The following is a 72,089-nucleotide window of genomic DNA, read 5'->3' on the forward strand; positions in this document are numbered from 1 at the left end:
TCAAAGTCGCTCTGGTCTTGCGTCGAGCCTCGTCGTCCTAGAGGCCGAGATGCACAGCACCCCTTGACAAGCACCAGTGTCCCATCACCAGCTATTCACCAGCCAAGGCGATATGACATACGAAGGATTCCGCTCCGCTCCAATCTTTTTCTTTTCATTGTTACGCCCATATGCATTTGATTATGTATGATCAGACTTAGGATTCAGCACGGGTGATGATGCTCGTTTCAATAGCTCCACCCTTACTATGATTTGTATCAGGTTTTCTTCCAGTGTCATAGACCCATCGATCTTCCGAAGACTCTAATAAAGTTTCTTTCTTTCTTTCTGGAGTGGAAGTCGCTCTGAGCGGATGAAGAACTTGAATTAGCGACTCTTGATGAGAATAAGACCACGAGAAAATCATATCCTCTCAGTCCCATATGCACTGATGCCAACTCGACACAACGCTGGGCCTAGCACTTATCTTTCCGAAGATGCTCAAGTTCTAGCATGAGCATGAAATGGTCCCACGTCATAACATCTTCCTTTGTCTTCTTTACTTGCTCACACTCCATCTACTCGCATTGGATCTACATGCATTAGATCTGCTCGCGAAAGTAGCGATCAAAACAAAGCTGCTAGGCTAGATGGGTTCTATATTGAGTGATAGCTAGATCCATTGATTGCGAGAAAAATGTATCTTCTTAGTTGCTCTCATGAATGAATGTGGATGAAGATGGGAGCTGATGGGAGGGAGTAAGAGGCTAGATGCAGTAGTCTGTGGTCATCTCTCTCTTCTTAACCGCTTCATGGACATGGCTCGCCCTATGTTGAAGACCAGCTACAAATCGTTTGCCTATAATTGGTTGCTTTCGGCCCTTCCCTTGGGCCCTTTCGGGCTTGTCTTTAGACTATATTATGTGACCTCTTGATGCTCCATCTGGCAAATGACATCTTCTATATCTATCTCGCACAACTTTGTTTTTAACTTCCTCTCGAGCTCGCAGCCCATGATAAAGGACTAAACTAGCCAGTGTCAATGTTTTCAAAGGGGGTTGACTTACAGTTATATGCTTACAGTGACTCAAATTGGGCTAAGGATTTTCATAGTGTAGTCAACCCGTGGGAATTGTTTCCTTTTGGGGTATTCATGCATTTCATAGCTAAGTAAGAAACAGTCGCGATAGTTGTTACCTTGTCATGAAGCTGACTACAAGACAGTTTTTACAATGACAATGCTACGTGCTTGGTAGTGCAGATTGCTTGCATCATTGAAGATACTCCAATTCTCATTGATCGTCAAAATGATATATATTGCTATAGTACGGAATCCCATGTCTCATGCCTACACAAAATTCATTAACATTATGTCATGCCTGCAAGGAACACATTGAAATGCATGCCTACACAAAACACATTGAAATACATTAACATTATGCTAGAGCGGTGACATGTAGGAGAGATCAAGCTCATCAACTTTATCTATTATCCAACACATCAAAATTTTGTGGATCTATTCACTAAGACGCTAACTCAAAAGAAGTTCAAATGAAGCTTTACACAACGCTTTGGTCTTAATTCTATTTATTGATTGAGATCATTCCTTGTACACGAGGACATTGTCATTACAAGGGGGTATTGGAAATATTCAAACACCTAAGGTAGTGGCCAATGTATTAGTTAGTAATAAGCGTTGGCAGACACTTTTTTCCTGGTCTCTAAGATGTTTTTCCCTAACCACAATTAGTGCTTGAGTTTGTAAGTGTGTGTGGGCTTTAAGCCTAGTTAAATGTAACCCTAGGGCTTTATCACATTGACAACCTTGTACTCTCTTATTCCTCACTCTTGCTCCCTCCATCTCCATCTCCCGTCGCGTCCTTGATCCTAATTTTCTCAGAGTAGGAGGATTAATTCAAGGATGGGGTTCCCATCTTCTCGCAAAGATTGAAGTGTAACAATTTCAAGGATTGGAAGCTTTCGTAATTGCTGGCTCTAGAAAGGCCTGACGATGTGCTTGCCTTACATGCAAGCCTCACATACAAGAGCTTCTATAGATAGATCAAGCAAACCCTCAACAAACCATGTCTCATGAATGTGAGAGAGTAAAAAGGCTCAAGTGAGCATACCTCTCATGCCAAACACAGTTATTTGCATCTTTGCATGATCTACCATAGATGTGACCCCCTACACATCCCATTGTCAAGCACACCTCTGCAGCCATGTCTTTGCTTTGCTTGTCTCGAATCAACATAGTGTTTTCATCAAACTTTTTTCTTTGTAATCGTACTGATTGATAACATGATCTATCAAGGACATATAGCTTTCATCTAATAAATATGATAAGCGAAAGACTAAAAGTGTTAGTTTATCCTCTTGAGAAAATTAAAAAGTATTTCCATGGAATTTACCGTGGGATTACTACACACCTAGAGGGGTCATGCTTCCATCTAAGTTGTGGTAGATAGTTTGACTAAGATGGCACGGTTCTTATCTACCAAGACAACCATGAAGACTATTGAGTTGGGTCACCAGTTAGTTGAGCAGTTATTCAGCTATATGGATTGCAATTTGACATAGTTTGAGATAAAGATCTAAAATTCTCCCGACAGTTCTAGTAGGAAGCGTTTGCAAAGTTAGGACCTACATTGAGTATGAGTTCCTCTGATCATCCTCATTTAGACTTGCAGACCAAGAGATTTATGCTTTGAGCATAAATCTCTAAGAGGGCATTTGATTTAATATCTTTTATCTCCCTACTAATGACCTTGGTTTTTCCTCTAGGGGTGCTTCTCATTTGGAATAGTCCAAAGCATTGAACCAATGAACTTTTAGCCACTAGAGATTACGAATGAAGATTGCAATGCTTAGATAGAGTCTTGTGTTTAGGAACATTTCATCAAGGTCTTTGAAAAATACAATATTAAGGTTTTGTTCAAGCTTTTATACACTCTAGAAAATCTCTCTTTTCAAGGTCTTGAAATCAGTTATATCCATCACATTCATTGGAAGCTCTTGTTGCAAAATAGTATAAAAGTAAATACTAAAAGCAACCCTCCCGTTTTAAGAAAAGAGCTTTCAATCACTATCTTTGCATTCCCTAACCTTCGTAAAGACCAGTTTGAGCTCTATGTTGATATTGTCAAAAGTCATGAATTCACTTTCAAATAGTTGTTAGAAGGACTTGGAAACATCATATAGTTGCGTAGAAAAATGTGAAGACTTTAGGCCAAAAGGCTTTCAATTAATCTGACACTGGTAGAAACCTGAGTTTTAAATTTTAATGCTCTATATCTATCTTTCTCAAATTTATAGCTAAAAATTGATGAGATGGGGGTTAAAGCTCATTATGCCTTTACGAAGGAACCTTTGGAAAGTCACTTCGGTTTTGCGAAGTGATTTTGAGAGTCTGTTAAGTGTTTTTCAAAGAAAAAGTCGTTTTTAAAGCCTTTCCCTATTACATTCAACAATAGAGACTCCGTATTGACTTGTAGAGGCAACTATTTCTTACTTTTGGTGTCCACTTCACTTCAGAAGCTTAGAAACTCCTTCATTCTTGAATCTGGGATCATTTCATTGGATTTCTGACTCACTGTGTCAGTTCCTACGTTTTTCTGCCCGAGTGTTGGAACTCAAGTTTGAAGCAACCATTTGCAGATCTGTCAGTTCCGGTGGACTCAGGAGGTCCTAAAACTTGTATATTGCTCATCATTCGCACTCCGGTGGAGTTTACAAACAGTTTCGTTTTCAAAAACGTTTTTCAGTCCGTGTGTTGGACCCAGTGATTGAGACCACAGTTTTCAAAACCATCTGTCCCATTGCATTCCGGACGCCCAAAAATCCCTACCTGTCAGTTCTTGCGTGATTAGGTGGAGTATTTTCAGAGTTATAGATCTCTGTGTATTGGATTTCGTCTCTTTGTTATGCATTTTTCATTCTAAGGTTTTGAAACCTTAGATTTATGCCACATGGTAGTGGATAAGTATTGACTCCCATTTCTCACTCATCGATTGGGATTTTGGAGTTCCGACAGAAAAGAGATATTTGTAAATTTTCTTGTTGAGTCCGATTATGCAATGGCGTCCATATTTTTAGGCATCTCAGGCTCTATTTTCAATAGCGGTCATTGCCGTGGGACCATGATTTCTTGAGCATACCTTATGCAAATCACTTTGGTTGCAGTTTGAGCCGTGTGCACTCATTCGTGGTATGCAATGGGTTGCAGTGGATGATTTATAGGCCATTTAGATGCATTGCGATCGTTATTGGATGCGCTGATAGGCCTGGCCAGATTGCCTTGTGGGATGCTATTTTTATGGACGCTTTGCACATGAATGCTATTTTATGTTGAGGGACAGCTTTGACACATTGCAGATGATACGCTGATAGTGTTATGCTCTCTTGGATAAGATGTTGGTAATACATATGCCCATGGACGGTGTTTATGCTTGAGCCATTTAACACTTATTGGCATTTTGGATTGCCACCGTAGTTGGCATTTTCTTTTGGGCCAAATTTGCTCATATGAATGCACAGTATATGCACATGAGTCAGATGTATCTTTTGATGCTTTGAGCTTTGAGTTTTGGTGATATTTCACTCTATTGTGGCATACACATTGGGGTACACCTAATATTTGGTGTGATTCTCTCTTGCAAGCACTAGCATTTGGGATTTTGCTATATTTGCATCATGGCATCCTCTTCCATGTCTGAAAAGGAGTTTTTTAACATTAAAAAGTTTGATGGGACAAACTTTTCTTTGTGAAAAGAACAGATAAGGAATGTGCTTATTCAAAAGAAGCAAATTAAACCCTTGACAAGGATTGAAGCTAAGCCTGCAAATATGTCTGAGGATGATTGGAATGAGTTGGATGCATAAGCAAAGTCTACTATCAGACTTCATCTTACAAAGTCAGTTTATTTCACAATAGTAAATGAGCAAGCTATGGAAGATTTGTGGAATAAACTGTGTGTTACTTATGAGAAGGAAACTGCCTCTAATAAAGTTTACCTCATGAAGAGGTGGTTTGAGCTGCAGATGAAGGAAGGAATCTCCATTGCTTCTCACTTGAATGAATTCAATATTATTTTCAGCCACCTTTAGGCTTTAGGCTCAAAAGATGAATTTTAATGCATAGAATAAGGCAATATTTCTTTTATGTTCATTGCCATCCTCATGGGATACCCTCCGTACAGCTGTCAGTAATTCTACACCTGGTGGAGTGAAATTTGATGATAGCTTGTTGACCAAGGAGATTCGACGAAAGTCTATGGACGGCAATAAGTAGGATGCAGCCTTAAATGTGCAAAGAGACAGATCACAATTCAAGGGAAAGTCCCAAGAAAGAGGAAAGTCTCGTAGCAAATCCAAGGCACGGAACATTGAGTGTTATCACTGTGGCAAGAAGGGCCACATAAAAAGAATTGCTACAAGCTAAAAAGAGAGCAAAAAGATAAGAAAAAGAATGCAAATTGAGGTGCAAATCGGAAGGAAGAGAGTCCAAGGGAGGACAAAGGAAAAGTGAAGATCGAGGAGATCAATGCAGTCACACATGATAGTGACAATGACATTCTCTTCATGTCTAGTTTATCTGCATAGTTGCTTACCACTTCACATGATGCATATTTACACGATTGGATTTTGGATTCTAGACTCTAGTGCTTCATTTCACGTTACTCCCCATAGGGAATAGTTCTCCACTTATGACAGTGGAAAGACAGGTTGTATGCATCTTGAAAATGACTATGCATGTAACATAGTGGGAGCAGGTGACAAAGTTTTCTTTTGCAAATGGGTCTGCATTTGTTTTGAAACATGTGAGACATGTGCCTAAGTTGACCAAGAGTCTTATTTCAGTGGGTCAGCTAGATGATGCTGGTTTTCACACCACTTTGGACTTTCAGAGTTGAAAATTTCAGAAGGGCTCTATGCTTTTGACCAGGGGTGCCAAGTGTGGAACTTTGTATCCCTTACATGTATCAAGAGTATTTGATCATGTTATTGCAATAACCAAGTAGCCAAGCACTTCTTTGTAGCATTGTAGGTTAGGGCACATGAGCCAGAATGGAATGAAACTCTTATGCCGTTTGGGTTATGCACCGCATTTCAGTTTCTCTGATTTTGAATTTTGTGAGCACTGTCTCTATGGGAAGTAGACTAAATCAACCCATAAAAGAAAGGAAAAGAAAGAGCTTGAAAAGCTTGATTTGGTGCATTCAAACGTATGTGGTCCCATGCCTACACGGTCATTAGGCGAGGCTGAATACTATGTGACATTTATTGATGATGCAACTAGGAAAGTGTGGGCATATGCTATAGCTCAAAAGAGTGATGTGTTCCAGGTATTTCAGAAATGGCTGGCCTTGGTTGAGAATCAGTCAAGTAGAACGCTTAAATGCTTACGGACTGACAATGGTGGAGAGTATCTCTCTCATGACTTTCAACATTTCTGCGATACACATGGGATTAAGAGGGAGCTCACATCCCCTCGTACTCGAGTAAAATCCGGTTGCAGAAAAGATGAATCATACCATTCAAGAAAGGTTGCAATGCATGCTTTCCAATGCAAGTCTTTCTAGTAGTTTTTAGGCTGAGGCAATAAAGACTGCAGTGCATGTGATCAATAGATCAACTAGTAAGAGTTTGGATGGTGATATTCATGAAGAGGCATGGAGTAACAAGAAGCCCTCTTACTCTCATTTGCGTATATTTGGATGTAAGGCATATGCACATGTGCTAAAGAGCTTCGAAAGAAGCTAGATCCTAAGTCTAGGAAATGCATCTTTTTGGGTTATGGTGAAAGTGGAGGGATGGACTATTGTCTCTGGGATCCAGAAGCAAAGAAGATCATACGCAGCCATGATGTAATAAGGCACCCATGAGGGATGTTGAAATGAGGAGAATCACTTTCCAGGATGTGAATCCACCTGCATATGTTGATAGATAGCAAGCTGTCCATGCACCAAATGTGCAAGAAATGGTACCACCAAATACTCCCACAGGTATACAATTAAGAGTAAATGATGGATCATCTATTGGTGAAAATGATGAGCCAAATGTGACTGAAATGCAAGTAGGACAGCAAGCTGAAATGCCCTTGAGAAGATCATCTAGAGTGTCTAGACCGCCTGATAGGTTTGTTCCAGGGATAGAATAAGTGATGCTTACTGATTGCGGGGAGCCTTCTTGCTACAGAGAGGCTATAATGCGCGAGGATCAACGCAAGTGAAAGTATGCTATGCAATCAGAGATGTTCACTTATGAAGAATAAGACTTGGGACTTGGTTTCTTTGCCACATGGAAAGAAAGCATTGCCATGTAAATGGATCTACAAAATGAAGGTCACAGGTGATGATGTGCCTAGGTACAAGGCTCATTTGGTCGCTAAAGGGTTCGAGCAAGAGAAGGGTGTGGACTTTGATGAGATATTCTCTCCAGTTGTGAAGATGACCACACTTGAATGCATGCTTAGACTAGTGGCAGCACAGGATATGGAGCTTATGCAAATGCATGTCAAGACAACTTTCTTGCATGGGGATCTGTATGAGGAAATTTACATGGTGCAACCGGAAGGCTTTGAAGAAAAGAGCAAAGACCATTTAGTTTGCAAGCTGAAGAAGAGTCTCGATGGTCTTAAGCAAGCGCCTAGAGAAGGTATCAGAAGTTTGATGCTTTCACTCGGTCCCAGTTTAGAAGGAGTGAAATTGATCACTGCCTCTACACTAAAAGGGCTAAGGATAATAGCCTAATAATCCTGGTACTCTATGGATGATATGCTATTGGCTAGTAAGAATACTTATGAGCTAGATGCATTAAAGGCCAAGCTGCATGAGGTCTTTGATATGAAGGATTTGAGACTTGCAAGTCATATTCTTGGTATGTGCATCACGCGTGATCGGAGTAAGAAACTCCTTTGGCTTTCACAGAAGGAGTATGTTACAAAAGTATTGCAGCGTTTCAATATGGAGGGAGGGAAGACAGTGAGTACTCCATTGCCTCCATATGTGAAACTGAGTCATACAGATAGCCCCAAATCAGATGAGGAGAGGACCATGATGGCCAAGGTTCCTTATGCATCAACGGTTGGGAGTCTTATGTATACTATGATAGCTACTAGACCAGACATTGCATTTGCAATGGGAGTTGTTAGTCGATATATGGCTAATCCAAGAAAGAGGCATTGGGAGGCAATTAAGTCCATTATGAGATACATAAAGGGTACCAAGGAGATGTGCATCTGCTTTGGTAGAGAAGACATGCGTGTACTTGGATACACAAATTCAGACTATGCAGGGCATGTGGATAGTAGGAGATCCACTTCTGGTTATGCGTTCACCTTTGCAGGTGATGCAGTGTCGTAGATGTCTCGCGTACAGAAGTGCGTTGCTTTGTCTACCACAGAGGCTGAGTATGTTGCAGCCACAGAGGGTTACAAGGAGGCTATATGGCTTAATCGACTAGTGAGAGATTTGGGGATTCATACAGGTGTACCGACATTGCATAGTGATTCCATGAGTGCTATTCAGCTAGCACGAAATCCGATCTTTCATGCAAAGACCAAACACATTGAGGTCAGGTACCATTTCATCAGAAAGGTACTTGAGGACAAGCGCATAGAGCTTGTCAAGGTTCATACAGATGATAACCCTGCAGATATACTAACGAAGAGTCTACCTAGTCAACGGTTTGAGTATTGTCGTGTATTGATGGGCATAGGATAGTATGCTCACTGGTTGTTCTCCTTTAAAGGCACATTGTCATTTAAGTGGGAGGTTGTGGGGGTTAAAGGTCATTGTGCCTTCACCCCAGTTATGTACAATACTCAAACACATATATAAATGAATGAAAAAAAAGATTAGGGTATTCTGCATCCACCAAAACTTGTGTGGCTCTCTGTTTCTCTCTCTCCCTCTTCCATTCTTGCTTCCATTGAGAGCACTCTCACTTTTATCTACTTATGAATTCAACTTCATACAACATTTAATATAGAACACTTATCCTATAATTTCATTTAAACTTAGTAAAACCATGTGTTTTATAGATGATTTATTTACCAAAGATCTTCCACATTCCTAAGACTTTATGCATATAACTTTTGGTGGGGATTTATCCTCGTCTTGCTAGCTTAATTGCAAGGGATCTTAAAATTTCTCAAATTTCCTCAAGCCTAAAAGTGTGTGTGTGTGTGTGTGTGTGTGTGTGTGTGTATATATATATATATATGATAAAAGACTATTACCTAAATATGCTTGTTTAAATATAATAAGATTGCCTCACATTACATCAAATATTTCTAATATGCCTAAATATGAAGTGATTATATATTAGTTTTATAGATTCTCTCAATTATGCACAAGAGTGCTTTCGCTTCTCGATTCAGTAATTTGATTATTTTGCTTCTACGTAAATCTCAAAAAAGAGTTTGAACAGTTTTGAATTCTTCTACAGAATATCATATTTTGGTATGTTTAGGATTGTTAATTGTAAGATTCAAAATCAAAGCAGGATGCTTCAAAGCCTAATTTCTTCTAAGTTTTATTTCCTGGTTTTAAAATGCACACATGCATAGACACATATACAGATCAACATACATGATGTTTTCAAAAAATCAAATTAAAAAAAATTTTATAGACTTTCTATATCGATGTTTTTGTTTTCTTTAGTATTTGATTTATTTAGTTAAAATTACTCGTTTCGCTTGTTTCTCTCCAATTTCCTTTTCTTTTCTTCTCCTCTTTTCTAAAATTTAAAAATATTCTTCAACTTTTAGTAAGCACTAGAGTTGTCCAAGCGAGACTGGACTCATTCGAAACCCAAAAAGTAGCATCTTATGCTTTGGACACTAATTAGGTCATAAGTATTGCTATGCTTACAAATCTTCTTTATTTCTTGATTTTTTTGTGCACTTTTGTCTAATAAGATTGTAATAATAAACTATATGTTATATACATTTTTATTTTATGTTATCTACATATACTTTTCTTTATGCTACTTGGTGTTAATTTACTTTTTAGTATCTTTAAAAAGCACTCAATTTGTAAGATTAGATTTGTTCTAGTCTTATCAAGGTATATATTGTTTCATCCAATGAGCTTGTACAAGTTGAGGATATGACCTATATTCCACACGAACCTAGAAAGGTTTTGATTCAAGGGAGAGGCCACTTAGAACAAGTTGATTCTTGAGCTTAAAATTAAGTGGAAGGATAGGGTTGAAAAGGCCTTAACTTGGGAGTCGGTTCCTAGTTTGCAAGTTAAAGAGTAAACCTTTGAAGAGCAAAGGAATGTTATGTATCTAAATTCTAATCCTCGTATTACTAGTCTTGATCCTTCATTTAATATGGTTCTTTGGAATTTAATGAGTTTAAAATTTCCATAAATACACTTTTGCTACGATAAATATTATAGAATGATGTGCACAAAAAATTTTACGTGGAATAAATTAATGGATTCATGACTTCATTTTTTGTTGTAGGTTTCATATCCACTTCTAGGTTCTTCTTAGGAATTTTTATTACAACTTGATGGATTAAACAAAAAATAGAATACCAAGTGTACTTTCAAAGTGTCATGGAACTACATCCTTGCATCAACCATGTAAGTGAGTCATAGTACCTATACCTGTGATTGTTTTGTTGTCTAACTTTGCTTCCAATGTTTTAACTAGTGAGCTTTTCTATAATTCCCTTGTGACCATGAAGGTCTGTTGGGGTAAAGGCACATTGCCACCCCTTTATTAAAGATATGACACCTATGACTGTCTTAAGACAGTCATAGGGGGAAAAACCTAATCCTAATAAAACCTATGAGTTTGTGGTGTGGCTCATCACTTCACACCCGCATCTTTAGTGTCACTCCTCTCTCTCACTCTCTCTCCCTGTTGTTCTTCTCCCTCGTCCCTTGACCCTTCAACTGGTATCAGAGCAGTAGCTAGCTACTGCTAGCTGCTACAGCCTCCGGGCTTTGTACAGGGCGACGCGCAAGCGCGCGCGTGTACGGCCGTACGGCCGTACGTACCGCCGTACGGACTTCGTACAGGTGTCCGTACTATACGGACGCCACCGTACGTACAGGGGGCAGCGTCAGGAACTTCGACAGGGAGCTGCATCAGGGAAGAGCATTTAGGAAATTTTTTTTTCTCTCTGCTCTCGGATTTCGTACCCTGCACAAGTACACAGGTACAACAGGTACAGTGCTGCCAGTACACAGGTACAACAAGTACAGCATTTTTCTTTGGGGAAAGAAGGCAAAGAGAGAGCATTCCCGACTGTTCAGTCCTTCAAATTGTGTTTTTTTTTTCGGTACAGCAAGTACACTCTTGTCCCTCGTGCTTGAGGTGACTAGTACCATAGTGTGTGGTGGTTGCACAGTTATCTTGTTTCGGGAAGGTAATGCCTTGATTTTGCAGAGGATTTTTATGCTTTTGCTGAGTGCAAATCCCAGCTTTTGGGTGACTTTTTCAAAGGGCTTTTGCTTGGAAGCTTATGCAGTGTATGCCTTGAGGCAGTATGGAGCCAGGGAGCCCACATTGGTCTTGTTTCCGCAGTGTATTCAGTGACATTTCTACAGGTCACATTTTGTGTACGACACCTTGGAAAATCTCAGTTGAGCCACCTTTGGCCAGGGCGCATCGAGTTTACTCGGTCCCTAACTGTCCATCGTTGACAGTGCTCAAAAGATTCTCTTCAGTGTTTGTACGTTGGGATCTGTGTTGTTATTGTGTACACAGGGCTGTTTATGCATTGCATTGTCAGGTGAAAGTGCCAGGAGAGCGCTGTATTTTCTTTGCTATCTCAGTGTTGAGGTGTTTTTCACTTGGTACAGGTGTTAAATCAAGGGGCTTTTGCCCAGATTTTGCTTGAGAGCACTTGGGTTACTGTCAGAGATCTTCAGATGCCTTTTATCCCCTTGGCAGAAGGGTGATTGCTTGGGATTTATCCCATTTTCTGTTGCAGGTTTGTGACAGGCTGAAGTGTCTGGAGCCTCTTTTTCAGTGAACAAAACAGTGTATGCCAAGTGATTTATGCATATTAAATCAGTGCAATACCTCATCTGAGGTGGGAGAAGTGATCAGGACAGCAGTGTTTTGTGCTTTGTCAGCTGATGATGCACTGTTAAAGCACTTGTGGAGCAGCTGCAGCATTCTGAAATTACTGTTTTTATGCCTATTTGAGCACGGTACAGTGTGTCAGAAGGTACAGTAACTGGAGGGAATTTTCTGTTTTGCTGCAGATTTTCTGACAGTAAAAACAGCACTATTGTGAGTGCTCCTGGCTCTTGATAGAGCAGGTTTTTTCTGAGAAATCAGAATTTTATTCAGTCTTTTTTTAACTTACAGGGAGTCAGGTACTTTCCTTATCTGATATGGCATCAGGGGGAAGTTAATCATCAATTCTGAACATAAAGAAATTGAAAGGGGCACACAATTATGCATTATGGGCAGAACAGTGTTTGAATGTACTTCTGCTTAAGAAGATTTCTAAGCCCATAAGGGTGAAGGGTGTCAAGCCATCTGACATGGCAGATGATGAATGGGAGGAGCTTGATTTGTCCGCAAGGGCAGCTATCATGCTTACTATTTCTGATACTCTTGTGTTCAATGTTCAGGCTGAAAAGACCTCTTATGGCCTATGGCAGAGGCTAGCAGAGTTGTATGCCCAAAAGAGTTCAGCCAGTAAGGTTTATTGGTTGAAGAAGCTGGTTGATCTTCGCATCAAGGAAGGTACAACTATGACCTCACACTTGAGTGAGTTCAATGCCATCTTTACACAACTGATTGCACAGGGTTTGAACCTTGATGAGGAGTTCAAGGCTACTTTCTTGTTGTGTACCCTCCCTGAGAGTTGGGACACATTCAAGACCACCCTGTCAAATTCAAATGTCATTCTTATGTATGCTGATGTGGAGAGCTCTCTCCTTATGGAGGAGATGTGGGCAGCAAGTCTTCCAATGCTTTGCAGGTACAGGAAAGAGGCAAGACTCAGCAGAAGGGGAGATCTGCTAGTAAGTCCAAATCCCGCAGTCAGTCCCGTGGCAAAAAGAATATTGAATGCTTTTATTGTGGCAAGAAGGGACATGTGAAGTCTAAGTGCTTCAAGTTTATACGGGATCAGAAAGCCAAGAAGGCTGAGGCAAAAGATGCAGGCAATGGAAGCAAAGGCAAAGGCAAGGCCAAGGTAGATGACTTGGATGCAGTGAATATTGCAGCAGAGGACAGTGACAGTGACAGACATGATGTTTTATGCTCTTCTGCTGTAATTGCACATACTTTGGTTATTGATGGCCATGACATGCACACCTGGCTCTTAGATTCAAGTGCTTCTTTTCATGTTACTCCTCATAGGGAGTGGTTTACTTCCTACACAGCTACTCATGAAGTTGTTCACCTTGGGAACAACTATGCATGTCAGATTGCAGGGATTGGCAGTATACAGATAGTATTCCCTGATGGACGCACATTTATGCTTGATGGTGTTCGCCATGTGCCGCAAATCAAGAAAAATCTGATTAGCACTGGCTTATTGGATGACAGTGGTTACCACACCACATTTGGGGATTCCAAATGGGTGATTACTGATGGCCAGGTTGTAGTGGCTGAGGGTTTTAAGAGTGATACCTTGTACCCTCTTTATGTTTCCAGTGTAGGTAATCATGTTGTTGCCATAACCGAGCTACCAAAGATTTCATTGTGGCATAGCCGGTTGGGACATATGTCCGTTAAAGGAATGCAAGAACTGTCACGTTTGGGTTATCTGCCGTCTCTTTCATTTTCAGATTTGCCTACTTGTGATCATTGCATATTTGGCAAGCATTCTATGACTCCTCATAAGAGGAGAACTCCCCAAAATAGAGCACCACTTGATCTAGTGCACACTGATTTGTGTGAAATGCCACAGTTATCACTAGGGGGTGCAAAGTATTTCATTACTTTTATTGATGATGCCACACGCAAAGTGTGGGTCTATTTCTTGAAGCATAAAAGCGATGCCTTAGATGCTTTCAAGAAGTTTGTCGCTCAGGTTGAAAATCGGACAGGTCGTAGGCTGAAATGCCTCAGATCCGATAATGGGGGTGAGTATGTGTCACATGCTTTTGTGCAGTTTTGCGAAGCTAAGGGCATTAATCAGGAACTCACAGCCCCTCATAACCATAAGAAGCTTGGGACATCATTAAAAAATTATATGGTACAAGCATAGAAGAAATTTTTTTTTAGCTCAAGCAAAGGCTCCACGGACTGTGGACATGAAATCGAAGTATCACGCACTATATGCCTAAGATCAGGCAAATTACAGAAGACTTGGTTTCTATAAAATGCAATGTAGAAGATGAATGCATCTCAAAATGGTGTAAGTGAGCGGATGAATCGAACTATTCAGGAGAAAGTTCGATGTATGTTGTCTTATGCTGCATTGCCCCATGGCTTTTGGGCAGAAGCCGTGCAAACAGCAGTTCACATTATTAACAGGTCGCCAAACAAGGCTTTGGAGTTGAAAGTGCCAGAGGAGGTGTGGTCTGGCAAGCCACCCTCATATAAACACTTACGTGTGTTTGGCTGCGAGTGCTTTGCTCATGTACGCAAAGAACTGCGCACCAAACTGGAGCCAAAGTCTTTCAGATGCATCTTTATGGGTTATGGTGACGAAGGTGAAATGGGGTACAGATTATGGGATCCCGTCAAACGGAAGATTATGCGCAGCAATGATGTCATCTTTAAAGAGGATAGTGTACACAAAGAACCCGTGCAACCTGTGGAATACAGGAGGGTTGTTTATGATGATGTCGGACAGCAAAGAATGCCCATTAATATGCAGCAGCAGGCTGCTGCAGATAACCCTGTTCAAGAGGGTATACAGGCTGAAAATCAGCCAGATAATTTTGCCAATGATGCACCACAGGATATGCCAGCAAATGGGGCTGTAGAACAGCCAAATATGGTGGTACAGCCACCCGTCATGCATGACGAACAGGCTGGACAGCAGCATAATCCGGAACATTTTGTTAGGAGGAGCACCCGTGTACAACGGCCTCCTGACAGGTTTGTCCCAGAAGCCAATAATGTGGCTGATTTTATTATGCTGACAGATTGTGGTGAGCCTTCCAGCTTCAAGGAAGCTATGGGAAGAAAAGAGAAAAGGAAGTGGGAGAAAGCCATGCAATCAGAAATGGACTCCCTACTTCAAAATGATACATGGGACTTGGTGCAGCTACCTGCAGGCAGAAAGGTTTTGCCATGCAAGTGGGTTTACAAAGTCAAAGTGGATTCAAATGCTTTACCGAGGTATAAGGCCAGATTGGTTGCCAAGGGATTTAAGCAGGAGAAGGGCATTGATTTTGATGAGATCTTTTCCCCTGTAGTCAAGATGACTACTTTGAGAGCAGTGTTAGCTCTTGTTGCTCATGAGGACATGGATTTATGTCAGATGGATGTGAAGACTGCTTTTCTTCACGGAGATCTCCATGATGAGATCTATATGAGTCAGCCAGAGGGATATGCTGTTAAAGGGAAAGAGCAGCTTGTGTGTAAGCTCAAGAGGAGCTTGTATGGACTCAAGCAGGCACCAAGAGAATGGTACAATAAGTTTGATGCCTTCATGCAGTCCCAAGGGTATCATAGGTGTGAGACCGATCATTGCTTGTACACCAAACGAGCAAAGGATGGCAGTTTGATGCTACTCATTCTATATGTGGATGACATGCTGATTGCCAGTGAATCTCAGCAGGAGATTAGTACTTTGAAGAAACAACTGCATAAGTCTTTTGACATGAAAGACTTGGGTAATGCAAATCATATTCTTGGCATGCGGATTACTCGTGACAGGTCCAAGGGACTTTTGTTTCTGTCACAAAAGGAGTACATTGACAAAGTACTGCAGAGGTTTAAAATGGAGGGGGGGAAGTCTATTAGTACCCCGTTGCCTCCACAAATAAAACTCAGCAGTAAGGACAGCCCCAGATCAGATGATGATAAGGCTGAAATGGCCAAGGTTCCGTATGCATCTGCAGTTGGTTCTTTGATGTATGCCATGGTTGCCACTCGTCCGGATATTGCTTTTGCGGTGGGAGTCATCAGCCGGTATATGGCAAATCCAGGCAAGCGGCACTAGGAAGCAGTGAAAGGTGTCTTGAGGTATCTCAAGGGTACCAAAGACTTGTGCATATGCTATGGTAGGCAGGATGCATTGGTGCATGGTTTTACAGATTCAGACTATGCAGGGAATGCAGATAACCGGAAATCTACTACCAGTTATATTTTCACATTTGCAGGAGGTGCTATATCATGGGTGTCTCGGTTGCAGAAATGCGTTGCACTGTCAACTACTGAAGCTGAATATGTTGCAGCCACTGAAGCTTGCAAGGAAGCAATATGGCTTACTCGGCTGGTGGGAGATTTGGGCATTACAGGAGATATGCCAGTTTTGCATTGTGATAGTCAGAGTGCTATCATGTTGGCAAAGAATCCGGTCTTTCATCAAAAGACCAAGCACATAGATGTGAAATATCATTTCATCAGGGAGGTACTGGAAGACAAGCGACTTGAGCTTGTGAAGGTGCATACTGATGATAATCCTGCAAATTTGCTCACTAAGAGCTTGCCTACAGAGCGGTTTGCACATTGCCACCACATCATGGGATTAGGATGAGACCACTCTTATTTTATGGTCTTGTATATTGCTGTAATTTTTATTCTTTTCTCCCCTTTAGGCATATTGGCCTTTAGGTGGGAGGTTGTTGGGGTAAAGGCACATTGCCACCCCTTTATTAAAGATATGACACCTATGACTGTCTTAAGACAGTCATAGGGGGAAAAACCTAATCCTAATAAAACCTATGAGTTTGTGGTGTGGCTCATCACTTCACATCCGCATCTTTAGTGTCACTCCTCTCTCTCACTCTCTCTCCCTGTTCTTCTTCTCCCTCGTCCCTTGACCCTTCAAGGTCTTTACTCGTCGGGATATTATGAAGGTCTTTACTCGTCGGCATATTATTTCACAGAAAATGCAGTGCCCCTTGCTGTTTTTGACAGAAAAAGTGGTTCTTTCGATGCCTCTGACAACTGCTACCCATCTCATTTGATGTTGTACCTGATATGCCTATGGAAAACCAGAATTCGCCGCAAGCTACTCAGTGATTGATGCCTTGGTTCAGACTATGGTTGAATCAGTCACCCAGCAAGAGATTGAAGCTGCAGTGGCAGGTGAAAATACAACCGTGTAGGAAGCAAGGACAGGTCCTCATTGGCTGCTCCGCACTCTTGAGGATAGAATGCCAAGCACTACAAAACCAATGGGCTGAGAAACATAAACTTCTTCTTGAAGATCCCCATTTCAGAACATAGTTTTTATGTCCAGCTGATGGATATTCCATCCATCAAGTGCAGCCAATGCAATCACACATCTAACGGTGGTCATATGGAAGTTAAGGCAGGATTATCTTCAACAATGTCTTCTAATTCTGGCAAGAAGTTGATGGGTCAAAGAAGAATCATCCGGCCATTGTTCTGCTAGATTTGAGGAGGAATCCAACAAACGGAAGTTAAGGCAGGATTATCTTCAACAATGTCTTTTAATTTTGGCAAGCAGTTGATGGGTCGAAGAAGAATCATCAGCCTTTGGCCTTTGTTCTGCTAGACTTGAGGAGGAATCCGACAGAGTGGACCGGAGTTTCATGAAGGGAACCCTACATCCCATGGGTTTTGAGAAATTGATGTTACAAGTCTCCTCACTTTAGTGCTACCAGCTCTTGAAAAGTGGATAACCCTCATCGAAATATGAAGCAATCTCTGAAAAAAGAGATACGACTCCAATAAGGAGTTCAAGGTAGTGGAAACAAGCTGTGCATCTGTAATAACTTCGTCAATGTTAAAGAGATGCTCATGCAAGTCTTGAATTCTAGTGACATGCTCTTGCATAGGGTCCCCTTCCTTCATGTGGACCCCATCAAGCCCCCTGTGCAAAAATGAGGCCCTAGCCTCATTTCAAGCTTCATGTATGTTCTCCAAAATATACCAAGCTGATTTGGAAGTCCGGCAAGAATTATGAACCTCTTTACATTAAGTGAAATCGAAGATAATGCTTAGGCATCACGAGTATCTCACCTCCTCTGTTCAGGAGTAACACCTGTAAGTGCTTGCACTGGCACTTGCCCAAATGGAGTAGTTTCTTGTTGTCCTTGTTCCCACGATCGCAACCCCCCCCCCCCCCCCCTTGTTGTCATGGAGTGCCTAGCACTATAGTACCGGGACGGGCATCGTCACCTGTGACATAGTCCCATAGGGTCTTGGCAACCAAAAGGGTATGAATCATAAAGCTCCAAAGAGGATAGCTGGAGCCATCCAACCGATCCTCCTAGGCAAGCATCTGACAAAGATCATTTGGATTGCTATGTGCTATTTGAGCAAAGAAAAGAGATGTAAGGACACTTAGAATAGTTCGCGTGCTGTGGACCCCCTGCTCAAGAAAGATAACACTTTCAAAGCCAATACTTGGCTCCAAGATGCACCTCAAATCTGCCAAAAATGTCATGTCCGAGGATACGTACTACAATCTCAGAATCCGCTGCTCAAAACTCAGCCAAAGCTTGGCTCAAACAAGGCGTAAACCAATTGCATACACCCAACTAAATTTCTGATTGCATCTAAAAAGCAAACCCCAGTGGCATGAGGGCCAACAAATAAGAGCAAAGGAGAAGGAAAAGAACTCCAAATGCAAGCCCGTTCCTCAGAGACCAGGACCTGTCGGCCAAAGGGCAGCAGCTAGGGTGAAGGGCTTGTGGTATGGGATGCAAGTCTGGATCCTGAGGGTGGCTGGCTCTCTCCAAGTGGGTTAGACCTCTAGCTCGGGAGTGGTTCGGATGAGCCTACGGCTGGTAGGTGAGTTGCTAGCTTCAACCCTTATGGGTTGGTGGTTGCGGGTGCGACCTGCAATTGGTTTTGTATTGTCGGGTTTAGAGGACGGTCCAAGGTACCCCACTAGGGTCTAGGGTTGTCCAGACCTGGCTTGAGGGTTGTTTCATTTAGAGCCTCTCTAAACCTTGATCATCTCTAACCTCATGCAGGGAAAGCGTGGCTGAACTCTAGATTTGAGATGACTCCTTGTCAGACAAGATTCCTCATTTGTGAGCCTAGTATTGAGGAAATACTGGGATGAGATATGTCAATATGTGAATGGAATCCTGGGTTATGGTTGTGACTTGTCTTGTGGATGGATTTCCCAACAGGCAGTACGAGTCATCACCTAGAACTCCCTGGTATTGAGGGAGGATATTCCTGGTAGGTAAATTTACAAACCTCTCATTTACTATCCTGTGTAAGGCTGTCATAAGAGGCCAAGGAATACTATCTGATTGTGGAACCTTCTTGAGAGGTTTGAACTCTGACGGGTAGCTCTTCAGGAGGCTTTAGATCAAGGTAAGTGCCTAAAGATTCAGTCCAAGAAGATTTCAGGGATTCAATCCTGAGTATTTAACATCTGCACTCCAAGAGGGTCGAAATAAGATCATGATCAGTCCTTAGCTTCGGACTGTTGTATACAGTCAAGTGAAGAGGCTGAACGGGCTTTAGACTCTTGGCAGATTGATCTCTTTCAGTTTCGAACTTTGAATGGGGAGGTAGTTTGAACTAGAGACTGCTATTCTAGATCTGCAGCCCTTTTGTATAATTCAGCATATCCCCTACATAACTGATGTCTGAATTAGGACTCAGGCAAACTTTCGAATCAGGGCAAGCCTTCGTAGCTTGCGAATCAGGCAGGGGATTGCCTGTTATTAGGCGCATACCTCTCAAATTAGAGCAAGCAATCATTCTAGCCTGCAAAAATAAGGCTGATTTGCTTTAAGGTGTTTGCTTTTAAGCCGCCTAAATGTAATTCAAAACGCTTCTGAAAATTATGCGCTTTATTTGGCTCACTTCAAAACGGGCTGAACTGCTTTTATAGGCAATCCAAAATCCAAAATCATACCTCTATCCTCGAGATACTGGGGTCTGATGATGAGTCCATCCGCCCCCCCTCAAGACCGAGACGTATAGGGTTGGAGGAGATCTAGCCGTGTGATATGGTTAATCTCATCTTGTGGATCGACTCTAGCGGTGCATCCATGATGTACTGAAATGGAGGGAGCCGGTATGCTATGTCTGGCAAACCATGCAGATATGAGTGCATACCATGATGTGCTTCCTCTGCGCTCTGCTAATCGTCTAGATGAGTCTAATGCCAGCCTCAACAGTCTCCCAGCTAGGTAACTCCGAGACTCTATGAAGAAAAGTCACTGTTTGAAAGATGGCATCGATCTGGAGTGTATCATGGTCTGCCTGTATAGTCTGATATGGGACTGAGAGCTCCGAATCATCCTAGACCCCGTGGTCACCTGCAGCCTCTCAAATTTCTTCCACTCTATTGCTGAGAGAGCACATCCCCAGATGGGTGCTGTATACATGGCAGCTGGCCTCACTAGGGTGTCGATAAGCCAGCCCTATTGGTGGATCCTGAAAGTGAGCCTGGAAGCACTATCTGTCTAGTCATGCTAGCGCGCCTCATCCTAGGATGGACTTACACTAACCTACTGTTCTCCAGTGGGTACCAGTGAACAAGAACTGACTTTCCGACTTGACTTACTGCTTCATGGGTACCTCAATCGTGGAACTTGGTGTAAAACTCCCGGATCCTGTGTCCTAACCCATGCTTCCATTTGTGGAGGAGACTCTGTTCTGGCTGCAAAACTTCAGCTTCATCGAGGATCTCAGGTTGCTCCTCGTCGGAAATCTTAGTAAGAGGAGGTCCAAAGTACGGCTTCAACCAAGCTACATGGAAAACATTGTGCATCGTCAAGCTGTCCAGTAGTCATAACTGCAAGAGACATCATTGGTCTTCTTGATGATAGGGAATGGTCGGAAACTCCTGAATGAGAGCTTAGGGCATCACTTGCCCACTTGTTTCAAACTTTGCTTGATGATTTGTAAATATGCCCATTGACCCTCTTTATACTGGACATCTCGTCTGGACTTGTTGGCATGGAGCGTGTACGATGCTTGAGCTTTGGCGATGCGGGCTTTGACGGACTCCGTAATCTTTGCCATGGATTCTATAGTCTTGTTGGCTTCAAGAGATTGAAACACCACCCTAGTCAGGAGTGATGTAAATCGCCTTCCAAACGCCACTTCATAGGGTGTGCGACCAATGCTCGAAGAATATGTATCATCCAGAATGCACTGCTGAGCATCATGACAATATAATTTCACAATATCAAACTACCATACCATTATACTTTTCCGTCCCTCCATTCGATTTTGGATGAAATGCGCTGGACATCTGCAACTTAGTATCAAAATTATCAAACAAGATTCGCCAAAAATTAGACGTGAATTTGGAATCCCTGTCTGATGTGATGGTCTTTGGCAACCCTCCAATGGGATACCAATGCTTTATGAACAAACGAGCTACATCTTCAGCACTGGCCGTCTGCTTGCAAGGAATAAGCATATAGAATTCGCTAAAGCGACAAACAGTTGTAAGACACTGTGTTACGCATACCTGCAAATGCTGGAAGGGTCCCAGGAAGTACATGCTTATGTCCGGGAAAGGACCATCTAATATTGGCAATGGCATAAGTAAGCAAGCCACCTTTTTGTGGGAAGCCTTGACCTTTTGGCATATCTGATAATTTTGGACCTAGTCATAAATGTTACTGTAAGTTTATTGAGTGCTCAGTAGTCAACACATAATCCTGCTGACTTATCCTTCTTCTGGACAAAGAGAACAGATGTAGCAAATGGCAAAGATGATGGTCTTATGAACCCTGCGCGCATTAACTAAGATAACTACTGCTCTAACTCCCCCTCCATAGACTTAGAAAGTCGGTAAGAAAACTTACTCGGAGGTGTGGAGTCCGGAATCAGATCGATGCGATGGTCTTCCGGTCTAGGTGGAGGTAGCTGAGGTGGTAGATCATACCAGAGTAAATCAACCATTGCTTGCTAAAGAGATCTAGTAGCTAGCTAGGAACGGAATGGAAATGTGGAAAGCATAATGAAAAGCAAAATGGAAAAATGAAAGAACAAGTATTAGGCAATGATAACCAAAATACTCACATGTAGATAACTTGATGTTGACCGATACCAAAGACTCAAGACAAGTATAGCACTATATAGTGTGACACTAGACTCAAGCCATAGTGTATATGGGATAACTCCCAATATGACACGTGGCATGTCTAGGACTCACTAGACTATAAAACACCCCCTAGATACATAGTACACTCATTTTTTACTCACTTTGGCTTCATATTCCAACACCCTCCCATGAAGGCAAGGTGAGAGACTACTGGAATGAAACCAAGAACAAAACATGACACTGACGGTCCTCAGAACTGTGCATGCCGGTCTAAAACTAGACATGGTTCCCACACAATCCAAGAGGCAAGTGAGCATGGCTCAGAGGCTAGTGAGCATAACATAGAAATCTCATCTAGCATGGCTCAAAGGCTCATCATGCATGAATGCATGACCAACTCAGAGGTCTAGGAGACCAATGCACCAACATCCTGGAACTCTCAAGCCAGGCCTCATAAACAAATAGACCTATCAAGCCAATACATATGGCTCCCATAGTACATCCCCCCTTGGCTTCATAACAGGACACGTTAGGAAGCCACACACCAAAAAAATAGGAAAACCAATATACCTTTTTAGGAGGACTATCCAAGGCAGAGGACCTTTAGACTCAATGAAAACCAAACACTCAATACATATCATTTTAGGGAGATTATCTAAAGCAGAGAACCCCAAAATACATAAAGCATGTAGTAATAAATAAAAATATCTCTTTGTGAAAGAGATGTCCTCCAAGTCGCTAATGCACATGTCTGCACATCCCTGCGAGTCGATGACGATGTCAAGTGACTCTCAAAATGCAGGAAGGAGAGTCACCAATGTCGAAGTAGAAACCTCACATACCACGAGCAATCAGAAAGTCAATCAATGCGAAGTACCTCAGGCACCGATCGAATAAGCAATGTTGAAGAAGTCACTTGTTCATGTAGAGTGGTCTATATCAAGCTCGATGGAATATACTAATCAAAGAGATCACTGTAGTGGAGTGTGTTGGAGTAGTATCGGAGAACTCACATTTAGCTCAAGAAGTCTTCACCAAAGTTTGGAGTAGTCACGTGAAGGAGTCAACCGCAATGTAATGTCTAGAGCTCACATCAAGTGACGGGCAGAGAAGATAGAGGTAGCGTGGACAGCAGCTCCAAGAGAATGACAGGCACAATGCGAGCACGAACTTGCGGGCAACAGCTCCAAGAGAATGTCAAGCAGAAGGATCAAATGGCAGGCTAGAGCAGAGGTCAACAATGAAGAGAATGGACAGCTCCATGTTGAGCTTGTTGCATCATGCTTGGGCTGTCAAATCATTGAGCTCCATAACAAAATTCGCACGCAAAAATAAATTTTGTCACTTCTTGCAAGGGCTGTAACTTTTCACAGAAAACTTTGATTGCAATTATGTAAAAACGAAATTTGTAATACTCAAGGTCCTCTACAACTTTGTTGAAGACACAAAGCTGTGATTCTGCTTCTAGCTCCGGACGGAAGCGTCACATTGTCCGCAGGTCACAGAAAGATGTAGCTGAAGGAAGGAGAAGAGAGGTGGCCGATCATGGTGTGGAGAAGAGAGCTCAAGGAAGGAGAGAAGAGGACAGCCTGCTTCATTGGCCTCCCTCACCTCAACCTCTTGGAAGGGAAGGGAAAGAGCGAGCAGGGCTAGGAACATGGCTCTGATACCATATGAAGAGATCTAGTAGCTAGCTAGGAATGGAATGGAAATGTGGGAAGCATAATGAAAAGCAAAATGGAAAAGAAAATGAAAGAACAAGTGCTAGGCAATGATAACCAAAATACTCACATGTAGATAACTTGATGTTGACCGATATCCATAGACTCAAGACAAGTACAACACTATATAGTGTGACACTAGACTCTAGAAAGCCATAGTGTATATGGGATAGCTCCCAATATGACAGGTGGCATGTCTAAGACTCACTAGACTATAAAACACCCCCTAGACACCTAGTACACTCATTTTTTACTCACTTTGACTCATATTCCAACACTTGTCCCATCAGAGGAGCGGCTTGAATTGAATTTATCTAGCAATAGACATCAACCAGTGCATACATTGCACCCTTGCAAACGGCACGACCTGCTTGGATATGAGATATTAATGGTATCCTTGGTATGCTCCGATCCCCACAGATTACGGATGGCTCAGATAAACCTTCCACAATCGTGAAGGTATCCTGCCACCAATCAGGAGTCGGTACATGCTCACAAAACCATTGAATTCCAAGTATCATGTCGCAGCGCATCAAAGGTGTGAGGATAAAATCCATCATAAACATGGGTCTCTGAACTGAAAAAGTAAATTGTATGGCCTTGTGTGACGTGTGCGCAAGCCGGGTGTGAACCCGTTCACCGCAAGCTCGTGAGGCACCAAAGTGCATACCACTGTCTTCGCAAGCTGAGGAGAAATAGCATCTTCTGAACTCCCCATATCAAATAGGACAATAAACTTATGCCCTTTAGCTGTGCCATACGCTCAAATGGGCGCCTTTTTTGGTATGAGAGGTCGCCCTCCTTCTTACCTTGAAAGACCACCAAGGGAACGGCATTCAAAGCAAGCAAGACTGCATTTGTAGCCGAGGCTGGTGGCGGGGCTGGAAGAGCCAGTGTAATGGTGACGGTAGAAACAAGCGCTTTCGCAACCTTTTCGGCAAGCCACTTAGGACAATCTCTCTTGCCATGTCAAGCAATGTGGTGGCAATGAAAACGACAATGTTCTTGGTGGTACCGTTTCTGTTCGTCGGGCTGAAAGTAGCCTCCCGTAATGCCTTTCATATGAAGTCATCTTAGGCTTGGACTCCTTTTGACCAAAAGACTGACCATCTTGCTTTTGGTACAGGTTGTCCTTCTTTTGATCCTTCACCATTGGGTTGTTTGACTCTTGCGGGGCTTTGGGATCCTTCTGGACCTGCTTGAGCTTCCCCCCGTTCAACATCATTTCCTGATTATGGGCAAAAGTCAACGTCCTATCATAATCAAGCGGTCAAAGTTTCAGACGGAAAAACGGATGTTAGTGTCCAATCCCTTAATAATAAATTGCTTCAACTTGTTGTTTTCAGACACGCCAAATTGTTGTGCCAGTGTAATGACCTTGTTACTATAGGTCAACACTGGTAAACCATTTTGTGCAAGGCATGAAAACTCATCCTCGGACCTCCAGGTTCAGCATAAACTAAGGTGGTAGAAACCGAGCTTTCAGATCCGTAACAAATGTTCCCCATACGAAATTCATTTTGTGAGTAATTGGGTCAGTATGCCTACTAGCCCAATACTGCCACTAGGTGACCGCCTCACCTGTAAGATGAGGGACTGCTAGATGGACCTTGTCTTGCTCATCTTGTATTCGTGCTAACAGAAAGTGAGCAACAAACTGATGAATGAATTGAAGAATAGCTGAGTGGTCACACTTACCATCATACTTTACGAAATTTGGTGTGGACCAGGTAAGAGGTGTGACTTTTGTCATTGACGAAGCTGTGGTGGTGACTGCTAATGCGCTCAAACTGGCCTGCATAGTGGCTAACATTTGCCTATGCTGGAGAATCATCACATCTTGTTCTTGTTTTTGTTGCCTCTCTATTTGGGCAAGCTCAACGCATTGCAATGTCGCTTCTTTTCTGCTTTTCTCACGCATTAATAAGAGCAATTTTTCAAAATCTGAGGTTCCCCCTCTTCTTGAGGGTTTTCTGCATCTTTTTCTTCAAGCTCTAGTTTTGTTTCGTTTAGCTGGCTTCTGCTTTCTTCCAACTGTTCTACATGAGCTTCTACTTGCAGTAGGAGGAGCCGATTCTTCTCTAGAAGATTCACCGTCGTCTCTTGAGTGCTAGGTGGAAGCGTTTCTTCTTAGTTGTTTCTTTTAAAGGCAAGCACTTGCCTAACAAGTTGTGGTTGGATGCCATTGTGTGCAATTTATGTTTTGAACAGATGCACAACCAAGGCATTAAAAACCATCACACCTTATGAGGCTTGGACAGGCCATAAGCCCAAGATTTCTCACATGAGGTCTCTTGGATGCTTGGCATATGCACATGTGCCTTCACAAACACGGACAAAGTTGGATGACAGAGCTGTCAAATGCATTTTTATTGGGTACAACTCAGAAAGCAAGGGCTACAAGCTCTACCAGCCCCGCACGGGCAAAGTTTTTGTTAGTAGGGATGTTGTTTCTTATGAATCATCATCTATGCCTTTGCTGGAATGTCAGAAACAGCCCACAGTTGATACTACAAATATCTTAGACAGCTTGATGCCTTTATTTCCGTCAGATTCTCATGATGATGCTATATCTGAGGTTCATCCTCCTTCTCATGGTCATACTCAGCCACTTGTACAGTCTGAAAAGCGCCTCAGATTGATCAGGATATTGTGCAAAAAGAGAGCTGAAATTCAGAAGCCCAAAAGCCTTCCCCGTTGACTCCTTGACACTTAACTTTTGCAGCATTTTCACTTTGAGGATTGCAAGCCAGTATCCACACCATTAAAGCCTGGTTTTCATTTCTCAGCTGAGGATGGCAATGGTGCATGTGATATTACTCTCTATCAGCAAGAAGTTAATTGTTTGATTTATTTATGCCATACCAGACCAAATCTCTAGTATGATGTCTCACAGTTGAGCAGATATATGCACAGCCCTTCACACCATTGGCAGGCCATAAAGCGTGTCTTCAGGTATCTCAAAGGCATTACTTGCAGATCTTCGTGCATGTCAAACAGCTCCTACCATCATCTTTACTAATAGTCAAAGTGCTTTGGCTGTTGCACGGATACCAGTTTTCCATGCCCGCACAAAGCATATTGAGGTTCATTATCACTATGTCAAAGAGAGATTATCAGCAGGTGATATTCAGTTGTTTTATGTTCCCACTGAAGACAACTTGGAAGATCTCTTTAGGAAGGCTCTTCCTTGACCTAAGTTTGAAGCTTTCCAGCAAGCTTTAAATTTAGTACTTTTGTGACGTGATCTGTTAAAACCTGTATAGTCATAAGTTGCTATATCCATTTAGGATGAACATGTGCAGACATGACATTCGTTCTTCGTGTATTCTAAGACGTGTCCAGATACTTCAACCCATACAATGGAGGGGGGTTTGTAGGCCATTCTATGGGCTATCCATATGTGCCACTCATTCCTTGGTATGTGCCCTGTAGGCCTAGCTATAGGTAGTTAGGACACTTGGCACAGTTAGTACATGTACCAATTAGGACAGTTAGTACACTTAGGACACCCTGTCCTGTGTAACTTTGTACTCATTTCTTGATTGCAGCAATTCATTACAGCAGCTCGTTTTTTCTTCTTTGTCTTCACCTCCATTGCTTCCAATGCTTGCCCTAGCCTACAATTATCACAATCTGGGGCTCCAACTCTTGGCCCAACACAGTCTCCCGCGCATCCCTCAACACTTAATGGCTCTCAACCTTCATCTTCCATAGTGGCTAATTAGTCCCGTCCAATTTGCTTGTCTCCCCAAAGTTAGGAATTCGCAATTGATCCGCAGAATTAGGACCGGCCATCCGGGCCATAACAACAAATCGGACTTGGTTACGGCCATGACAATGAACTGAGTAGATCAGATTAGGGTTTGTACACCTATCTGAACCTGGGTCTTCCTGTATAAGTACTGTCCTTTTGCTCTGAAAGTGTTGCTCCAGAAGACGCCTAATGAGGCCAAATGCCTTTCCTTTTATAGGGCCCAAGGCCCCTCAAAATAACCAACTGCCTGCCCCAATTATGGCCGACTGTAGCACACCAATCCTCCCCTATAATCAACCCACTTCAAAACCAGGGCCACCTAGCTCATTCTTTTATGCAAGGCTCAGCCCTTGGTCCAGCCCATAACCAGGCTGTCATGTGCATGGATTGGTATCTGACGTGTATTAGGTACACACGACTAGCTCAGGTAGCCTGGGGAGGCTTAGAGCTAGGCAGGCTTGATTCTCGGGTTGAGTGGCAAGGGTACGAACTATTTATAGGTCTTTGCTATTTTTGGCGCTCGGGGCCCGAGTCTATAAAAGGGGCCCAGGGGGTTCAGTTCTCAGTGTGCAGTTGGGAGCAAGTTTCGTTCCCATGTGCCAGGTCTGTTCCTGGATTGAGTCGCGGACGCGCACCTACATCTTAGCGTAGCCCAAGGCCCAGTGGCAGATCCAGGGCTTCACAGCGCCACCTAGTGGTATGGGACACCAAGCTGGTTTGGATCTGATTGGGAGTTCGTGCCAGTAGCTCAGCTCGTGGCTCGGAGGGGACATCTCCTGATTCGGGATCACATCCCGTAGATGTCATGGTTGGGTGGTGAGCAGCCTGCTCAGTTTCTCATGTGGTGTGTGTTTGTTTTGCAGATCAGAGGTTTCAGGACTGCGGGGATGTGTCAGTTGGTATCAGAGCCAGCTCCTGAGGTAGGAACTTCTGATGCGAGAATTTTTGACGAATTTTTCCTCCAGGTATGCCCTAAAATTCGAAATTTGTTGCTGCAAATTCTACGAGGTTCCTCGGTTATCAAGGGTGGACAGTTGGTAGGGAAAAGGTAGAAGAAAGGAGGGAGAGTTTCGAAATTCCTGAAGGGGGCTGAGAGAGAAGGCTGTAGGAAGCAAGAGAGAGAGCAGAGAAGAAGGATAGAGAGGCGAAGGACCTGACAAGGGCTGCGGGGGAGGCAGAGTTTGGGATGCCAAGGCTGTACAGAAATTCGGCCAGGGCAGGGAGAGGCGAGATGTGCAGGAACACGGTGCGGCCAGCCTGCGATGAGGGTTGCTTTTTTCGAAAAAAAGCACCCCCTCCAAAGCTGGGAGGGTTGGCCTATTTTGGAAGCAGGGCTTCCTAATTAGGCTGCCCTGCTCCCTATATAGATGGGGCAGGGTACCAGACCAGCCATAGCTTGCAAACCGCCTAGCTGCGCCATTGTGTTGCGTGCCAGCCCTGCGCCAGCCATCCATACAGTGCCTGCGCCAGCTATCCGTACATCCGTACACCTGCGCCAGCCCTGCGCCAGCTAGCCGTACCTGCGTCGCCAGCCATCCATACGGCGCCTGCGTCAGTCGCCGTACAGCCACGGCAACTGCTGTACAGCCTCCGTCAGCTGCTATACGGCCTGCGTCTGCAGCCGTACGGCTTACGTCAGCCGCCGTACGGACTGCGTCAGCAGCCATACAGCCACGTCAGCAGTCCGTACGCTGCAGGATTCCGTACGTTCCATCCGGCAGCGGGTTCAACCAGATTCCGGGATTCGTGTGCTTCCGGGTTCGCCAGTCTTAAGCATCTTCTTCCCTCAGCATCTCTTGGGACGGTTTTCCTCTGCTCCATTCTCCTTTTCGCTTCGATTCAGTCAGTTATTTCTCTGAGCTTATATTCAAATCAGATTTCAGTTATGTCTGATTCTGCAAATCCCGAGTTCACCATGGGAGAGCAGGATTTGGATTACACTCCTGTGGGAGAGGAGGATCAGGGTCTCTATTGTGACCTGATTACAAAAAAGACCTTCAGTGAATTTACCACTGCTCTGGATGGAAAATTCGAGCAAGTTAATGCAAATCAAACGGGGTTGACACAGCAACTCCAAGGGATTCAGGCGACTCTCACTCTTTTGGCTAGCACGGTGCAGGCACTCACGCATGTGGATGCCATGGCTTCAGTGCTAGGCCCGAATATAACTCCAGACCCTTTTCCGGGAGATCAAAAGTCTCGAACGGAGGTAGTTGACACTTGGTTACACAAGTGGCAGGTACACTTTCAATTCCACCCATACCTAGATGAGAAGAAAATCCAGCTTGCAGTGGGTTTCATGTCAAGTAAAGCATTGCTATGGTGGAAGGAACTCCAGCCTAAGCCAGATACATGGACAGATTTCGAAGGGGTCTTCAGGAAGGAGTTCATGAAGAAGGAGGACGATTATGATATCGTTGGCAAGCTTAAAGCCCTCGATATGTCAAAGTTAAACTTGTCCTTTGAAGTTTATCTCCAAAGATTTCGGGATCTGCAAACCAGGGCCAGAAAGATGGATCCGGTGACCCTATTAGGGCTCTTCGTGGATGGTTTGCCAGATTCATACAAGTTGCAAATAAAGAACAACAAATGCACAACATTGCAGGAGGCCATGAATTATGCGCGCATTTATGATGATACCATGGCCGGTGCTAAAGCAACTACAGTTTCCGACACGGGTGGAAAGAACAAACGCAAGTTCTTTCAGCCTACGACTGGTACTGGGGAGACGAAGTCTACGGACAACGCCTCCAAGAAAAACTTGACTCCAGCAAAGAATGGTAAAGCCCGTTTCCTTCGTACTTTGAGGCTCAAGAAAGGACGTTGCTTCTATTGCGAGGAGCGGGGCCACACTAAGAATGAGTGTCGAAAGCGCAAGAATCAAAAGTTGGTGCTTGGACCGAAGCTCCAGGCGGGTACCGGTACCAAAGCCAAGGGAGCGAACCAAGTCTCGATGACAGGTATTTCTGTAAATGTCATTACCTGCCCACTTTCTTGTAATTGCACTTTCAATACTTCGTTGTTTGGTTTCCATGATCTTTTCCGAGTTTATGGAGAAGTTATGGACCAACAGGTTCACATTCTCTTTGATCCGGGCTGCTCTCACAACTTTGTTAATTACAAATTTGTGCAGAAGATGGGGCTGTCCACAGTACCTAGCAATCGCACCTATGAGGTGCAGCTTCCAGCTCGAAAGTAGTTTTGGGATCACAAGGTTGAAGCGCTTCCTATCCGGATTCAAGCCTACACGGGAGCTCTTACATGTTATGTTATGCATCTGGAGCATGTAGACTTGTTGATCGGAATAGAGTGGTTTAAAACCCACAATATTCCGATTGGATGGACAGAGCATACGCTTTCTTTTGTAGATAAGGACACCCAATTTTGTATTCGGTGTGATAAAATTCCCTCTTCTCAGGGGCCTATTGTATCTGCGATGCAGCTTCGGAATATATTAAACACTTCTCATTATGATGTCTATCAGTGTATTTTGATTCCACTTTCTTCATTTGTTGTTTCTGTAATTAACAAGAATGAATTAAGTGTGTTTGAACACCGTGAATTGAGAATGTTGCTAGATAGTTGTAAGGATGTATTCCCTGCTCAATTGCCGGAAGGCTTACCTCCAGAACGGGCAATAGATCATCGCATAGACTTAGTCCCAGGGGCTCAACCTATCAGTGTACCACCTTATAGGATGAGCCAGATAGAGGAGAATAAGTTAGCTATCCAGCTACAGGATTACCTGAATATGGGCTATATACGCCCAAGTAAATCACCTTGGGGTGCACCTGTTCTCCTCAGAAAGAAGAGATTCTTCTTGGAGAATGTGTATAGATTATAAACGATTAAATAAAGTGACAATTAAGAATAGATACCCTCTACCTCGTTCCCATGATTTGATAGACCGTTTGGCCTGAGCGAAGTACTTCACTAAGATTGATTTGCGTACGGGTTATCACCAAATCCGTATCTATGCTAAACACATAGATAGGACCGCATTCCGAACTAGGTATGGTCATTGCGAGTTTCTCGTATTACCTTTTGGTTTGACCAATGCTCCTGCTACTTTTCAGCAGATGATGAACGATTTGTTTAGGGATTTTCTGGGCAAATTTGTTGTCGTGTTCTTAGATGACATCTTGGTCTATAGTCGAACGCTTGAGGATCACATAGGACACCTCCGGATTGTCTTAGTTCTTCTACGACAGCATAAGCTCTATGCCAAGATGAGTAAATGTGACTTCTTTATGAAGGAGATCATTTACTTAGGACACAAGATTTCTTCTGAAGGTATTAGCATTGATCTAGATCGTATCCTCAGACAGTGAAACAACTTTGTTCTTTCCTAGGATTTACGGTATTTCTTCGGAAGTCTGTGCGTGATTATTCACATATCACGGCACCCTTGACAAACATATTGAAAGGTCGTGGACGCAGATCTACTCAGCCAATCTCTTGGAATGATGCAATGAACAAGGCTTTTGAAACCTTGAAGTTTTCTATCAAGGAAGCACCAGTTCTTGCATTACCCGATCCTAACCGGCCTTATGTTTTAGAGGCCGATGCGAGTGATTATGCGATTGGGGCAGCTCTATTCCGTGGAGCAAACCTGTAGCTTTCAAGAGTAAGAAGCTAGACGACACTCAATATCGTTGCCCCACACTCGAGAAGAAACTTTATGCTGTAGTGTATGCTCTTAAGGTTTGGAGACACTACTTGTATGGTTCAAAGTTCCTTGTATTGACTGATCATCAATCAATTAAGTATGTGTGTGATGGGTCAAAATTGAGGGGAAGGAAAGCTAGATGGGCAGAATTAATGCAGGATTTTGATTTTGAAATACGTTATCGTAAGGGTTCGTTGAATAGTGTGGCGGATGCCTTAAGTCGAGTTAAGTTTGTAAATGCTCTGTCATTTACGGAAATATCCTCAGACCTATTTCAATCCTTGAGAGGGCTATACGCAACTGATAGTCATTTCAGTTATTTCAGTTCTTATTGGCAGAGAGTCCAGGATGGGAGCTCCATGGTTGACCAGGACTCAGGGATTGTGCCACCTACGGTACAGGGGGCGGGAGGTCAGTGGATGATTAGGAACGGCTTGCTGTTCCGGAATGAAAAGATTTGTGAGCCAGATGTTCTGGACCTTAAATCCAAGATTCTTTAGGAGTGTCATGATGCTCCTAGTGCTGGACATCCAGGTATACATCGAACTCTGTCTCTTGTGAAGCATACCTTTTATTGGCCTAAGATGCGTGCATTTATTGAGATGTAGTAGGTTGCCGGGTTTGTCAGGTTACTAAGCCCGAACACCTTAGAAGCGCGGGTTTATTACAGCCATTACAGATTCCAGGTAATAAATGGGAAAGTATTTCCATGGATTTTATTGCTGGTTTGCCTCGAACGCGCAAGGGTCATGATTCCATATGGGTCATAGTCGACCGTTTGACAAAAATGGCTAGATTCTTACCTACTAGAACAACTATATCAGCTGTTCAGTTGGCTCACGAGTTTGTGGACCACTTGTTTAAGCTGTATGGTTTGCCATCTGACATAGTCAGTGATAGGGACTCAAAGTTTACGAGTACCTTTTGGACACTTGTATTTGAGAAGTTAGAAACTACTCTAAGTATGAGTTCCTCGGATCATGCACAATCCGATGGCAGTACAGAGAAGGTCAACCAGTTGGTTGAAGACATGCTTCAGGCATATGTATCTAAGAGACAGTCTTCATGGGAAGATTATCTACCTATGATTGAATTTGCTTACAACAGTGCAAAGCATTCTAGTACTGGTTACAGTCCTTTTATGCTTATGTACGGGTTTCAACCTAAGTCACCAGTTATGGTTGGATTAAAAGGGATTCAAAATGATGCTGCTAAGAATTTCTTGCTAGATATGCAAGAAATGTTGAAGTTTGCCAAGGAGTCTATTAGAAGTGCCCAAGATAAGGACAGATTTTATGCTAATAGACATCGTTCACCCAGAGAGTTCTCTGAAGGAACGATGGTATATTTGCAAATTCCTAAGGAATCCAAGAGCCTAAGTACTGGTTTGGTTCCGAAATTATCCCCAAGATACTGTGGTCCATTCAAGGTCATTAAAAGAATTGGACCAGTTGCATATCGACTAGAATTGCCTCCTGATGTTAAAGTCCATCCAGTCTTTCATGTCAGTAGACTGAAAGAAGTTTTGGGTGCGGATGATCAACTTGTTTCTCCTCACGAGATAATACAAGTTACAGATTTCACTTTTATTCCACATGAACCTGAGTGTATTCTTAAATTTCGTGACAGACAGATTCGTAATCGATCTATCACGGAATACAAGATCAAGTGGAAGGATCGTGTTGAGGAGGATGCAACATGGGAGACATTACAAAACCTCCAGAGAACATTTCCGAGTTTTTTAGCGAACTCAGGAGTGAGTTCTTAGAGGAGGGGGAGTATGTCAGGTGCACAGATTGGTATCTGATGTGTATTAGGTACACACGACTAGCTCAGGTAGCCTGGGGAGGCTTAGAGCTAGGCAGGCTTGATTCTCGGGTTGAGTGGCAAGGGTACGAACTATTTATAGGTCTTCGCTATTTTTGGCGCTCGGGGCCCGAGTCTATAAAAGGGACCCAGGGGGTTCAGTTCTCAGTGTGCAGTTGGGAGCAAGTTTTGTTCCCATGTGCCAGGTCTGTTCCTGGATTGAGTCGCGGATGCGCGCCTGCATCTTAGCGTAGCCCAAGGCCCAGTGGCAGATCCAGGGCTTCACAGCGCCACCTGGTGGTATGGGACACCAGGCTGGTTTGGATCTGATTGGGAGTTCGTGCCAGTAGCTCAGCTCGTGGCTCGGAGGGGACATCTCCTGATTCGGGATCACATCCCGTAGATGTCATGGTTGGGTGGTGAGCAGCCTGCTCAGTTTCTCACGTGGTGTGTGTTTGTTTTGCAGATCAGAGGTTTCAGGAGTGCGGGGATGTGTCACAAGCCTAGGTGGCTGACTATAACCAGCCCAACCATCCTGTCCATACAGGCCGACTTGTCGCCATATCTTCACTTTGCTGCAGGTCGTACACATGTCCACAAACCCTGCCGCCTTTCCCCCGGGATAACCCCCCTTGTCTACGCTCTGCCCAAGGCCTTCTTGCAAGCCCTCTCAGATCCCAGGTTCATCCTCCCAATGCTCTCCTCATATGGAGGCTCACAGACGGGGAGGTGACCTCTTAATTTCCAACAGCAGTCGCATTGCTGCCCACAAATAAAGCATCAGCCCTCCTTGACGTATTGGAGAGCTTGTTCCCCCTACTTGATGCGTTTTGATGCATTTAAAAACTAAGGGAAAATGGTGGTGCAGTATGTCAACAAGGGAAACTTAGGCCCTTGACCAAAACTGCAGCTATTCCTCTCCTCTCCTAAGTTAATGCACAATCTGCTAGAATGATCTTAGTGATGAGCTCTTTAGGTGTTACTACAGCCAGCAATAGGCTCATATTAGCTAAGCTCCTTTTAAACTTTATGCATGAAAGTCATCATAACGCTACGTACATAAAAGCTGAACCAATAAGCTGGTGGCATTGGATTCAAGCTAGAGGAAGCCAATTCTACAAAATGTATGGAATCAATCAAATGTAACGTAATTATAGGGACTTAAAAGCATAGCGAGGTAGCTTCCCACTATTCATGCAATACATTCTCAATAGACTGTGTGGCATTCAATATACTTTATATACCTAGATGAATCCAGGGACATTCCCAAACTCATCCTCTAAAAACACAACATAGTGCAGTTTCAATCTCATGAGAGTCACAAGGTTGAAAACCATAAACTCCATCATGCATAGCAGGGACTAGCTACTATGACATCCCCACTGACGTCATCAGTGCCCAACAGTGGGTGTAGACCATAGTATAAAAATATGCTCTCACACATACAAATCCACACACCCACACATACTTGAGCATCCATTTATACAAAGTCTTCGTACTGAGTTTCTGTCGGCACTCCGGAGGTGAAGGGCAGACTCAGCCATGATGAAGGCTAGCACAAAAGGAGAAGGCTAATCAAAAGGTAGTCCAAAATCTCTTCAAAAAACTCAAACTAGTGTTCACAGGATTCATACTTTTATATCGGTTGTATGTAATAAAGGTTGGATGAACATATACATCAAGATCTATGCATTCGTGCTTATCTATGTAAATATGAGGCATGTACAGGTGCATACACAGGTACAAAAATACATCTAGCATGGATGCATTCGTGCACAATTGAACAAAATTGCAAACAAAAGAAAATTGCAACTTCAAAGTATTTACCTTGCTTCCTAGTACAGTACTCTTTATGGGGCGAAATGTCCATTGATTCCTACAATCATCCAACCAATAAAAGAAAATTTTACAAAGCAAGCAACCTAGTCTTAAAATGTTTTCAGCTATATAATTATCGATATCACTTAACAATTGACTATATTTCATTGAAGATGAAGAGAAAGAAAGTGTTGATTTAAAAATTTTGATCCCAAAAAAGGCTTGATTAACCGTACATATAATATGCCCACCTGATTCTTGAACTTAACAAAGTATATGTGAGGCAATAACGTAAGCAGGCTGACTCGTTGTGATTGGACACACACATACACAAAATATATATATAACTCTTAAACATTACCCAAAAGATGTGACTTCCTCTTGTGCTTCAAAACAGAATACCACGAATACATGAACTCCTATGAGCAACAAAAATTTGGAACATTTCCTCCAGAGAATCACTCACGTAGCTTTAAACCAATCACTTCACAGGTTTGGAATAGCCTATATGCTACTGACAACACAGATAAGATATGCAGACCTTTTGTGGTTACATACTCATTTCTCTCTTATGATGAAGGAAAGACACAGAAAAAAACAACTAGCACTTCAAAGGAAAGACACAAATGGTCAGCAACTTTGCATCCATTCAGCTTTCCTAATATCTCATAACTGTATTTCAAGGGTTTCATTTAGTGACTGAAATATTCCATTGAAATGCTTGAAACATTTGATGTTGGGGAAAGGGGATCACTGATGCACCCTATAACCTTTGAAACCCATAGGTATTCCTTAAAACCCCATCACTTTCCAAAAACCTCTCAACACTCCATTTCCAGCAAACATGAGTTCATTATTTGTGTATTGTCATACACGATGTCATAGTTTTCAAAAGTTTAGGGGTGCAGATTGTTGAACACCCTATAACCTTTGAAACCCATAGGTATTCTTTAAAACCCATCACTTTCCAAAAACCTCTCATTTCCAGGAAACATATAATGAGCACGTCTGCTCGTGATTCGTGTCTTGTCATACACTACGTCTTGAGGCTCTCTTTCTTAAATCACTTGTAGGCTTTCAAGGAAGAAATACTCTACCCACTCCAACTCTCAATATACTTATCATGATCTGCTTTTTTTATTTGATGGGCGCTTCATAAATAAATATCATCGTCACTCAAGTTTCAGCAAGCAATCGACTTACGAAGTTACACAACTGCTAAACTAATCTAGCGTTGAGTCATTTTCATGGTTGTGCCGAAATAGCTGGAGCTAAACAGTTTAACACTGACAGTTCCATATGCGTATGAGAAGTCGCGCAAACTGTTTCCCATTTTACACTAATATGATTGCCAATCGTTTGACTACACTGTTAATCTACCAAACCCATAGTGATAGAAAGTAAACTACCGAAAGTGAAACCAGCTGAAAAGAAAGTAAGACTAGAGCAAGCCTCAGCTACACAAAGCACGAGCCCGTTTTGTTAGGACAAACAAGTTCGAGCAGTGAGGCCTGCAGGGCAATTGAAAAGCATTTGGTCGACGCGATCCACGGGACAAGGACGAAAGTCTAGTGCGGACAAGCATTTGCATCATCATCAATCTGGAGTGGAACTGCGCGGGTCAAGAACAGCACTGCAAGGGATAGGGTTTGTACCGTGTTTGCCTTCTTTGCCACCCACGTCAGTCACGTGTTTGTTTGCACAGAATAAATCACGCATCTACTCACACTTGGCCCCAAGCTTCATGGACGGGCAAGATTGCCTGCCCATGCCTCCATTGGCCTGGGCTGAGGTCATCTTGGTGGTTGGCGCATGGAGTCCTAGATTGTGGTTGGGTGCAAGTGTGTGGTGTGTGAGAGTACCACAATTGTGCCCACAATTGTTGACCCATTACCCACCAGTTCAGGACGGGGCATCCCTCAATATAAACACAGGTGTGTGTGGTGTGCATGTGTTCAAAAAAAAAAAAAAAGATTGCCTGTCCATTGCTCACCCACGGTGGAGATGCATTCAATGAAGCTTAGGTGCGCTTGGGTGCCCATAATGTGTAAACACCTTCACCCCCTACATTGGTCTCAAGGTGGGATCTTAAAGTTGCTTAATTTCAAGTTTTAAGACTCCCTCCACCATAGGCCTGAGATACTTTGTGTCTTTGGCTCTATGCTCAATTTACTCAACAATTCAACTAGATTTGCAGCAAGCAGCCTTTCTGTCGTGCAGCACATAACTATTAGCTTAAAATTGAACCTGAATCCTAGTATTTTTCCAAAATTTTAATATGGACATGAGACGCATTATCAAGCACATAACTACTAAGTTGAAATTAAATTAAATCCTAGCATTTTCTTAAAATTTTAAAGGAAAAAAGTGTCACGTCTCATATCCACATTTTTACTCATTCGACACCCCCCCTCTCATTTTTTAATTTGATTATCTACAGGGTCCAGTACGACCCGATCCTCCTTGCAAATGTCAGGGGTGGTGATTTATTATTGATTTCGTGATGTCCATATTTTGGAAGCTAAAGCCCAACAAACACATGAATAAGGTAGTGCTTACAAGAGCTCATAATAACTGATACTCGTTGCAGTATGTCCACAGTCTGTTGAGCGACTTGAAAAAATGACCAAAAGACAATGAGAATTTGAATTCCACTTGGCCGTAGCGATTTTATAGGTGATCGACTACGATTATGACTACTAACATCCACATAATATACTAATATCTTATCCATTCATGAGACTTATTATTAGCGTTCATATTCTCGGCGTTTATATTCTCGACACCCAGGGAAGGAACCGTTCCCTCGGATTGCAACTCTTTGACAAAGGAAGCACGCTGCCTCCTCACCCACACTATGTGTGGTTATACTAATTATATATTAATATATAATCGTATAAATATTTTCAATCGCTCGTCCATTTAAAATTATTTGTTTTCAATCTGACTTCTTACAACATTCCTCTCTTTGATGCATGTTCTCAATGCGAGGCAGCAGGGAAACCCAAGCTAGATGCAAGATCAAAGTGCAACGACACCTTTATTCATATGGTTATAGTCCATGTGACAATATTGTATAGCACAAAAAGAGAACTATTATTAGACGAAATCCAAAGTAGAGCTCTTGAAAAGCACAAGAAACATTAGAGCATTTTCTTTTTTTGAGAGCTAAGTTGAAAAGAGCCAATTCTTATGGTTTTGGGTAGTGTGTATATATATATATATACATATATACATATATATACATGTATACATATATATACATGTATACATATATATACATGTATATGTATATATATGTATGTATACATGTATATGTATATATATGTATACATGTATATATATGTCATGTATATATATGTATACATGTATATATATACATGTGTGTGTGTGTGTGTGTGTGTGTGTGTGTGTGTGTATATATATATATATATATATATTACATCATATGTTTTACACGCTCACATAGGCACATCCACACACCCAAATATTTGATAACCTTGTGGCAGGTACAATGCTCTACAATTTTTTGTCTAGCATGAGGATCTGTATTTGTGTATGATTTCGCAAGTATGCTTGGATAACTCACATGCCTTTGTCTCTTATGGAGATTTTGCGCTCTCCGTCCCTTCGATCATCATGAATCACCAAGAGCTAATCTAGCTAGTACTTGGATTTGTTTGAGTGTGTGCTGGTGTGTGGCGGGAGCGTGGAGAGAGTGGGAACAAGCACTGCACAAGTCAATTAGGCAGGGACAATGAGAAAGGCGAGCATCACAACGCAAGAGCGGGTTGGGGACGATGGTTCGCAGAGAGAAGCGAAGCAAGAAAGTAGCAACGCTAAAGGGGGGAGAGAGAGAGAGAGAGAGAGAGAGAGAGAGATGGCGAGAGAAGATACTGATAGAGGGGGGGGTCTACTGAGGAGCGAAGCGAGGGGGGGGGGGACAAAGACAATGCACTAGCGAGAAGAGGGAGGAGTGACCATGATGATCAACATGCAAAGCTCAACCAAGAAGGAAACTCGCGACAAGTTTCTTAATCAATGCACATGGACTGGAAGAAAGTCTTACCTCTCAAGCAACCTTCCGATGTGGACCTAGTCCTCCCTTCAAATGTCAGGGGTGTTGATTGATTATTGATTTTGCGATCTCTACATTTTGGTAGTTGAAGCCCAACATATACATGAATAAGACGATGCTTACAAGAGCTCATAACAACAACTAATCCTTGTTGCAATCTATACAATATTGTCACATGCACTATAATCATATGAATAAAGGTGTCGTTATCCTTCGATCTGGCATCCAGCTAGGCTTCCCTTGCTCCATCGCATCAAGACATGCATGAAAGAGAGAAGATTTTAGATTGAAAACAAGTAATTTTAAATGAACGAGCAATTGAAAATATTTATATGATAATATATAATCATTATAACCACACATAGTGTGAGTTGGGAGGGGGCGTGCTTCCTTCCCCAAAGAATTATAATCCGAGGGAATGGGCCCTTCCCTAGGTGCCGAGAATGTAAACGCTGAGAATAAGTCTTGCAAATGGATAAGATATTGGCAAATTACCTGAATATCGATAGTCATAATTGTAGTCAAACACTGGTAAAATCACCACAACTCTTTTGTTGATGACGATAGATCGTGATTGCTAGTTATATCTAGCTCATTATCCAAGTGATTTCTTCATATTGGTCATAAATTCAACATCTCCTTAACGACTCCCATCTTAACATGTGCCCAAAAATAGAAAACGAGCAAACTACCGAAATGAACTTATTGTATATTTTGTCCTTTATTTTACCTTTACCCTTAGGCAGCCTAGTTTACTCGCACTAGTGATGTACCTGTGCTTCGTATGGGCATTAAATGCTCACCACATCTCTCTTTCTCTCCAAACCTTCACCAAACTCCCAATCTCTCTGTTTCCTCTCTCCAGACCTCCACCGAACCTCCAATCTCTCCCCAAACCTCCATCCTCTAGCCATGTCATCACTAGCGTCTATAAACTTCTCCTTTATATATCGAGATGTATAATTGATTATAAACACTACTTTCATTAATTTTGGACTTTTTTCCAAATTTTGGATGGAGCACAAAAATCCTTCCCAAATAATAATTTTACTTTTAAGAATTTCCTTCCCAAATAAAAGTTTACTTTTGAAACTTTTCTTCCCAAATTAGAAGTTTACTCTCTGAAAATATCCTTTCCAAATCAGAAGTTTACTTCCTGGCACTATCATTTCAATAAAAAAAGTTTATTTACTCACACTGTCATTTTGTACCAATAAATTTACAAAAACTAGGAAACATTATTGGTACTTTTTTTTATATTTCAAAAATCCTAGAAAGATTAATTTGTTTAAACTTGTTAATAATTTTAAAAAATACTAGTAACATAAATTTTGACAATATTAAACATTTTGAGAAAAAAAAAACCACATAAGGGACTCTGCAATATTCCAAAGAATAGCAAGAGCTATTCTTATCATTTACATTGAATGTATCTCATATTTACAAGAAATATTATGCTGGATGACTCTACGTACAAAGGAGCCTGACATTTGAGGCAACAATTACAACTATCCATGGACTGCAAACCAATGAAGTTTTTCGGTATAATGCTCGAGATGATGGGTACACTACCTTTACAATGGTTGAATTCCACCTTTACAATGATTGAATTACAGATGGACAATCCCAACATTTGCCTAAAAAGTGCTATATTCATTAACTCTAATTTGACCAGCACTGCCCTGTGTCTTTATTGTTGCTTGAATTATGTTAGAGGACCGCATGAAATCATGGGTTAGCTTTGCTTGTTGCTTACCTTGCCCTTTAACCACTTGCTTGTTTCATCATATTACCATGCAATAGAATAAAATACAAAGCTATTATGATGGTAATTCTTCATTGTCGTTGTCTCCAACTTCCTCCTTGGTGAGCATCTTTAAAAACTCTTGTATATGCAAATACTTACTTTTGGTATTCTATTTTTTTCTTCTACCAAGTTCTGCTTCATGTGTTTCTTTGTTTTCTTTCTCTTTGATTTCCAAGAAACTATGATTGTTTCTGTGGGATACTGTAAAACCTATTCATGGTTTGAGACCCATTCTTTCTTTATACAATTAGCATATAGTGTGTTGTTATCCATATTCCCCTTTCTACCCCTTGGCTCATACCATAGCACTACAAATGTGGAAGCTCTCCCATGCTCATCCCTAATTTGGCAACCCAAAACTTCACTTTCTCATTTTCATCATCCAATGGCCAAACTGCAACAAAACAATCGAGTTCTATGCCTATTTCTTGCTTGAACTCTCTCTTCTCTCCTTTCCTTTTGAAGGAAAAGTCAAATAAAGGTCCTCCAATCGTACATTCTCTCGAGATTGGAGCATACTGTAATTTTCTTACGGCCACCAATTTGCCGGCCACATCTCCTTACAAGGTCATCCATTGTCTCCACATCCTTGCACTTTAGCTCTTTTGACATTGTGCTAAAGACTTGATCGATATCCTTGTGTGTATGTCCAACATACAAAAATCCAACTTTGATCTCATTAAAAGATTCGATGAGCTACTAGCATTGAGAAAAAGGATAACATGAAGACATTCTTATTCTCTCGCCATCATTATATGCTTGTATTCTCAGAATTGGTGGCAGTGACCTTTTGTTGCATGTACAGTATGAATTGCCTTCATAATGGATGTTATCACTTGATTGCTATCATGCGGATGCAAGGAATCAATACCTATGTCTATAAAAAACCTAAATCCATGCACTAACACTCCACATAAATGGGTCTTTAAAAAGTGCTTTCCTTGTAGTTTAGGTGGAGTGGATAAAATTTGAGGCAATGTTGTATTTTGATCCATACCATCCACAATAAGACACATATACTTATCTGGATGCGAAACATCTTGCTCTTCCCAAACCCATATTTATGTCTCGCATGTCGAATAAGTCTGTGACAAAACCTATGCTTTCTTTTGTAAAATTATTTTTGCTCTAGCCCAGCTGCGCTCTCAATGCTCGCTTTAAATCATTACAATCATTGCACTTAGACATTTTTTGCCTCTTTAGAATTTTGAGATGTCGAAAATTCTTCTGCCAAAGAATATACAAAGTCTCAAAGGAAAACCGATTGAGTCCTCTTTGCCTTAGTCCTTTTGCAATAGTCTCAAACACTACTTTTCTCGTCAATCCCATTGAAAGATGCTTTTCAATCAGCTCTTCACCGTTAAGAAGTTTTATAGAGATGTGGGGTTGAGGTGAAGCATTCTCTTCTAAGAAGTCTTTCAAAATTGATATTGCTATTAGAGTTGGGGTTCTTCTCTTGAACCTTCTAGTGTTACCATGAATGTCAAAGTTCACTCCTTCCTTGGCCTTACAAACTAAATTCCAATATGTGCCATGCGATAAGCGAGTAATAATGCAATATGCATTATTACAAATCCTCTTCCCATTTATGAGAGGATAAACCTTATGTCCTGAATTAGGCCCTTTTTTGCGATTTTGATGAAATTAAGAGAATCGTGTGAGAAGACGTTCATTTCTTTTGCTTCCTCTCCTTTGCCACACATTTTTCCTACATGCCTAAATGTTAGGTAAGTCAATGAAGCACATACATCTTCATTTACAACACTTGTGCCCCAACGCATTCATAATCTCTTCATTCATCATTCTTACTCTCTTTTGTTGCTTTTGTGCATTTGCTTAGATTTGCTTTCTCTTATTGCATGTGTATGTAAGGTTTCGGTCCTCATGTACATCATTGATCATGTTTGTGCTCTTTTCCTACTCACAATCGTTTGTCACCTTGAATCCACGGAATGTTGCATCCTTAATCATATCATAATCATCAAAGTCAAATACCAAATAATCATTTCATCTTTGCTTTTAATATAGTTGTGGGACCATTTACATTGATCTTTTCTTTTAATACAGTCGTGGGACCATTTGCATTGACTGCACTCTTAGAGTATTGAGAACATTGAAACTCCTCTACTCTGGAGAGAGCATCACTCATTGATATGGATTTTATGGTTTTTACAAGCCCACACCTTGCATTGTTGGATACAATCATAGGTCCATTTGCATCAAATGTGCTATGATAGTATTGAGATCCTTGAAACTCCTCTACCCCCGAGAGAATGTCACTCATTGAGTCCATATGTTGCATGATTTTTGGCTCTTCACAATTTTTGTTTAATCATGAACTCATATATGCCTGATAAGACATCACTAAGGAAGTCTTTGCCTTTCTCAATGAGCATGAATTCATCCACTCTAGATAAGACATCAATTCTGAATTCTTTTACTTCCCATGAACAATGTCAAATTGATCCACTACTGATAAGATATCACTCCTATGGTTGAATATAGAAGATTCAATATTCAAAACATCCATGTCTACAGGGAGACAGATTTCTAGGTGGGATCTTTTTTTATGTTATGCAAGATTGTAGTATACCTTATCTTGATCATTGAAAACCACATGTCGTATTCCAAGCCTAAAAAATTGCATGCTCCATCTCATAACCTTGCCTTCCTCCTAGTAGGGACCATCCAGGGGGGCTATGTTATCATTTATGCCATCATCATTGACCTTTACAATCCTCATTTGTGCAAATGACCATTGCTCCACATGTTCAAATCACAATACTTGACCTTCTGCTACGTTCTTATTTGTAAATGACCATTAGGGGAATTTTGGACTCAAAAAGGGCCTCTTGGATTAGTCCCTTAAGATTTGTGATCAGTAAACCAGCTAATGGGAAGGCTTGGGCATTAAAAGAATGGAGGATTCCATATTGGCCTCTCATTGGTGGAGAGTCCTCCTTGGTCCCCACTAAGCTCCCACTTGCCTCTCTCTTGCCCCCACCACCTCTTGAGGCATTTACTCCCCCCCTTCACTTTTGGATGGTCCCCATACCCTCCTAGGCTCTCTTGGTAGGCCCCCAAATCCACGACTTTTTTTTCCCTCCAAAAAATCAAAAGTTTCCAAAAGTGTCCCTAGCACCCCAAACTCCTCCTAGGAGTCTCCCCAAACTATCCTCATTGGCTCCCCACCTTTCTCTGAGCCTCTTCCTCCTCTCTACCTCCTCTCAGCCCCCTCCCAACCTCTTCCTCCTCTCAACCTCCTCTCAGTCTCCTCCCAACCTCTTCCTCCTTTCAACCTTCTCTCAGCCTCCTCCTCTCAACCTCTTCCTCCTCCCAACCTCTTTATCTTTGCTTGCTCCCATTCTTTATACAATGGTGAAGCACTCCCCTTCCCCTAGGCCAAAGCTATTAATTCAATCTTGTGTGGGTCGCATTTTGAAGGACAACAATGATATTTGGATCCCTCAAGAGTTTAGGTTAATGTCCTGGGTCACAATGCAACCATCTGCAATAGGTCCATTCAAGGTTTCTAGAAAGAATAGAGCAAAGAAAGAGAAGCATTGGAAGGGTCGTATTGTTGGGATTTGTAATACAAAAAAAGGACTAATGGTGAAGGTTTAGCATGTTTACATGGCTTGAGACATGAACTTGGATCCTGCTAGTCAAACTTGCTTTCCTTCAAATTGTATCTCTCTTTTACATTAATTTTTTTTCATTTTCAGTTCAATTGTGTATTCTAATGATTGTATGTGAGCATGCGTTTTGAGAGAGGGTGTCTTGTGGAGATAGTAGAGGGGAGCGGGGGAGGGAGAGAGAGAGAGATGGGGGGGTTGAGGGGTGTCAAAGGGAGATAGTAGAGGGGAGAGATTTGTGTGTGTGTGTGTGTGTGAGAGAGAGAGAGAGAGATAGGTAGAGAGTGAGAAAGATTGATTGATTGGCCCACTAACATCTTTCTTTGCTTTCTATGTAGATATCTTTCCCTCTACCAAAGTTGAAACCCAGCCTTTGGATAGTCTCACGGGAATATTTCAAGCTTTTCATTCAAATATTGGGGAATTAATGTTCTCAGGATGGAGTGCTACTTCCTTGACAAAGTCTAGTATTTTTTTCTATAATTCATGTTACCAAGTTCCTCGAAGAGAAGGTGCATATGGAAGCCTATGTCCTATTCCTCTCCCTAACTTTGATAGTCGAATGGTGTCTTCCTGATCCATTCTCTTTAGATGCATCTAGAATGAAGATGAGATAAGATATTCAATCATCGATGAGATTTACTTTCGGTTCAAAATCTATGGGTGTTAGTTGGTTCATGCCCTCCATTACATTTATTTATTTTTTCAAATCAGTCTTCATTCACAAGACAAAGACCATGTGGGTATGCAAAGGCCTAGAAAATGAATTTCTTGATAATCTTCTATATCCAATGTGGGATGTTAGGGAGGGTTTACAGAAGGGAGACCATTTTCGATGTATACTTACTAAAGTATAGTAATAAGATATCAAGTAGTGTAGAGTATTTGCTACATGAGATATGCTTAGAGACGTTGGAAAAATAATCATGGCACATGGATACCTATGGATTGGATGTAGTGGACACCATAGAGGTAGAGATACATATGCCCAATGGGGATATCCAATATCTTGAGGTCACAAATAGTTGGAGCTTGAAGCACGTTTGAGAATACATCGCTGTCACCTTTGATGATAGTGATTTTCTCTTTACACTAAATGGGAACATAGTGAGAAGGCAACTCGAAGGAACATCAATGCTTGAGAAATGGAAGCCTCCTTGTAACTTGTCCATTCATACTAGTATTGAATAAATGTAATAGTTTTTGAAGTGTGATGTCATTTGTACTGGCAATGAGTATACTTAACAAAATTACTAGTTTTTGATGTGTGTTCTAATAGTTTTAAAAATATGATATAGTTTTTGAAGTGTGTTGTAATAGCACTTGAATAAATGTAAAAGTTTTGAAACTGTGTTGTAATAGTTTTTGACTAAATGTAATAGTTTTTGTTAAGTGAAATTTATTTGTACTAACATAGGGCCCCCTAAATTTCAAAAAAAAAATCAATTATTTTGGGTGGCAAGAGGAGGCGACGGGAGTGGAATATGATGGCAATTTATTTTGGCCAATATATTACATTGTCCAATATTTTATTACCAAAATTATAATCGGGCCTTTAAGGTATTTAAAGAGTTTGAACTCAACTATATAAAGGGCCATTAGGTATGACATAGCCTTTATTGTCCTCACCTCCTAGACAGCTTGCTCTTGCCATCTTCCACAAACCTCCAATGGTCACACCCCATGAGGCATACCATGACTTCGTTGCTTCTACTCATCATTCAAGTAGAGAGGCAGAGTTGTATGACATTTTTGATCATCAGATAGATGTCATCGGCATAGTCCACAAGCATCTAGATTTCTTTAGAGATGTGGTAGATTACGTGAGAGAGAAAATCAAGCCTTACCTGATCTGGCTAGACATAAATCTGAATCTCCTCATTGACTGTCACTGGGCTGATAGCGCTTTCAAGTTTAGGTTGCAAAGAATTTGCAAATCCCTTAGTCCAAAAAGTTTTAGAAGGATTTCCAAGGATGAAGAGTTGGATCTACAAGCGAGTCCTATAGCAACTCATTTTGTATCCCTGTAAATAGCCTATTGTGTAATTCTTTTGGAAATGGAGGACACAGATGCACCTCCATTCATCAATGTAGAGCCACCTCTTTTTCTAGCAGTAGGGCAAGATGTGGACGTTGAAGAGAATCCTGATATGGTTGCAGAAGTCGCCGTTGCTCTAGATTGGTCTAGTGTAACTTTGGACAAGGGAAAGCACACAAAAAAAATAGAGCAGACGGAAAAGTTGGTTGTGGTTCCCGAAGTAGGTGAGATATCATCCTCCAGAGGATAGCCAAAAGAGGAACAGGAGGAAGGAGAGCAAAAAGAGGAGGAAGAAGGTATGACAGATGAGGTTTTGATGCAAACCCTTCCTTATATTTTGATTGAAAACAAATAATATTTATTTTTGATTAACATTCAATACATTAAAAATTTGAGAGAAGATGAAGTACTGGGGGCACTCTCCACTTGGGAAAGTAGTAGTAACTTAGGTTACCCAGAAGAGGGGTTGGATGACAAATATGAAGAGGGGAGAGAAGAAGAGTGGAGATAAGGAGAGAGGGCACAACTAGAGAGCACACCACAAATGACTAACTGTACACTAGATTTAGTTGAAAAAATAGAATCTATACAAACCCATTTAGGGTTAGGGTTAGGGGATCTAACCCTTTCCTTTATAGCACTCTATAAGGTTAGTGCTATGCACATATGATCACATGATGGTGCTATGCACACGTGATCACATGATGTTAAGCGTGAACTCTCAACACCTTCCCTCAACATCATGAAGTAGGCCTTCCTCAAGATGATGATTCTGGGGAATCGAAGAAGGACTGAGCATTACATTCCATGACACCCCTTTAATGGAAATGTCCTTTCTCTGCGTCAAACCAAGAGCTAGTTGGTGTGTCTCGAATAGCTCCTTACCAAGTGGTTTGGTAAAGATGTCTGCAACATTCTCTTTGCTATCACAATGCTACAGTGTGATGTCACCAAGTAACACTCTTTCTTTGATGAAGTGCTCTCTGACATCAATGTGCTTTGTCTTGGAGTGATATATTGGATTCTTGGCCAATGCTTGAGCCGATTGATTATCATAGTATATTGTTGTTGGCTTTTACTCATCAAAGTAATCTGTTTTAGTCTTCTGAGCCATATAGTCTCACATGCACCTATAGTGAGTGCTCTATATTTTGCTTCAATCAAAGACAAAGAAACAATTGGCTGTTTGTTTGACAACCATGATATAGCACCTTGACCAAGGAAAAATGCATATTCTTGTGTCGATCTCTTAGTCTCATGATCTCCAGCATAGTCATTATCATAGTATCCATGCAACCGTGGATGACTTCCTCTGTATTCTATCCTAAACTGTCTTGTATCTCTGCTGATGTATCTCAAAACTCTTTTGGTTGCATTTCAGTGAGAATGTTTTGGATTTGCCATAAACTATGCTAGTGAGCTTACTGCATAACAAATATCTGGCTGAGTGATAGTCAGATATATAAGAGATCTGATGAGCTACCTATAGTATCTGTCATTGACTGTAGGCTTTTTTGAATCTTTAGTAAGTTTCAAACTCTGTTCCATGGAAGTGGCTGCAATCTTGCAATCTGCCATATGAAACTTCTTCAGGAGACTATCAACATACTTGAGTTGACTCATGAATGTGCTATCTGAATCTCTCCAGAACTCAATTCCGAGACAATAGTGCATATGTCCAAGATCTTTCATGTCAAACTCTGCAAATAAGTCTTATTTTAATTTTCTGATGAAGCTATCCTTGCTTCTGGTCAGAATCAGATCATCCACCTACAAAAGTGCAATAGTAATGTCTTCCCCTTGAACTTTGTAGTAGAGACTATGATCTGCATTGGACTTCGTGTATCTGAGATCAGCAAAATACTTATCAATTCTGCTGTACCAACTTCTGGGTGCTTGCTTTAAGCCATAGAGACTTTTCTTGAGATGGCAAACCTTATTCTCCTTTCTTGGTTCAACATAACCTACTGGTTGTTGCATGTAGACTTCCTCGTCTAGATAACCATTGAGAAATGCATTCTTGACATTGAGCTGATACACTTTCCATTTGCTGAGTGTCGGTAGTGATATCAAGAACCGTATGGAATCCATCTTTGCTACTGGAGCATAAGTCTCATCATAATCCTGACCATATTGCTGTGCAAATGCTTTTGCAACTAGTCTAGCTTTGTATCTTGAATACTACCATCTGAATTGTACTTCACTTTGTATACCCATTTGTTTGCTATGGCCTTCTTTCCTGGTGGAAGGTCACATAATTCCCAAGTATTATTCTTATACAAAGCATCCATTTCTTCATTCATAGCAGTTTGTAATTCTGGCTTGTCTATTGCATCTTCGAATTACACTAGCTCTTCGGTAGCCATGATGGTAGTCATTTGAGCATAATTGGTGTTTTCCACCTGAATTGCTTTGCCTTTCTGAGCATATGTCAATCTGGCTAGAGGTTTGCTTTCCCTTGTAGACCGGCTGAGCTACTGTGGCTTTGCTTGGGGTGTTGCTAGCAATTCTTGCTCTTCTTCATCACCTATTCTGTAGATGACTGTGTAGTCAATGCTTCTATCCCTTGTGTAGGTGACGTTTTCCATTTTGATTCCTCATCAAAGATTACATCTCTCGAGATAATGACTTTGCGGTTGATGGGATCATACAATTTGTATGCTTTGCTTTCTTCACTGTAGCCAACCATGATGCATTTGCGTGACTTCGCATCCAATTTCCTACAATGATCATCATGTATGTGGGCATATGCTATGCAACCAAATATGCGGAGATGCCCAATGTGTGGCTTGTGTCCAGTGAATGCTTCATAAGTAGTCATACCTTGTATCGGTTCGGTAGGAAGCCGATTAAGCAAGTAGTTTGCTATAGCTATTGCTTCTGCCCAACACTAATTCGGAAGATGTTTTTCACTAAGCATTGCTCTAGCATTGTCTGCTAAAGTCCCATTCTTCCTTTCTGCTCTTGCATTTTGCTGAGTATTTGCACATGTGAATTGTCTTCATATGCCGTGATTTCTCCAAAAGTTCATGAACGCTAAAGACATGCATTCACCTCCTTTATCTGATCTCATGACCTTGATGTTTTTGCTTGTCTGGTTTCCTACCATGGCTTTGAATTCTTGAAATCTGGAAAACACTTCAAATTTCTCTTTCAAAAAGTAGACCCAACAATATCTGATGTAGTCATTGATGAAAGTCAAGTAGTAAAGTGAACCATTGATGCTATAGGTCTGGGCATAACCCCATACATCTCTTTGTATCAAATCACGAATCCCAATTGCCATATTATAATTCCTGAGATCTAACAAGTACTTGAAGTTGACATGACCATATATCTTGTGCCATTTTGTAGATAGTGGCATCTGTTGTGGTTGAGCTAACATGGCATGCTTATCTGGTACTATAGCTAGCATTCTGTATTAGCATCCTTCCTTGACACCTTTTACTACTAGCTGACATCTTTTGGATTTGTCTCTGATAGTGCATTCCTCACCGTTGAAGATGACTCTGTAGTTGTGTTTCGTCATTTGACCTACTGACAAGAGGTTCTTATTGAGCTTTGGAACATAGAGCACATCTTTCACCAATCCTTTCATACCATAAAATTGTTCATAGGGATAAGACCTACCCCTTGAACTGGATTTGGTGTATTGTCTGCTGTGTAGATGACATTCTTCTGTCCTTCTAATGGCTTCATTTTTGTAAACCATTCCTGATGATTTGTCATGTGAGATGATGTATTGCTGTCGATATACCAAGGATCCTATTCTACTTGGTCGACTTGATAGTTGTAATCCTCTTTGGGATTGAAATCAGTGTCTAGGTACACTGTATCAGTCTTATGCATTTCCTCGCTTGCAAGAAACATATTCCCATGTTCATTTGCAAAATGACTGTGACTAGAATGTCCACCACGATGATTTCCTCTGCCTCGAAAATTCCCTCGATTACTACTAGATTGACCGCCTTGGTCGTACTGCTTCTTGTGTCAATCTCTTTCATAGTGTCCAAACTTATGATAGTAGTTGCACTGGATGTTTGACACATTGGTGGATGCATTCCCTCATCCTTGAAATCTTCCTTGGCTGGAATGATTTCCTCTTTGCTGATTTTAATGCTGCTGAGGAGGTAGGATCTGCTATTGGTGTGAAAATTGTTTGTGTAGCTATAGATCCTATGGCTGGTGCTGTGACAATAGATGGAGTAGAGCTACTGGTGGCTGGATTGTCCAATGATCTAGGTGTAGACCCATCGACATACTCCCATTTGTCCTAAAGTATAAGAATGATCTCCATTTGGTATTTCATGTAAGGAAATGCATGACTCTACTAATGCAGCAGTTATAGAGACGGAGTTCCATGAGGTCCAAGAAAGATTGGAGGCAGAGAGGGCACAAAAACGCCAGAGACTTGAGAATACTATAGAGTCCTCATCATCGGCACCACCTCAAGCAATTGATGAGAGCAAAAGCTTCATCAATATAACTCGGTTGGGAATGGACGAACAAGATGTTACCCACATTGTAAGTTCATGATATTTTGTCAATATGAATGAATTTATGTTCTTAGTTTGGGATTGAGAAGATTATTGATGTTATCTCAATTTTCAGGATGCCATCGAAGTTGATCAGTTTGTGACACATAAAGGGGGTTGAGGTGATAGCATCGGTGTGGATTCAACACTAGGACATTACATGGGAATGTTCGAGTGCCATAGCCTAGTGTGCTTCTATACTTTGTTCTTCCCTTATGGGAAGGAGGAGATGATAAAGTGCAGGGCACTTTCAAAGCTAGTCTCCCTTGTGCCTTTACCCCCTTCTGTGCGCAAGTGTATTTTGGTGAGGTGGGACTTGGCACTATCTACTTTTGGAGAGAAACCATCAGGAAGAATCATGGCGGTTGTTGCTATGGGTGCTTTGGTAGGTGTTTATGATGCCAGGTAGCTTGTAGAATCTTTCAGAGAACCCACTATTTTGTCAACTCAGAGGAGAGCAGCAATAGTAGCTAAAGCTAGGCAAGCAAATATTTTGTAAAAAGTGCATCTATTGGATGCAATATACAAGAAATATTGTATAAACATCAAAATTTAATATGTATTTCTCCTTTTTTCTAGATGGGTGGTGTTTTGCATTATAATTGAGTTTCATTTCTTGGATTTTAGGGTATTCTTAATTTAAATATACGGTTGATTTTGAAGAAAAGTGCATTCCCTTATCAAAGGTTTCAAGAATTCTTCAAGTTACTAGGTGTATGAATAGACAAGATCAAGATTGCCAATGAACTCTAATCAAGTTAGCAACAAAAGGTCAAATTGGATGCACAATTTCAAACCCTTCCATATTTAGATTCATCTTGGGACTAGGAATGTTTTGCATCCCAAACCTAGGAGGAAAATAGAACAATAATATGGTGGCTAATTTAGTTATGTGCATGGTTAGTTGGAAGGATTAATGTAAAATAAGAGGATATATGCTCCATGATTGAGATGGCAAGCTCTCACTAATGCCAATGGTTCCACATGGAGATGGCAATAATCCACACATATACCTAGTTGGTGTTTGTGTATTATCAAATTTGGATAGGGAACAAGCATATGACTGACTCAATCCTAGCATAGGAGATTGGGTTTTGACTTTTATGGAAATTGTGGCTAAGGGGTGCTACATACAATTGAAGATGTAGGCCCTTATGGTGTAAAATGTTGTAAATTATGCTAGGAATGGACAAAATCACTTTAGAAGTGTGTCTTAATATTCTAAAGGCATTGGTGATGATTGCAATGAAGTTTGATACAAAATGGTAAGGTATGCTCATATATGTTAACAAATGCTCTAATAGCTATGAGCAACAATGAATTACAATGGTTGTAATGGCATCAAAGTGATGTGAATAACATGACATATGAAAACATGATTCAAAGTGGGTCCCAACTTTGAATGCTAATGATCAAGATATGGGTATTTAAATTGGGACACATTTCAAGCATGAAGAAGCAAACTCATTTGGGCAAAAATTTTGCTTCTTTGATCGAAAGGTGGTCATGACATAGGTCTCCTTGTTAATATGTTTGAAGAGAGTTTGAATCCCAAATTCATGTATGGATATGCTTAATTGACATATGAGAAAAATTTTAACTTTTAATCAAGCTTTACAAGTAAAGCTTAATAAAAAATATGGCATGGGATGAGCTGATGTGCAACATGCATGTATGTGCTTGGTATGAATTGACAATTGCATGTGGAGGTGGCACTCAATTGTGGGGAGGTGGCACTATGGTGGGTTTGGATGTGATTGACCAATGACTATGCACTAATGATTGAGATGGACTTTGCAAACCATCCTAGACACGGAATGTGAAATAAAAGAATACTAAAGAGAAGCCTTGAATTGTGTGGTCAGCACCTTGAATTGAGTAGATTGCATCGTGATGTGTGTGTGTGATTGGGGATGCATCCAAAAAAAAAAAAAACATAAAAAAGCCCCCGAGAGGCCTTGGTGCATGCAAGTGCAACTTTGGGCCACACAAGGACCTCGTCTGGCCCAAAGTCATGCCTGCATGCACTAGGGCCTCTCAAGGGCTTTTTTATGTTTCTTTTTTAGGTATGTCTTTCCCTTTGGGCATATCTTTCCCCCATCACATAGACACACACACCCATCACACACACAAGAAACAAATACATTTAAAAAAAAACATAGAAAAGCCCTCAAAAGGCCCTTGTGCATGCAAGCGTGACTTTGGGCTAGACGGGGTCCTCATCTAGCCCAAAGTTGTGCTTGTGCACACCAAGGCCTCTCGGGGGCTTTGTTATGTTTTTTTTTGGGTATCTCTTTCTTTTTGGGGCATATCTTTCCCACATCACACACACACACACACAGGAGAAACAAATACATTAAAAAAAAAAATTACATATCTTTCCCCCCAAGGAGCCCTGATGCATGTAGGCATGACTTTGGGCTAGATGGGGGCTCGTTTGGCCCAAACTCGCGCTTGTGCACACCAGGGCCCCTCGAAGGCTTTTTTTTGCTTTTGTTTTTTTTGGGGATGCATCCCCCATCACATACTAGTGTTCTACCATGATTATTGACTAATTACATACTAATGACTAATTACATTCTACCATGATTATTTGCCCCATCAACAATCAATTACATTATGTACATACATCATATATGGAAGTAAATAATACACTGTAAGATTCCACTTGAAACCCCCTTTACCCCCCCTCAACCCCTCCTCCCCCCCCCCCCATTTGTCATCGTCACCTCGAGGTTTTAACCTCACAAAATTTTAGTGTACCATGTGCATTGTAAAGAAGGGATATTTATCAAAAAAATTATTTAGTTCATTAAAAAATTGAGTGTTTTCATTCAACTTTAGAAAAAAATTACATAAAGAGGAGGGGTGTTTGTTTTGGGGTAAAAAACCTTATTTAAGGGGTTTTTGAAATTCCCCTTGAACTCCCGTGAGGTCGCTCCCCCAACCTTTTCTCATTGCTCGCCCTTATTGGGTCCACAAGTACAAAATTTAATGCTTGTTTTTAAAAAAAGAGAGCCAATTAATCAAATGTCCACAATAAATATTGAAGTGCGATTTTAATTAACACCAAAGTACATTTGGTTTAGCGATCCAATGCTTTCCAACATGATTTCTGGTTGCTATCCAACTTCTATGCTTTTGGGAAGCTTGCAAAGATATCCATGAATGCCTTCTTTTACTCGTTTAAGTTTGACGAACTGCTTGGGCTAACTCCATTTACAAAGCTTTATTCCTTGCATAGGAGGACCCGACTATACCACAATAGAACCACTCAAACATTTCATGAAGAGCATTACTTCCATAAATCCCCCCCCATGTTGCATACTCTTGAAATAAGCACCTTGAGCTCTATAATGAGACTTTTCCATCCTTCGGGTACTCCAAGCATTCAAAGAACCATATTGATGAAGAAACCATGGACCATGAGCATAAAGAATGTGCTGCATACATAGAAAAAACACATGAGGTAAACAAGAATAAATTGATTACAATTATAATTTTGAAAAAAGCAAAGACCAAACACACCATGTGGTGAGTAATGTGTGATTCACCCCATCCATCTACCATGGCTTTAATGAACTCTTTCAGGATGACCTTATATAGTTGCACATCATCATTATCTATGGAAGGCTTCCTCAAGATCTTTACCAGTAGATTATCCAATTTTTTCCAAAGACATATTCTCAAGGTTCTGACATGAGGATCAGCTTCCAAATTAGTGGTGCAATCACATAACTTTTTCCAATAATTCCAATGCAGATTTAATTGATGTTTTCCATGATTGGACAAAAACCTTCGTGTCTTAGAGCCTCCCATGGACACTTTATTTGGAAGATTTCCTGATTTTTCTGATAATTGTGTCTTTGATTAGCTTTACATTCCCCCCATGTAGACCCATGCTTGAGAGTAAAGCTTTGACCCTTACTATACATGATGTCAGTCTCTCCTTTGGTTTCATGTTCCATGCATATACAATGTGCAAGTAAACCAAATTATCAATGAGCCGCATCTGTTCATGTAACACACAGAAATGCACTCTTTGTAATGGAATATTTAAAATTGGATCCCAATTTTTATCATTCTGATCTCTGTTGGGTGCAACATCCTGATTGCAGCTCATTACTCCATTGCTCCAATACATCCATTTGTTAGCATCATCATCTATGATGTCATTCATTACATCTTTAGCATTTCCAAAGTCTTTTCCTCTTTTTATTTGCTCTTTCCCTCTATGTATTCCTATGTTACTGCCTTGAGGTTGGTGTGAGTGCATACAATAAAGACACAAATATGTTGCATTTGCACTAATTCCATTCCAAACATACACTTCAATGTCTTAAGATCTCCTGCCATGTGCCATTCAACTTTAAATGATCCTAACCCTTTAACTTGAAGCAACTATCCTTTCGTTTGCACATCTATGACACTTGGAATTGGAGATCTATCAAGTACCCATTTCAAGAATGAGTGTGTCTCTTTAGGAAATTCAAATGCAGCAAGCCACCAAATGTGATTTTCTGATTGCACACTAAAATCTTCCCTAATTTCCTTATCTTTGGCATGTTCGAGGGCTTTATTAATCAAAGTAATACTAACCCTCTCCAACTTGTGGCATTTTACAACCTCACACTCATCCAATTCGACAAATGCTAACTTTCTTTCACAATCTAAAAGATTAAAAGATTTACATGATTAGAAAAGATTTCAATAAAAATTGCAACTCTCTAAACAATATAATTTTAACCTACCCCATGCTTTCATGTTGTAAAACTCCATCATTGCAGCTTGGACCCTACATACATTAAAAAACACATTATTATGCTCTATGTACTCAAAGATTCTTGGTCCTTGCTTTACCCCTTTGGTAGTTGGTCCTCCTTTCTTTTTGCTATGTTGGACATTTGTCTTGTTTGTGCCTTCCAACGTTATGCTTTCTAAGATGTGTATAAATCCAACCAACAAATCTTAAACTATAGAATTTGTTTCTTTCCTTGCATTTCTAATGTATACTGGTCTCGGCAATAGAGGATTCTTAATGCCTTGACCTCAAAGTGCATTTACAAAGACATTATACATAGCTAAGTACCCTTGCCGACTAATGATTTTTGTGCTCCATCCAAAATTTGAGCCAACTCAGTACCCTTGCCGACTAATGATTTTGTGTAATGCACACTAACAGGGGTCCCTAAGAAAAGAAATGAATTCTTTCTTCTTAACTACACTCTTTATGGCACAAAGTTTGTCAGAGGAATTTCTTCTAATAACCTCCTCCAAATTTTTTTTGCAAAAATCATGATAACATTAGAAAAATAAATGACTCATTTGTAAGTAATGCTAAATAGTCCAAATATACATACCTTGTAGCTTTCAGCCTGCACTTCCTTGCTCCACCACCATATGCCAAGCTCTCCATTGGTTGCACGGGCTTGATTCTATGCTTGTAACCTAGAGGGGTTCTTTTTATCCTTTCTAATCTCCTAGTCAATGTAGCAAGCTCTTGTTGGATACATGGAGCCTTTTTCAAGATTTTGTTCTTCTCATCTATTATTCTTGTGATTGTCTCTTATGACCTCTCTTTTGCAATTTCTGAGTCATCAAGTTTTTTTTGTTCTTGGGTTAGTTGTTCTTGGAGGCTATGCATGAAATCTCTAAGTATCTTTGTCTCTCCTTCCATTCTCAACAAGTGAACCTTTACAAAGCGTGCTTTAGCATTGGAATGGCCGATGTGTTTACAATATCCTAGTAAGCCTTGAAGACCATTGCCTGGCATATTGAATCAAACTCGTCACATTTTCACATTTTCAAACAAAGGTGGAGCACCTGTCAAAGGATCCACTAAATAGAGTCCACCAATACTCCATAAGTCGACATGCTTTGTTCCTTGTTGTCGTGATTGATCTAGTGTATCTTTGCTGACAACCTTGTGTCCATAACATTGATGAGTTTTGGCATACTCTGGTGCAACTTTGATGTGCAAGGTGCTTTTCCATGGCTTGTTGGTGTGATCTTCCAATGGAGCCATGAGAGGGATTTAGAAATAAGGCCTTGGATCAGTTCAAAGAATAGAATAGAATCAATGGAAACAAGTTTGGGACAATGGAAAGATATATCAATGGAAGCAAGTTTGGGACAAAATGATGAGAAGAAATTGGATTTGGGTGTTGCAAAGTGCTTACGATAGAAGGAGTATGAATGTGGAATTTGGAAAATGATTACGGTGAGAAGGAGTATGATTCAAATGTTGAAAAGAGATTTGGGTGCATAGGCATGGTTTGGGGGAAAGTTTTAAAGAGTTTTGGGCCATTTTGGGTACTTTTGAAAAATTTCAAAATTTTGGGCTAGGGTGTACCTACGAGATACTTTTTGGGAATGTGGACCACATAAAGGTTGTAAAGAGAGCTAACTTTTTGAGAGTGGGGGGGACCTCCAACTGGGAGAGGGAGGTGCACTTTTGGGGACCACCAAGGGCCTAGGGAGATGTACTTTTTTGTCCCCATATGGGGTGATGGGACCCTTTGTAGGCCTTATTAGTTCTTAAGCCATTTTGCTAATCCACTCCTTATGAGGCCCTTTTTGAGTCCAAAATTCCCCTAATGCCTTATTTGTAAAATATCACCTAGTTCGAAATCCAAAGAGACGTGCTTTGTATTCCTGATAACATCTGTTGGGGATAAGTATCATCTCTATCCCATGCGATAAAGATTTGTTGCATGTATCATAAGGAATAACATCTCCGAGTACTTCCATATCTACACATTTATGCTTTAGCTCAACATGTGCACTGAGAATCTTAGATACAATAACTACCAACTTATCTTCACTAAGTCTTCTAAAATGGCAAAGTGAATTCGGATCATTCTCAGGGATTGTAGCAAATGCAACTACTTCTCTTTTGAGCCATAACATCACGTCCATGCCAGAAACAAACTCTATAGCCATCTCCTTTGTGAGATTCTTATGCAATGAAGCTGTAGAAACAATTATAGAAAACATTAGTCTTTATTCAATAATTTAGTAAGAATTTATAATGATAAAAAACATTACCTAACATTACTCTCTCTTGCATGCAAATGATATCCGGGGGGGTTGATACCTTTCACAGGTCTCACATTAGAGATTTAGTAGAGATGATACTTTGCACAGGTGTCACATTAGATATGTTTGACGCACAATTTTAAAAATGACTTAGATGAATTAAATTACTATATCTTCAATCCATCACCAAGATCGATTTTAAAACCAATCTTGGCATAAGCTTAAAAGTTGAAATGAAACCTTGAAATTTGAATTTCCAAATTTCCATCATTTGCTGCTCTAATTGTTTGATGGATTCAAATGTGAAACTTATTTGGAAACATAATGCATATACTATTTTTAGAGAGAGAGAGAGAGTCAGAGAGAGATGTATAGAGAGAAAGTTATTTGCATAGAAAGACAAAAAGAGAGCTCTACATAGAGGGAGAGAGGGAGAGGAAGAGAGAGAGAGAGATAGAGTGGGAGCAGGAGCACGAGTGAGCAAAGGAAGTCGAGCATGAGAGAGGGAGAAAGCACCGTAGGAGAGCATGAGAGTGAAAATGAGAGAGAGAGAGAGAGAGAGAGAGAGAGAGAGAGAGAGAGCATAAGAGTGAATGAGAGCATGAGGGACTGAGAGAGAGAGATCTTGAGAGAAAGAAAAGTAGGAGAAAGAGAGATATTAAGGCAATGGAGAGAGAGGGAGGGAAAGAGTGTACAAGAGAGAGCTTAAGGCCTACCTCGAGGTATTGGGGAAAGGATCAAGCTATTCCAATGAGTGAGAGCACCAGGAGTGATCTTGCATGTAGCGAGCAACCTTCCAACCAGTGAGCAACTTCAAGATGCACCACGAGTGATATCAACTGGCTTTTCACAAATTTGAGCAGCCGAAAATTGATTTCCAGATGGTCAAAATAGCCAAAGTTTGTCTACCTAGGCTGGAATCTTGGCCTTGCATGATCATAAGGAGCTAGAAACTTATGAGGAGCACATATCTGCACGTGGATTTTGCTTTATAGAGAAGAAGACGAAGGTCTTTGGGTAGAAAAAAGAGTTTACAATCATTATGTGGGAGGTCAGCTTGGCTTGCATGTACTGCAAGTAGTTGGAAGCTAAGGAACAACAGTATGATCCGTCGATCAATTCTCCGTTACATTTGATTGAGTAGTTCTCCGAGCTCTGTTTCCATTTCATGCATAGTTTGGAGCAGTGGCATTGAGTTCTTATGAGGAGATTAAGTCTTCCCTGAGTAAGCAGTGGCACTAAGCTCTTCTAGAGGAGATTCACAGTTTTTCTAGAGGCTTGAAATAGAGGTGCAAAACAGAGGAGCATGTCAGGGAGGTAGGTCTTTGAGTTTTTTTAAATTTTAGACTTTGCCTAATCTTTGCTTTTCAATCATATCTAATTTTAGTAAGTTCATAATTCTATTTAAACAAAGCTTTTGCCTAACCTTATTGCTTTTAAATCACCTCTACTTTTCAATCATGCTGATAGATGTTACCTCTATGGCACCAAGTACAATCATTGTGTGTGAAGTAGCAGCAAAGCTCCGCTTGTAATATCTTGAGCTTGAAATATGGTTTGATGAATCTAGTGGGATGAGGATACCCAAAATCCTCTCTAGAAAAGATGTGGTCATACTTGTAATATCAATCTAGAGAGAGAAATACTAAAGCCTACACTTTTTGAGGTCTCCTACAAAGGGCAAGAGGTCTCCTACAAAGGTCCTACAAAAGAGGACCCACCCTTGAAGTCCCGTACAAAAGAGGACCCATCCTCCGAATTCTCGTACAAAAGAGGACCCATCCTCAAAAGTCCCCTACAAAAGAGGATCCCTACTCCTCCCTACTCCTCCCCTCCTCCTCTTTCCTCCTCCTCCTTCCTCCTCCCTCCTCCTCCCTACTCCTCCCCTCCTGCTCCTTCCTCCTCCCTCCTCCTCCTCCCTCCTCCCTCTTCCTCCCTCCTCCTCCTTCCTCCCTCTCAACCTTGGCACCTCCTCTGAAACCCTTAACCCTTGCCTATATGAAGGAGACTACCTCTCCACTCATCAACCTTGCAATCCTCCCTTGAAGGGGCAAATTGATGTGTGTGTGTGTGTGCGCGCCTATGGGCTTGGAGTACTATGCAAGAAGTGTGTGAATGTAGGTGTGCAGAAGGTTTTAGTTAGGTGTGTCACGTTGGAGTGATGAGTGAGTGATCATAGGAGGTGATTGATTGAGATAATCAGGGAGATGATTATGGATCTAGGATCTTCCTACATGGAGGCAGTTGCCTATATATGTAACCACTCTTGGAATAAACTTTAACATTTGTGTCTCATTGTTTCTATATGGATTTACACGTGGTATTAGAGCTTGGTTAGAATCTGAGTGCCTAGAATGAGATTCCTAAAAGATTCCAACTAGATTCTATCTTCTTCTCAAATGCCTCCTTCTCTTACCTTGAGGCTTTGACAGATCTGTTCTCTCCATCCATGCAATATCTTGAGAAGCCCCTTCAGCCAGACCTTCCTTACTTTTGAGCAACCTTCTTGAATAATGGGATTGATGGAAGATGTCGCCATGAAGACGCACTGCCTCTTTGTGTATTCCGTGCCACTTCTACAATGCTGCTCACCTCAGTCAACAATCTTGCAATTCCTCTGAGCCAAGCTTACTCTACACCTAGAGCTACCCTTTGAAGAATTTTGGGGCGACGTGGTCCAAAAATGAAGGAGAACTAGACAAAAAACCAGTCAACTTGTTTTGTGAAGACAGTTTCCTCAAGCAAAGGAGATGCTATTGCCCCTGGAGTTATAATGCATCATTTTGGCTATGGTTTGTTCTGAGCCTTTCTTGCATATGGATCTATGATTGGGTAGCAAAAGCCTCGATCTTGGTAATGCTTGGAGTGAGGTACCAAGCCTCCAAAGTTTACATCTACTATGTAAGCATTTCTAGTGTATTTTTTTTGGAGTTTTATGCTACACTAAATGCTTGAGGAGTAAAACACTCAGTTCAGAGATTATTCTTTCAAAAATCAATTCAAAGTGTGTCATTTCAGTTCAGAGAAAGTTCAGTTGGTGCTAATCTCTTAACAACATGCCAACCTCAAGTTCTCAAAGCTCTTCAAAAGTCAAGAAGACTACAAAGACAAAGTACAAGGTGAAGAAGACTCTAGTTAAAAGGTTGTGGGAGAAGCCAACTGGTTATGATTATGCCAAACAATTAGGTTTTTTAGAATTCTTATCTTGCAATTTGCATCTATATGGTGAAGGCGATTTTTTTAAAAAGAAAGATTGACCTTTTGTAAAGGGATTAGACACTGCCATTAATTTGGTAAGACCTTCCCAAATGGCTTCCAAATTGAAAATAGATAAGTTTGAAGGAGAGGGGTTCCACACTTGGCAAACAAAACTGAAGTTTATTCTCATGAAAGAAGGAATATGGAAGGTAGCAAATGGTAAAGAAACTAAACCTACTAGAGAAGGAGAAGCTTCATGGCTTCCAAAAGATGAAAAAGCTCTTGCTATAATTGCTCTTGGTCTGAGTGATTCTTTTATTCATCACATTGATAGATGTGAGACTGCTCATGCTGCATGGACTCATCTTGAGCATGTGTTTGGAGCACAAGGAAGATGCTCTAAGTATAGCTTGCTTATCAAGTTCTTTGACTTAAAATTGGATAGGGGGGAGTCCATCTCTTCGTATCTAAATTCAATGAAGAGCATTTTGACACAGTTATCTGGCATCAAGTTTAATCTTGATGAAGATATTATCATTGCCATCTTACTTAGAAGTCTCACTGAAGAATATGGCACTATTATAACCACACTCACCAATATTACAAAGATAAGTCTGGTAGAAATTGAAGCATCACTCTTGGAAGAGGAGAGAAAGATCAAACAAAGAAGTGATTACAAAGAAGGGGCATATTTGGTCAGAAGCAACTTAAGCAACTTCAAGAGAAAGAGCAAAATGAAATGTAACTTTCATGGCAAACCTGGACACTTTGAAAAGGAATGTTATGCCAAGAAGAGATGTTCATCCAATTTTGTTAAGGAAGCAAAAACTGAAGAAGAAGAAGAAGAACCAGAGAATGTCAAAGCTCAAGCTCTCACTACTTACAATACCCAAGTCAAATCTGACAAGGGTAAGGATCCATATGTTTTCTGAGTTGTGTGTATGAGGTCAATAATGGTTCTCTGCCATGGATAGTCCATCCTTAAATGATTGTTAGTCTTTTAGGATTTTATCTTGTTGGACTCATTGGGCTCTACATACATAGTCAGTGTCCATCTCCCAGTTGTAAACCAAGAATCCTATGAGTGAGTCACAGGTTGGGGCCATGAGGGTTGCCACGTGATAGTGGGCAAGCCATGGAGCACCCCATGTACTACTGTTGAGGGATGGGGAATGAAGGGGCAAATTGATGTGTGTGTGTGTGTGCCTATGGGCTTGGAGTCCTATGCAAGAAGTGTGTGAGTGTAGGTGTGCTAGAAGATTCTAGTGAGGTGTGTCAGGTTGGTGTGATGAGTGAGTGATCATAGGAGGTGATTGATTGAGATAATCAGGGAGATGATTGTGGATCTGGGATCTACCTACATGGAGGCAATTGCCTATATATGTAACCACTCTTGGAATAAACTTTAACATTTGTGTCTCATTTTTTCTATATGGATTTACATCCCTCAACCTTGGAACTTCTTCTCACCCTAGAATCCCTAGCTAGCTCCCTCAACCTTGAAACTCCTTCTAAACCCTGCAAACCCCTTTCTTAGCCCTTGAACTCCCATGGAGGTGAAAACGTCCACCAATCCATGTGATCAACCCTTCCTCCTCACCTAGTGAATGTAAGAACCGCTTTCCATGCTTTAGCCTACACCTCTCATGGGAATACAACCCAAGGACTTATGCTAGACTTGTGCACACCTATGCTACAACGAGTAAGGACATGATTGTAGGTGACCAACACCCTCGAACCTTGGAAATGAGAGAAATAGTGCCAACATTTTAGCATCGCTACCAAGAAGGTTAATGCATAGAGTGAAAGTGGATCATGTGTTTACCCACATGAGAAAGAATACCCTTTGAAAATCATAAATGCAACATCTCTCAAGGCAAGGAGTGCAAAAATACATCCAATTAAGGCTAAAAAAGAGGCTTAAATCGTAATAGTCGGGTTTTACTTAAGCCCATCAAAAAATTAAGACTAAAAACCCCTAAAACACTCTACATCCTATAAAAGGACACCCATCTCCATCATTCTTTTCTCCCACTATACCTCCATTATTCCATCATTCTTCCCCATACTTCGGTCCAAGCCCTTCACCATCTCCACTTATTCTGTGACCTCCTCTCCCCTCCACCACCACCACTTTTTTCGTCCAAGCCTTATTTCATCACCTCCTCTCCCCTCCACCTCCCCTCCATTTTTTTGTCTACCACCACCACTTATTCCATCACCTCCTCTCCCCTCCTCTCCATTTTTCTGTCCAAGCCCCTCCTCCACCACTTTTTTCTGTCAACCCCCCCAAATTGTGTCCTTCTTCATCACCACCACCATCTCCTTCCACCTGTGAAGATAGTGGGAGAGAAGGAAGGAGTCTCACTTGTGGCTTTCTCACATACACAATGGGGGAATACACACAAAGGTGGAGGCTGAAAACAGTTTTCCTCTTCTTAGTTGTGAAAGCCAAAAGAACTCTAGTACAAAGAAATAGAAGAACCCTATATGTGTGTCTCCAACCAAACTCAACTAACTAAAGTGGTATACTAACTGAGCCACGAACTAGAGTACATAAGGATAGCTGTCATATAGCTATTATTCATGGGTGGTGTACCAACCGCATCTACAGCTAACAAGTCGGTGACATAAATGCACAACGGTCACCCTGGCATATCACGAGTGGAGCTCGATATCTCAACACTCCCCCTCGAGCTCAATCCCAATTCCTACACACCAAGCAGGTCTCTGAACTTGCACAGCTTCTCTGTGCCCAATGCCTTCGTGAATATGTCAGCTACCTGATCCTCTATGCTGACATAAACTAGATCAATAAGACCTAGTAAAACCTTCTCCCACACATAGTGATAATGCACCTCAATGTGCTTTGTTCTAGCATGATAGACTGGGTTATTTGCCAAGTATATACTGCTCATGTTGTCACAATAAATGACAACTGGCCCATTTGTAGACTGATGCATATCATAAAGAAGCTTATGCAACCAAGCTACCTCACATGTAGCCATTGTTGCACCCCTATACTTAGCCTTTGTGCTCAACAAGGCAACTGTAGGTTGTTTCTTGCTGCTCCAAGATATTTTGTGATTGCTGCTGTGAATTCTATGTAGCATTACCATTTTGTGCATCTACATCATCAATCACATTTACTGGTTTATACCAGCTACTCATCTCATAAAAAACAACATCTTTGCTCATTGTAAACTTATGAAGGGTTATAACATCTATACCCTTTCTGCTACAGAGAATAACCAATAAAGATGCACTTCTCAGCTTTTGGATCCAACTTGGACCTCAACTCATCTGGCACATGAACATAGGCAATGCAACCAAAAATTTTGAAATGAGAAATATCTGGTTTCCTACCAGTATACGTCTCTAGCATCATGCCATGTATTGCTACAGTGGGAGTCTTGTTCATTATGTAAACTGCTATAGCAACTGCTTCAGCCCAATAATAATCTGGTAGGTCTTTTTCATTTAGCATGGCCCGAGATACCTCTCCAATATGCCTGTTTTTCCTTTTTGCAAGTCCATTTTGTTGTGGGTTATGACTACATGAATATTGCTGCTTTATGCCATGCTCCTGCAGGAACCTTGCAAACTCATTGGAGAGGTACTCTCCCCCTCCATCTGACCTTAGGCATTTTATTTGTAGGCCTATTTCTTTTTCAACCATAGCTTTAAAAGCTTTGAAATGCCCAAACACTTCACTTTTCTTTTTCATAAAATACACCCAAACTTTTCTGCTGTAGTCATCAATAAAAGTGACAAAATAATGACAGCCTCCAATAGATGTAGCTTTAGTAGTCCACACATCAGAGTTGATTAATTCCAATGGCTTCTTGCTCTCTTAGACATGTCTAGAAAATGATTTCCTTGCCTGTTTTCCAAATTGACAGGCTTGACATACCTTATGCATTTCTGCAACCTTGAATTTAGGCAATCCTGCAACAATATTTTGGGCTTGCATTGATTTAAGTCGCTGTACATTAACATGACCAATGCGTTTATGCCAGATATCAATATCTGTAACTACACTGGTCCCATGTGCAAACATTGCTGCACTCAATTCATGCATGTCTGCATCCAAAGTAAACATCTTGCCCTTCTTCTTTCCTTTTGCTATCAAGCGACCGTTATTTTTCATATCCTCAACAAAGCATCCATGAGGATTAAATCTGACCTGCAAGCCCTGCTGAACCATTTGACCAATAGAAACCAGATTCTTGGTGATATTCGAGACATGAAATACATCAGACATGTATTTCTTTTTCCCATCCTGCATAGACAAAGGAATTTTACCAATTCGCACAATAGGATGTGCTATATCATCACTAGTCTCCATAAATCCTGGTCTTTCCATTTTCCTTGCATCCTGCATCCATTCTGCATGACCTGTCATGTGGTTTGACGCACCTGAGTCAACATACCACACATCATTGCTTTCTTCTGCACTTGTCACATAATTGGTCATGTGCTGCACCATAAACAGATGCTCATTTCTGTCATCACCCTGTCTACTAGAAGATCCATAATTCCCTTGCTGAAGTTTTCCATTCATGATGTCATTCTGCTTTTTATAGTAGTCTTTAGCCATATGACCCATTTTACCATAGTAGTAGCATTCAACATTGTTGTTTGCATTTTGGCCTCTTTACCATCCACCACGACCTCTTTGGCTCCCCCTGCCTCTAGAGTTACCACGTCCTCCTCCATAGGACTGGTTTTCTTGAGTTTGCTACATATTCTAATTTCTACCATCGCCTCCAGATTGGCCTGCTCTACCTCTGCCTCTACCTCTTCTAGCATTTGAGTAGAAGACAGTTTCTTTTGAAGTTCCTCCTGAAGAAGATGCACCACCATTTCTCTGCTCTTCAGAAATTAGAAGAGCAAACAACTCCTCAAAATCAGAAAATTTTTCACGGACGGCAATCGATGCTTGGAACTATGCATAATCCTTTCCTAGACCATTCAAGGTCATAGAAACTAAATCATCATCTTCCATTGGCGACCCAATGGAAGCAAGTGCATCTGCAATTTTCTTCACCTTCATGTGGTAGTCATTGATGCTCATATTTTCTCTCTGCACATTATGCAACTCCTGCTTGAGATGCATTTTCTTGGCTTGTGTATTTGTGCTGTACATTTTTGCCAAAGTATCCCATGCCTCCTTTGGCGTACTTGCATCCTGAATATGCACAATCATAGAATCTGAAATACTGATAGACAGCTAGTACATAACTTTTCTGGCTCTCTCATGCCATCCTTTAAATGCCTGCATTTCCTGTTGATTGGGAACATTAGGAAGAACTGGTTCTTCTTCATTTCCTGTAATGAACTCCCAATAGCCTTTTCCCATAAGGAAATTCATCATTCTAAACTTCCATGCTTGGAAGTTGTTCTTGTTAAGCTTTTCAGTGACAATCTATGAAAGAGAATCAGACGCCATTATAGAATACTGCAAAATATTTTGTCACTGCAAAAAACACAGCTTCTGCCTCACAAGGGAAAATCTGCAAAATTGACAAAAGTGGTATTTGACCACATAGTCACTTCCTAGTGACGATTTTGCATCAACAGGCAATTAGGATGATTTTGTAACTCCCAATATCTCTGCGCACAGGCATACGATGCAATTTCTGCGGCAACTTTTCACCGACCTACAGAGCAGTAGTTGCACAACAAAAACAGGGCCTTTTTCTCGGTGCTTGTAGAGAACTTCTGCCTCCAAAATGGGCCTCGAAATGGCCTTGAATCAAAAAAATATAATGCCCTCTCGCCACACTGCCAAGGGCATCTCAATTTGAGACAATGCACTCTTGCACTTTCCCGCTGTGCTACCTGCAGAGATTTGCTCCCAAACTCGAAAAAGGAAAGCAACACTGGTCCTCTTACTAGGACACCGCGAACTTGGTTTGCTTTCTTGAGCTCCTTACCATGAACTAGGCTTTGATACCATGTGAAGATAGTGGGAGAGAAGGAAGGAGTCTCATTTGCGGCTTTCTCGCTTTTTGCTTAAAGGTTAGAGTAAGAACGTTAGCAAGTATGGTAACTAATCCATCCAATGGGGGAATACACACAAAGGTGGAGGCTGAAAATAGTTTTCCTCTTCTTAGTTGTGAAAGCCAAAAGAACTCTAGTACAAAGAAATATAAGAACCCTATATGTGGGTCTCAAACCAAACTCAACTAACTAAGGTGGCATACTAACTGAGCCACGAACTAGAGTACATAAGGATAGCTGTCATCCAGCTATTATTCATGGGTGGTGTACCAACTGCATCTGTAGCTAACAAGTCGGTGACATAAATGCACAACGGTCACCTGGCATATCACAAGTGGAGCTCGATATCTCAACACCACATCCCTCATCATCAACACCCCCTCTTCTTTAGTCAAGCATAAGTTGAATCTCTTTGCATCACTCTTCTTTTCGGCTCCCTCCTCTCTCTCTTTTTTCTTTATTCCCCCGTCTTTTTCCACCTCCACCACCACCCCTCTCAAAAACAGCCCCCCCTTCCCCTCGGCTCTTCCACTCCCCCTTCCTCCCCCACCCTTTCCACCCCCGTCCCCCCCTACCCCTTCCACCTCCACCCCCCCCCTCCCACCCCTAGCCACCCCCTTCCCACCCCCCTCCACCACTACCCCCCCTGCCCTCCCCCCCCACCCCCTTCCACCCCCCCCTTTGCCCCTTCCACCACCACCAACCCCCCCTCACCCCATCCCACCCCCTTCCACCCCTCCCCCCCCTCCACCACCACCCTCTCACCCCCTCCCACTGCCCCCCCCCCCCATGCCCTTCCACCACCATCCTCGCCCTCCACTCCCCCCTCCCCCCCCCCTCCACCACCACCACCACCACCCCCTCCCCCTTCTCCCCTTGCCCCCCTCCCTCCCTTGAAAACCCCCCCTCTCGACTACCCTCCCCCCCAATCCCCACACAACCCCCCCTTCCCCTCTCGGCCGCCCCCCTACAATCACCCTCCTCGTAGCCTCTCTGTCTCCTACAGGTGCCCCATCAGTGCCTTTGCCATCCACCACCCTTGTTTGCAACCACAACATCCCTTGCCTACTGGCGGCGCTGCCTACCCACCCGCCAAAATTTGTCGCCACTTTCATCAACATGCTGCCCATCCGTCGCCAACAACCACCCCTCTCGCACCGCTCTGCCAACCTCTGCCCAATCTCTGTCACCTGCACTACCAGCTACATCCGATGCCCCCCACTCCTCTGCCAATTGCCTCTCCTCCTCCCTCGCTCCTTACCACCTCCCCACCCCTCCCTTGATCCATCTCCTCCTCCAACCCCCCTCCCATCACCTCCCTTTCCACCCCGACCTAAGCCAGGCGTGGTCAGCAGAGCCGCCACCTTAGTGAGAAAGGAGCCTCCCTCCCAAAACCCTTTAATTAATTAATTATTAATTATTAATGATTATTATTATTATTTCTATTTTAAAAAAACATGAAAATTTTAATTTAGTTTATTAACTTATCTATTTTATACTTATTTTTCTTTATTATTTATAAATAAATAAATATATATATTTAAAAAAACCTAACTAGGATGGACCATAGTTTGTTAATTTTGGTTAGTTTAGTTTATTTTATTTTATCTATTTTTAATTTTATTTATTAAAAAAAGGGGGAAGGGGACCCTTCATTGAAAAATTGCTTTTTTGACCCCTTCATCAAAGGCCCGTATCTTGGTCATTTCGAGACCAAATTGTACCTGAATTGAACCCAAATTTCACACACATAAAGATCTACTATGAATGAATTTTTAAAAAGTGTTTAGCCATAAATTTTGGGCTTTGGTAGTCACCTTACATAGGCATTGATTTTGACCTACCGCTTGCTTGCTTTTGTCCATTTTCGGGTGTACAAAGGTTGAAATCATCATCGGACTTCACACTCATATGCACCCACCTAAGAGTCACAATTAGGACTTATTTATGTGCCTAAGTTTAGGAAAAAGAATAGAACTTGCCTACTATCGAGAACTTTCTTGCACCCTCGACGCTCTTCAACTTCAACCTCTCCCCCTCGACAAACAACATGGAAGCACCACAACTTGAAGAAGAAGTGGTGGACATTGAGGTGGAAGATAACAATTTCTTCAATCGACAAAACTGCAACAACCGCAACAACAATAACAACAATAATGGGAGAAGACACTTTGGTAGATTCGAAATGCTAAAGTACAATGGACGAGGCAGCCCTAAGGTTTCTCCAACTCTTCGATGCAGCTTGTTGTGCCGATGGGGACCAAACAGATGAAACAAAGGCAGCCTGGTTTCCAATGGCCTTAACCAATGAGGCCTCTAAATGGTATTTAAACCTTCTTGTGGAAGAAAGAGCCACATGGGAACTCCTATCTGAACAATCCATAAGGAGGTTCTAGACCGAGCGGCAAGACGACCCTACACTCCAACTTGGAAATATGCAGATACGCAAGAAAGAGAAGGTCATAACATATTTGGTGCAGTTAAAGAGATGAAAAAGTTAGCAGTAGGCTATGCACAATTCGGTGATGCTCGTGAAGCCACAATTGACACAGAAGATGGCGAGACCGACTCTAAAACTGACAGTGATGATAATAAATCATATCATCACAATGGGAAATCTTCCAAGAAGGAAAGCAGCTTCAACAAGGAGTGTAGCATCGAAGATCGAATGGAGGCCATGGCCTTAAAAGTAAAAGAAGAAATGATGCAGGCCATTGAGCAAAAGTTGTGAGTCTCTCATCCACTGCAATACCAGAGAAGAGAGAACATATGGTGCCCACACTGTTTGGCAAATCACACTGCCAATGAGTGTCCAATCCTGAGGAAACTAGAAATAGTCCAACCCCAAGGATATGGTGTGCCATATGCAATGTTGTGGGCCATGATGTGAACAATTGTTTCTATAATATGTGGGTTGCACAACCTAGGCCCAATACTACCAACAAGTGCCACTTCCAGTGTATTGATAGCTGGCACTGTCTCCCAATGCACAAATGCCAAGGCTCAACCCCATCCCTGCTGTGAGGACATAAGCACCTTGATTGTTTCAAAATCCTAATCCTCCACAGTATCCTAGAGCCCCTAATCTTGCTCCAGTGATCTTGGTTCAACAACTCCAACTCGATGACATGGAACCACAATATGAGTACGATCAAGAGCACCCAATGACCTACATGGAAGGTGCAAAAGGACTCATATCGGTATATGCAAATCAATAAGGCCAACCACATATCGAACACCCATAAAGTGTTTCGAACGTGGGGAAAACCATTGAATTGTGAAATGCCCACACAAGGGTAACCTCGGTACATTTCAACTTGTGTGTAGAGATTGTGGAATTGGGCATTCATGCATCAAATACCCACTCAGTGCAAAGCCTCAACCAATCAATGAAGTAAAACCTGATGTACCCTTGGGGATGATTAGTGTGGTAAATCACAGTGTAGATACACAAAATGTGGTATCACAGCTAGTCTAGGTCTTAACAAGGTAGCAAAAAGAAGCGGCTCAATAAAAGCTCCTTTCAACTCAAAAAGAAAATATCCCTTTAGCAAAACAAACCTCGCCAATCCCACCACTTAGTGAGGCCATGCCTAGCACCTCCATGAATAGTGCAGTCCAAGAGGAAAAGGAAGCCTACCCCAACGTTGAAATTGAGAAAGCCCGTTATCAAGCCTTGAAGAAATGGGTACAACAAGAGCAAGAGCAATGTGAGGCAGATAAGCTAGCACCAAAAGGGGTTAGAGCACCCTCATCACCTAGTGTGGACACAATGAGATTGACCTCGACACCTTCCAAAGGGTAATGAAGCAACAAACAAACAATCCCCAATTGGATGGAACCGCACTAGCCAGCTTGATAAGCTACCCCGTCACAATGCCAATGGGAACCTTACTAAG

At 41.6% G+C, this 72,089-nt stretch overlaps 1 protein-coding gene and 1 long non-coding RNA gene across 2 annotated transcripts; one reads left to right on the plus strand and one right to left on the minus strand.

Annotated features, from left to right (window-relative positions):
* Positions 1-1,167: 1,167 nt before the first annotated feature.
* LOC147887587 (uncharacterized) lies at positions 1,168-37,419 on the minus strand. The gene is made up of 3 exons (XR_015543084.1): positions 37,265-37,419; positions 35,865-35,913; positions 1,168-1,385 (listed from the first exon to the last, which is right to left on the minus strand). It is a non-coding gene; the product is annotated as an uncharacterized LOC147887587 (long non-coding RNA).
* LOC147887588 (uncharacterized) lies at positions 20,101-34,967 on the plus strand. Its single transcript, XM_087393438.1, has 3 exons — positions 20,101-20,213; positions 29,564-30,279; positions 34,906-34,967. The coding sequence occupies exons 1-3, from the start codon at positions 20,101-20,103 to the stop codon at positions 34,965-34,967; spliced, it is 891 nt and encodes a 296-aa protein (XP_087249564.1).
* Positions 37,420-72,089: the final 34,670 nt, after the last annotated feature.

This window comes from Dipteris shenzhenensis, chromosome 22 (assembly GCF_047967505.1).
Source record: "Dipteris shenzhenensis isolate YYH24624 ecotype China chromosome 22, Dip_SZ_1.0, whole genome shotgun sequence".
NCBI classification, from domain to species: Eukaryota; Viridiplantae; Streptophyta; class Polypodiopsida; order Gleicheniales; family Dipteridaceae; genus Dipteris; species Dipteris shenzhenensis.

Bases quoted from the DNA above. Each gene is read 5' to 3' on its own strand.
- LOC147887588 (XM_087393438.1), top strand. From the start codon at position 20,101: ATGCTATGTCTGGCAAACCATGCAGATATGAGTGCATACCATGATGTG. The intron at 20,214-29,563 runs GTAACTCCGAGA...AAAGACCTTCAG, and splicing joins CTCAACAGTCTCCCAGCTAG to TGAATTTACCACTGCTCTGG. The intron at 30,280-34,905 runs GTACTGGGGAGA...ATGGTGGTGCAG, and splicing joins GTTCTTTCAGCCTACGACTG to TATGTCAACAAGGGAAACTT.